The sequence below is a fragment of the Silene latifolia genome, chromosome Y, assembly GCF_048544455.1.
Source record: "Silene latifolia isolate original U9 population chromosome Y, ASM4854445v1, whole genome shotgun sequence".
NCBI lineage: Eukaryota > Viridiplantae > Streptophyta > Magnoliopsida > Caryophyllales > Caryophyllaceae > Silene > Silene latifolia.
Genome location: NC_133538.1, coordinates 63,270,879 through 63,342,967, shown reverse-complemented (window position 1 = coordinate 63,342,967; position 72,089 = coordinate 63,270,879). Strand labels below are relative to the sequence as shown.

General features: G+C 39.7%; 1 protein-coding gene and 2 non-coding genes across 3 annotated transcripts; all 3 read right to left on the bottom strand.

Annotated features, from left to right (window-relative positions):
* Positions 1-44,094: 44,094 nt before the first annotated feature.
* On the bottom strand, positions 44,095-44,201 carry LOC141636159 (small nucleolar RNA R71). The gene has a single exon (XR_012540791.1). It is a non-coding gene; the product is annotated as a small nucleolar RNA R71 (small nucleolar RNA).
* Positions 44,202-58,945: 14,744 nt separating this feature from the next.
* On the bottom strand, positions 58,946-59,052 carry LOC141636158 (small nucleolar RNA R71). The gene has a single exon (XR_012540790.1). It is a non-coding gene; the product is annotated as a small nucleolar RNA R71 (small nucleolar RNA).
* An 8,453-nt stretch (positions 59,053-67,505) lies between these two features.
* On the bottom strand, positions 67,506-68,549 carry LOC141628215 (uncharacterized). Its single transcript, XM_074441385.1, has one exon. It carries the CDS (start codon positions 68,547-68,549, stop codon positions 67,506-67,508), a length of 1,044 nt encoding a protein of 347 aa, XP_074297486.1.
* Between the last annotated feature and the right edge of the window lie 3,540 nt (positions 68,550-72,089).

The window sequence follows — 72,089 nt, the reverse complement described above, 5'->3', positions numbered from 1 at the left end:
CTCATCAAAAACCGGGTGGAAGGGGGCTTTTTGGGGAGCCAATGCATGCACACATTTGTCTTCACAATGAATATTAGGGTTGCATGGCTAGGAATGTAGGTAATCATTGTGTTCTCATAATAATTAAACAAACACAATATTAGCTTCCACCACCCCTTAATTTCGGTACACTTGATAATATGGGATCCATATTATTTTTGTCAATTTGTCAATATGTAGCATGTCACATGTCACATAAATTTATTATGTATTTTTTTAACAAATTAAAAATCAACGTATTAATAAAAATACGTCACATACAAAATCGACTCAGTAATATCATAATTACTTGTACCAAAATATTTTACCATTTATAAATCACAACAGATTGTATTTATAATAATTCATTCAAATTTAATTGTTACCTTAAACAATTATTTCATCCGAGTAATGATACGATTCAATTACTCAGACCGTATCTTATTTAATCACATTTCGATATGATACGTAAATTTTACTTCCAAAATCGTCCGTCAATTTTCAAATAATTTAATTAACTCGTAACATTATACGATTAATTAAATAATCAATTAAGAGTGTTGCCCTATAGGTATGACCTAGGGGTCAACTGATCACCACCGTCGCACGACAAGAATGTCAAACTCTAGTCAGCCAATCATTACCGATATATGTTGACCAGTTGACAAGAACAAAATTACTTCCCAATTGTATTCTTTATAATGAGATTTAAACACGTGATCATTATGATCAACAGTCGTGATCGCATTATTGTCGGAGGACACATATTCCAACAATCTCCCACTTGTCCTCGACAAGTGTGCGTCACCATTTCTCTTGTCCTATTACTATCTCCCACTCAATGCAAGGTCTCTTTCAGTCGTACTTGCAAGTGATCATATCGAGAGTGGTTTCCTCGATCTGGAGAATAACTGATTGACCGGATTCATCTATCATAGATACATTCCGAGCGTGGCCACGCATTTCCAGTTCATTACTCCTCGAGTGGCCCTGAGATATTGTTATAACCCTGACTAGGGGTGGACAATTCCTATCGCACTCATTCCCTTCGACTAGCCACAGCCATCATAACCCAAAATATGCCCATTTGACCCCATTTACGAAGGTCGTAGTAACACAAATCAAAGTTAATCCAAACTCGTGCCATCTTAGGTGAATAGTCTTTAGTCAAAAGAATCGACTCATTTGAATACTATAGTCGCTCTCGCCACGACCAGGCTATATAAATTTGCCAGAACTCTATAAGCGGTCATTAGGCCCGACAAAATGTTCCTAACAGTCTGCCTATGTGATCGACTAGTCATCTCACATGACTCTATGGCACTTGAACTTGCCATCAATCGCATCACACTCTAGTCACTTCGAGACGTCACCTCATACAAGTAACCATGGGCAAATACAATGTTAATCCGTGTTCACTTTAACGAGGTTCAATTGTCTCCACAACCCGTTTGGATACAACAAAGTACAAAGTGAGTTAATAATAATAACTCAAACGACAAATGTCGACATCACACTCGGGTAGTCAATATCATATTACAACCTTGTGATGTATATCGTAAGTGTAAACACTCATTGATTGCAATAGAAGTTTAACATGCCATGTATCCATATGTTCAAACTTCTTAAGCTTGCAATTTCCTTTACATTCATGTTCTCTCTCATAGCATGAATCTTACCAAGTACACATCAAGGTTCCCGACCTTGGTTTTGGTTCTTTATCTTGAAAGAACTTCCTTATCGATTATCACATAACGACCGAATTTGTGATGAATGATATAACTTGTACTGATCAAGTACCCCATCCACACACAATGCACTAGGTAAAGTACCCCATCCACACACAATGCACTAGGTATATGTTTTGTAGAGTCTTGCAACAATTTGCCAAGACGATTGGCCTAGCACTTCTCATAAGTCCTAGCATAGTTAGGAAAAATTAGTATTGAGTAACTTCTTATTCAATTAAGTACCTTTACAAAACTTCTTATTTCTCCTTCTAGCTTAAAAGGTTAAGGATTCTCATAAATCCTTAAATGTGCTCGGATTTTCATTAATATGCGCAACCTCTTGACACATATAAGAGCATTCTAACAAACACCGAAATCGCTTATCGGATTCTACTCGAGAATTCACGACGTTTCTATTATGGCTTACCAATGATCATCATGCTCTGATGCATATGATTCATAATTGGACATGTACATGATTATTCTAATGGCGGAAACATTAGTAGCTAATGATCATGAGACCAACCGTTCTTAGGTTCAATGAACTACCATGACTGCTAATGGTAATCCCATTTTCATTCATATGAATAACCTATGTGTATGTTGATACAATGAGTATATCTTAATACAAATCCAATATCTTTCAATGTAATTGGATTCATCATAGTCCATGTTCATCCAGAATTGAAAACTCAAATACTTCTTTGTGAAGAAGATATTACCTCGTCATTCCTTAATGAGTAATGAGTTTTATACATTCAAGGATGATAGCTCCCACTAAATTCCATGTCTTCACATGAGAATTTCCTAACTCCCACTCAATTTCACACATTTCGAAATTGACTTCTCAATCAAGAATTGAAATATAAATTGCACTGCCAAGTTATTAGGATAAAACCATATATGTTCCCATCATATCCTTTCAAAATACCTATTTTGAAGTGGTCTCATCTTAACCTTATGGAAAGAGATTTTTAAATCTCCAACACACTCATGTCATAATGATGTGTAGCAATGTCATTATTCCAATATAAATAATATCTAGAATACGTCCTTCGAAAATACCCTTTTGGAAGGAGGTTTAACCATTTCATAATAAGGTTAAGTAATGACATTTGCGTGGCTAAAACTTTGGCCATTGAAGATATCGGTATATCAATCTTTGCAACTCGATCATAACTAGTATGTTATTTTGATTCATTTAGGCTCTTAAGTAAATCTCAAGGTTGAAACTATTGGTCAAAATTTATCATATAGAACTTAGTCAAAAACTTGTTAAGACTTTACATTAGTCATTTTTCTTCCAAAAGTTTCTTTTGGTGTCCTCACGTAGTTATCTCAAGAATATGTTCTTTCGATTACTTCATTTGGTCTCTTTAGTCATATAGAACTTACTTGAGACCATAGATCTCATCTATTCGGTATACTATGTAAATAGATATACCTTCATTCAAATCATTCTCTCTTGCGTAGATCTTCATTTACACAAGTACACAATAATATCTTGCCTTGTGTGTTGTGTCCTCATTTTTCTCCCACTCTATCTTTAGAATAAATACACTTTAGATTCAAAGATAGCATATGAGACACAAATAATGATGTTGAAGTATAAGGAGAACTATCTCATAAATTGACTAATAGTTTTAGATTTCATATGTGTACTTGGTGATTGACATACCTTTAAGAGAGTTCATAGACTCAAAATCACTTTATAAATGATCATACACACGCCTTAAGCATGTGGACATATAATGAAACCCGTCATTATATTTGTCTATTAGATCACTTTAAGTGAATAATCTTATGTTCCTAAGAGCAAGCATTTAAAGATGAAATTTTAGAACATAAAAGGATAAATGATAAAACGGGTGACTTGGGTTGCAAACCAAGTCACCATTATCCAAAATACAAATCATTATCCAAAATACCTTTCCATGTCGAACACGGAAACTTAAAGTTCTAAAAATCCAAAACATAATTTAAAATAAGACAATGAAAAGCAAAGCTCCATAAAAGCTATCCATAGCTTCTCCATGGTTTTTCATGCTTGCTTTTCCTTTCCCTTGTCTTTGCTTGGTGGAGGCCCTATTTACAATAAAAAGGGAGATACATTATCACAACTTTGCATCATAATACCATAGTTGAATTAGAAACATAAAAGAAGGATAGTCATTTACCTACTGGAGTAATCTTTCCAGCCTTAATATCACCAAGGTATTTGGAACAATTTCTTTTCCAATGTCCCATACCATTACAATAATGGCATTTATCAAGAGGACCCTTCTTGATCTTTGAGGTGCTAGCTTCACAAGTCTTAGCTTTGGTGAATGTGGGAGCTTGCTTCTTGCCCTTTCTCCCATTCTTCTTGAACTTCCCCTTACTCTTAGTGCTTATGTTAAGCACATCCTTGGGTGGGTTCACATTTAACCCCATGTCCCTTTCGGCTTGCACAAGTAACTTATGCAATTCTTCGAGAGACACATCCTTGTCTTGCATGTTGAAATTCACCCGGAATTGCACATATGCCTTGACTTTGGACAAGGAGTGTAGAATCCTATCTACGATGAGTTCTTTGGGGATTTCAACCTTTTGAAATTTCAAGGTCTCGACAAGCTCCAATAGTTTGAGCACATGAGGGCTAACCTTTTGGCCCTCTTTGAAGTCGAGATCAAAGAATGCCGCGGCCTCCTCATATTGGACGATCCGCGGAGTTTGTGAAAACATGGTCACAAGTTTGGAGTAAATCTCATTAGCATTGCCCATTTTAAAGGCTCTCCTTTGGAGGTCCGCCTCCATCGCAAATATCAAGACATTTTTCATTGCGGCGGACTCCTTTTGGTAAGCCTCATATGCTTCCCTAGTGGCCGCCGTGGACCTAGTGGAGGGTTCGGGTGGAGAGGCCTCGGTAAGGTAACGAAGCTTGTCGTCACCTTCGGCGGCTAATTTGAGTTGGGCATCCCAATCGGAGAAATTTGACCCATTCTTTTCAAGTTTACATCGATCCATGAAGGATCGGAGCCATGACGAACTAGCGAGAGGTGTGGCGTTAGGAGTTGGTGTTGGTGTTGCCATTTGTTATGAAAAAGAAGTGGTCTACAAAACAAACTATAAGGAGTAAAACAAATGTCGTTTTAATAATACTCGTAAAAAGTATGATTTAAACAAGTTTTATGCATTTTTCTAGTGACCTCTACCCAACTAGATAAATGATTCCAAGACCCAAATTCATATCGACTTAGGCACGGTATTGCCGATGAAACCTTTATCAATATAACTCGGTGGATTAACGTTTTAATCGATTCTACTTTTAGAACTCTTGGTCGATAAAATTATTCTAATAATTATCTATAGCCCGGAACACATGCAACTACGGTCGCGAATACTTCTGTTGAGCTCAATCCAAATTTCGAATAAATGTGTCCATGATCCAAATCCACATCAACTTGGGCACGGTATGGCCGATGAAACCCTCATTAACATGAACTCGGTGGATTAACACTCATCACCCACTTCCCCTACGTAACAAGGTTTGTACCCCGGTAGGGCCGAGTGCACTCCCTCGCGAAATAGGTTTTCATGGTTTCTACTATTTGGTAAGGCTATGTCTCAATTGATTGTTTTAGCGAGAGGTCATGTCAATTTATTATCTATCACGTTTTAAGTGAACTAAAGCGGTGAACTACGATAATTATAATTGACACGGTCGATAAACTCGATAAAAAAAGATGATGATGCATGTTTTAGTTATGGCGATTTAGCGATGCATGCGACATAAAATAAAATGCAAGCATAAAAATAAATAAATCCTAGTATGGCCTTTCCTAAAATAGAAAAACTATTTAACTATTACATATTCGGAAACCAACTCCATCGGTCCCTTGAACTTCGGTTGTGGCACGCATCTCGAGGTAACACCGTCTTTATGTATCGCCATTCTTGAAGAAATCCGTCTTTGGGAACTCCGAGATAAATAAAATTACAAAATAAATTACATAATTTCCTATTATACATTTGTAACTAAAATAAAATAAATCTATTAAATTACAAAACGGTGATACGAGATCACAATAAAATTACAACCGAATCGATATTCTCATACATTTCGGGAAATACCAATTAAAATCTAAGGCCATACTAAGTAAAATTACATAATTCAAAATTACATAAATTAAAATTATGACAATCATAAAGAAAAATGCAGCTTTATAATATGTATGAACATGCTCAATTTTATGCTAAATCGCCTTTAATTAGCCAATATCGTATATTACTCGGTTTTTACGGATTTGCGTGATTTCAACATTTTACAATCACAAAAATACATAAATTCATATTTATTCATAAGTTAATTACCCTAACCTCTTAGGACTCAAAATTTAGTCTTCACTAATAATTTGACCATAATTAACCCATATTTATAAAATTGTTCATAAATGGACCAAAAATTACAAAAATAAGCTATAAACTTCAAATAAATCACAAAATTTCAAATAAATTTGAAATTTGAAATTTAATCTTATGAACATTCTGGAAAAATACCATGACACTCATAATGTTCAATAACTTAGGTTAAAAATTTCGAAATTTTTCCGGAAAAACAATGTTGCGGTTTATCGATTTTAACTAAAATAATCATAAAAACATGGGAAAAATTATATTCATAAACTTTTCAATTTTAGATCTAAAAAAGATAATAAAATGCAACATTTAGACGTTTTTCCTAAGTCATAGATTATTATTTATTAATTTTTCACTAATAATGTCACTATTTATGCTATTTTTCTTCAAAAATCCATAAATCATGCAAAAAGACTTCTTTATAGCCAATTATTTTACATACATCTTGTAAAATTGCATGTGACAACATATTAATTTTATATGACCAGATTCGAAATTTAACTCATATTAACACATTTTCACCTAAATCCGAATTTAATAATGAAAAATCCATTTTTCGAGCATAACAAGTCCAAAAATTATGATAATTTACAGGTTATCTCAAAATAATATATGTGACAACATATCCAAAAATCAATGGAAAATTCAAAGTATAGCTAATTTTAGACCGAAAATGACATTTTTACTCATAAAATCATATTTAAATGTCATTATTGTATAATATGAAAAATAAAAATCCGTAAAACTAACCAAAATATCCTAAAACCTTTTAGGACCAGAAATATTAACATGCATGAATTAATTTAGTGCTATATCATAATAACACAAATTTTACAAGTTTTATATGTTATTCTTATAACTCGGAAAAACTTTTAACCGATTTGCATGCAAACAACCATGGCTCTTGATACCGATTGAAGGAAATGTAGATATTTATACATAAACATATTCATATATGATTTAATTTAATTTGTCATAAAATTAAATATGGATTTTATGCATGCAAACAAATGATAAAATAGAGGAGAAATCATGTTTTTACATTGGTGATTTCGGTTTTATGGGCACAAAAGAAATCTCCTTTTCTTTTGTTCTTGTGCTTTCCTATGATGGAAGAACCAAGATCCAAGTGTAGGATCTCTCCTTAGGATTAATACCCAAAGCTTACCCTTAATTTAATTAATATTATATGAACTAGTATAATATTAATGTAGTAGAAAATTGACCCAAAATATTATAAACACTTAAATATTTCGGTATATTGGAGGAAGAAAAAGAGAGCTTTTTATCTCTCTAGAATTCTAATTTTTGGATGATGAAAAGAATGAATAATCACTAACACATTTTAGTGTAATATTAGGTAAAAATGAGATGAAAAACCATAATGGTTTTCTCATCAAAAACCGGGTGGAAGGGGGCTTTTTGGGGAGCCAATGCATGCACACATTTGTCTTCACAATGAATATTAGGGTTGCATGGCTAGGAATGTAGGTAATCATTGTGTTCTCATAATAATTAAACAAACACAATATTAGCTTCCACCACCCCTTAATTTCGGTACACTTGATAATATGGGATCCATATTATTTTTGTCAATTTGTCAATATGTAGCATGTCACATGTCACATAAATTTATTATGTATTTTTTTAACAAATTAAAAATCAACGTATTAATAAAAATACGTCACATACAAAATCGACTCAGTAATATCATAATTACTTGTACCAAAATATTTTACCATTTATAAATCACAACAGATTGTATTTATAATAATTCATTCAAATTTAATTGTTACCTTAAACAATTATTTCATCCGAGTAATGATACGATTCAATTACTCAGACCGTATCTTATTTAATCACATTTCGATATGATACGTAAATTTTACTTCCAAAATCGTCCGTCAATTTTCAAATAATTTAATTAACTCGTAACATTATACGATTAATTAAATAATCAATTAAGAGTGTTGCCCTATAGGTATGACCTAGGGGGTCAACTGATCACCACCGTCGCACGACAGTAATGTCAAACTCTAGTCAGCCAATCATTACCGATATATGTTGACCAGTTGACAGTAACAAAATTACTTCCCAATTGTATTCTTTATAATGAGATTTAAACACGTGATCATTATGATCAACAGTCGTGATCGCATTATTGTCGGAGGACACATATTCCAACAGTGAGTATTTTTATGTTTCATCTTATTTTTCTTTTACCAAATGTTATATCTACTAAAAATTACAAGTACTTTCGAAAAATCAATCACGTAATTGCAATCCTTGTGAAATTTCTATCCCAGTTGTGATTTTAATCTTAAATCTATTAAAAACAAAGTAAAATTGCGAAAAAAAGTGTAATAATAGAAAAATCGGAAGAGTTAGAGTCAAAAAACGTATTTGATGACGGAAAATGATTCGAACGGTGGTTAGGGCGGTGGCGTATCGGAGTTGTGGTGGCCAGTAGGGGTCGGCGCCGGCGCTCTAGTTAGATAGGGACACAGGAATGAAAAATAGGGTTCAGCGTTGGAAATGGCGTCAGGATTTTATGGGCGTCAGTAATGTCGCCGGCGAGGGTCTGGGTTGACGCCGGTGTTGTCGTAAGGAGGTGGTTGGAGTGGGTCGTGGTTGTGGTCAGTGGTAGGGTGGTTGGTGGTTGATGGTAGTGGTGGTGGTTCGTAGTTTGGAGGTGGATACATGAAGTACTAATAGAGATACATGTATGAATACTACTAGATACATGTATGATTTATGTATCTAGCAGTACTTATACGTGTATCTAGCAGTATTGATTTGCGTATCTATTAGTTTGTATAATTCGTATTGAACTCAAGTTCATATGGACTCTCGCCCATTTTCGGTATTATTCTAAATGTATAGATGATGGTGATAAATTCATCAATATGATCAACATATTCTATGAAAATATGAAATTGCCGCAAAAACGAAATATGTAATTCCATATTAATATTATGTAAAAATAAACAGGTTACACAAATGGATTTTGTGGTATTATGTCTGGGAAAATTCAGTGACGTACCAAACATTCCTGAGTTTCCGAATGGTAAAGGTCCAAAGGCATTTCAAGGGAAGGTCATGCATTCAATGGAGTACGCAAACATGGACAATAAAAGTGCTAAGGATTTGATCACAAGGAAGAAAGTTACTGTTGTTGGCTTTCAGAAATCTGTCTTGGACATTGCTATGGAATGCTCTACTGCTAATAGTAAGCTCTACATACGGGTGTTAAAAACACAGTCTCTTTTGTTCGAAAAGCCAACAATCTGACTCTAATTTGTCAAATATGTGCAGTGCGGGGGTAGGGAATCCATGTACAGTAATTTGCAGGACACCACATTGGAATCTGCCTGATTATTTTCCATGAGTTTGCTTTTATGTTATTGACAAAGAGGAGATCGTCATAACAATTAGCTGTTCCAATATGATTTAATAGAATACGTAGATAGTATCTTTCACCTTCCGTTGGATTAGCAGCGACGACTCTCCCAATTACGTCCTTTTTTTGTCTTGGACACCACAATTTTTTTTTCTGATCCCACACAAATTCCCCTGGAAATTCTCTATATAACAAGTTTTTTGGATTCAATTTCATCTTGTTCATGTAAAAATATTGCGTTAACATAGTTTCCTTTCGCTGTTCATTGTCTATAATACTGTGAAAATTTTCTTCTTTATGGAATGTTAAAAGTTGTTTTTCTTCCAAGTGAAGCTGTAGGCTTTGCACAGACGGATACATTTCATTAAGCAGGAATTTGAATATCCTCCACATAGCTTCCGGTGGAGATATCCATCTACCGGCCTGATATTGTTCTATTTCATCGATGGTTTCCGATGTCGTGGTGGACGCTAAACCGAAAGCAACACGATCATGACCTTTGTATATATACTTATATAAATAACTAACTGCCTTTATTGTAGAACATACCTCTACATTCATATGACAATCGTATTTAGTGAGGAGATATGGATTATATGGGACCACCCATCTATTGTCTAAGTTGCAGCGCCTCGCAGTGACAGTGTTGCCGTCATCTCTTCGTCTATATAAAGGGTATGAATTCTTTCCATGTGTAGTTGTAGAGCAGAATGATTTAGGATATTTATTTTTGCATTGACCTTCTTTCGACATGCATACGTTGTTTGGTTTTAATTTTCCACACGGGCCATGCATCGTATGCATGACAACTGCTGTATATAAGTGTAAGTTTGATTCTTTATTTGGAAGCCCAGCACATACAAATCTATATAAGAATCTGGTGATGTAAGTTTATGAGAGGATTTTAAAATTAAAAGGAAGTGTACATGAGGCAGGCCCCTTTTTTGAAATTCTACTACATATGTGTATGCGACAACAGGCCCAAAAAGTTGTTTCTTTAGTAAATCTGATTTTAGCTCCTCTAGTTTAGCCTCGAATACACGTGCAACTAAATCTGGGCGATTTTGCACTTCGTCGTTAAATTTAAGTTCTTTGAGGATTTCTGGCCAATTAGGATTACAAGTCATAGTTATAAACAAATCTGGTTTTCCAAAATGTTGCACTAATGTCATCGCGTCAACATAACGTTTTCTCATATCTCTTGGACCACCGATAAATGAAGATGGTAAAATTATTCGTTTCCCTATTCTAAATCCTTTATATTTTCCTGTAGCTATACTGTCTACTATCCCTTGGTATATTTCGGCTCTTATTTCATCTTGTTTATTTCGGAAAAAATCTAGCATTGTTGCCTCAAGTTTGATATGCATGTCCACTACATATTGTTGCAGTAAGCGACCAAAATGTAGTAATATTGAGTTACTTTGACTTCTTATTTGTAATTTGTAGCAATAATACTCTCTACATGAAACCATGTGTCTTTTTCTTCTATCCTTTGAAGCTGACATAAAAATAAGACGAAGAGTTTGAGTATCCTCTAAATGGAACTATGTAAGTAGCAGAGCTAAAAAGCGGGTATCGGGAAAAAATGTACCAGCTTCTTCGCCGTTTAGAAGGTCATGATCAGCGGCGGAATTAAAATTGTGAGGATCTATGGGTGAAACAACAAGACAATGCGAGCGTCCATGGGCATGGTCTGCTTTAGAAATCCCCTGGTGCCAGCCGATTTCTCCGTATGGAAATAGTAAGGGATGTTGTAATGGGTCGTAGCAGCCATAATAATGTCGTACTTTACAGCTATGGCCACTGTGAGTATACACAGTAATATTCCGCTCCCTATATTCTTCATCCTCACCTTCAACCCAAACGGCCACTACTTGAGAGGCATTGGGTTAATTAAAAGTGCGTTGATCTAATTCAAAATGAGTCTTTATTATTATTTGGTGATTAGGTAGAATGGGGACGTTTTGTAGCCTTCGGAAAAAGTTTTCATAAGGATTTACCTTTAGTCATTCCATAATTTTACGCACGATTTGCGCATCTAACATAGAAGATGCATGCATTCTGTTTTCAATTTTATGTTCTGTGTCGTAGAAATAAAGTTGCAGATATCTAGGGTAGAAGTCCACTGGGATTAAATCGCTTATAAAGTGACATACTTGTCCTTGTACTCTGAAGGTATATATTCCTTCATTGTTCGTGAATAATTCCTTGTCGTAATGAACACCAAAGGACGTAAAAGCGAAAGCGTTGTTGTAAGAGCGCACATGTTTAAGGAACAAATCTGTTGCGCTTGAATTGGAGAAAAACAGTTATGAGAGATCACATGAAAGGTAATTATCAGCTAGTATTATTATTCCAGCTGAACAACAAAAACCCTTGGGCTCTCGATGGAATTTTGTAGCACCACAGTAGTGGCATACTGTAGTGTTGGGAAGTTTATAAGCTTTATTTGGAACGGCGAATGAGTAATATTTTTTTCTGCGTAAGACATGTCTTTGATGCGTGTTTTTCTTGCTGATATTCACTGATTAGAATTTCGGGTGTTTGGGAAACTCTTTCAGACGTTTGACATCGCCTATTTGAGGATGATCCCACTTCGAAGATGTTAAAGTGTGTAATCTCTTCCTTGTCTTTGCGTTGAATATTTTTTTGCAGACTGTCGCTAACTTTATCTTTGTTTTTTTTGCTTATGTAGTAACTCTCTCTTTGTTTTTTCCTAAGTTCATATTTTCTTTCCTCAGATAAGTTCTGATACCATGTTCTTTTTTTTTCGTTTCTTTTAAGCCTTACTTCAGCTGCTGAAACTGTTTGTGAGGTTGAACCAACTTTGAAGATACTATAGTATGTCAGTTGCGTCTTACCTTTATTTTGGTCAGGTTGTTCCCGTATTTCATGTCGGCTTTCAGTTAAACTACCATCTATTGTAAGTTGTAGTTGTTTAGTCTTTACCTTTCTTTTGTAGTATGATTCTTTTTGCTTTTGTCGCATTTTCAATTATTTTTCTACACTGAGATTCATATACCATCTTCTTTTACTTGCATTTTGTTTTGATCTTTTCTCCTCTGATGTATACATAAGGATGTCTATAGTACAATAAACACTAAAGCAATAATAAAGCACAGACAAATGTAATATATAAATTAGGAATATTAACTAACCTGTTAATATAGGATAGTAGGCTTTTTTACGAAGCGATCACGAGAAGCGTAAAATAAAATAGCTACTTTTCAATATTTAACCTACATCAAAAATACAGTAACTATGAGCAAAGCATTTTGTAAATAAACTTGCAGCGGAAACTCTCAGAGCAAATAAACTGAAACAATCATAGCCAATTAAAATGTCCCAGCAAATGGCAATCCTAATAGTCACACAAACTAAAGGAGAACGAGCCACATATTTAAGTACGGGAGCAAAAAATATATGACGTCTATCAAAAATTAGAGTACATGAACAAGAAGAAGTTTACATTATGAAACTGCTAAGATCGCGGAAAGAATAACAAGATGAGCTGTATGCGAAATTTCTAAACGGTCAAAATAGACGTTCTTCCCCATTTGCTACTAATAAAAAAACAGCTATGTAATATAACAGAACGAGAAAAACAGACCTGATAAGCGAAGATAAGAGTCCTTTTTTTGAAGCGATGAAAACAACCTATAATGAAACCGATGACTTTAAGTATTTCACCTACACACACAATACAAACACAATTATGGATTAAACGTATAATAAAACACACAAAAAAAACAACGGTTTAAGCAGAGAGTCAGAGACTGAACTTTATACTATACCTAAGCTTGTACTATACTGTTAGACATTTACACAAACACCTTAGACCATCCCCAAGCAGTGGTCACGCTAACTAGGTCACGACCCGATTTTACTCTTAATTCCACCTTATTAACCTTGACCTATTTTCACCCTCCCAAGCAGAAGGTCGCGACCTAGGTCATCAACCCAATCATTTTCCACTTCACAACATTCACAATCATACCCCACTATCATATTATATACTTTTTTTATTATTTTTTTATTGTTCCACCAATCAAATTTGGACACATAGGAGGTCACATAAGTGGTCAATTTGTGACCAAAGTGACCAAGTTTGGTCACAAATTGACCTTTGGTCACAAATTAACAACTTTGATCACCAATTAAGTACCTTAATTACCCCATTAACCATAACCAAGCAAGGTCATGACCAAGCAATTGACCTTGCTTGGGGATGGTCTTATGTGCACCCTCAGTAACGACACAAATTAAGAAAACAAGACGACAACATAGGAAGGCGTTAGAGCAGTACAAGTATAGGGTTGACCAAAAAATAGAGTACATCGGAAGGAGACTCACATATTGAAACTGTCACAAGATCTTCACAGTACGAGATGGTCTTATTAAAAACTTAACGAAGAGTACGTAAGTATGAAAAAAGACAACTTCTCTTCTTCTTCCTCAGTTTTATTAACCTATATAATATAATAGCAGTAAAATATATGGGTCGTAATCGTCTGTTAAGTAGAAGGTTGGTAGAAAACTGAACGCAAGAGGCGAGCGAAGCTGGGGGCTGTGCCTTTCTTTTGTTTTGGCAATAATCAATCAATATCTATCTATTTATATTAATAAAGGAAGTTTTTTTCGAGCTTTTATAGAGTCTCCAACTTTACCGAAACACCTTAGATTATAAATAATGCTAATTAAATCTAAATAGAACTATCTACAATTAATTTTTAATTAAGATAATATACTACTAAAAGTCATCCTCCCATGCGTTTACGTATGACATATATTTGTTTACGTATGACATATATTTGACTACTAACATGTAGTAATTGAATTGTACACAAATTACAATTTTATAGGAATAACAAAACTAACCAAATACAATTACTTAAATGTGCATATATAACTTATTGTCTCATCGTTTTACAAACCATAATTTTTTTGCATGTTTGTTGTTTTCTTATTCTTTTTTTTTTTTTTGTTTACTAGCTGGGTACTATGATTTTGCTTTGCAGGGAATATGAAGAAAGAATGAACTGATTGTACACACATGGAGAATAGTACGTAGACATGCATGCAAATAGATGAACTCTAATAATCTATATAGATTGGTAATTATTACTGTTGTGGTTAATAAAGCTTAACATTAGTTTCAATTGATTATGTATTGTACATGATTTAGTATAAATAGAAGATGGTACGGCTTCCAGGAGCTTTCACTCCCCTCCCTTCTTTGACCTTTTTTATAACTAATTACAATTAAGAATTGTTGTGCATTTTTTTTTAGGGCATGTACTGATTTATGCTTTTGGTAAAAGAAACTATGAAACAATCATCTGTCTATTACATGGTAAATTGCGATTTCTTTTGTTCATATAAAGTTTATTATAGATTACTTCATCTTATACAAGTAATACGTAAAGATTGTTTTTGATATGATTGAAAAATAGTACAAAACCATTTTTATTCTACTATCTCATACTCTGTAACTAATACTCCGTATAAGATTAGAATGCAGTAGAACAAGCGCGAAAAGACGAGTTTTGCCATGGATACTACTATTCCAACGCAGAGTTGTACGTCTCCGTCTCTCGACCCAATACTATTCAAACGAAGATTTAGAACTTCCAAGTATCTGAATACAAAACTATTTAATTTTTAGTTTATAATATTATTATTTGTTCCGGGTGTAATTCCAGAGCAGATGTTTGTTACCACTCGTAGCTAGTAGAACGATGTCCTTGCTTGAATCCTCCTTGCGGTCTCCTGAAACGATGAACAAACTGAGGGCTCGGCTTTGGCCGAGCGTACTCACTCCGACGCTCAAGTCAGTGAACTTAGAGAGAAGTTGTTGTAACTTGGCTAAGAGTATATTGTAGAGAGATGAGGAAGATATTACCAGATGAATAGTGGTTGTTAGGTTAATTTGTGGATCCTTTCCTCAATGAAGTTTGAGGAGTATTTATAGGCATTCACCTTTTGTCACGTAGTGGCCAAGTGGCCAAGTGGCTATCAGGTGAGAAGACCGTTGTACCCTCGGCCGATGGACCTGTGGCAGGCTCGCCGAGGGTCTTGGATATGAGTACGCGGATTTGTGTCCCGGCTGGCTAGTTCTCTGGCCGAGACCCAGGTGACAGGCCGATGGGCTCCATCGGCTAGACTGTCTAAGTCGTTGACTTTGCTGTGGATACCCTTGACTTTGCTCAATATGTTGACTTGGTCAGCGGTGCAGAATATGCCCCATCAATTTGCCCCCAGCGTAGTCTATGCCGTGGTATGGGCTCCGATGTATGTTGAGCGTATATTCTGCGTGTATTTTTGCAAAATTTCTGGTATCGGCTTCTTCCGAAGCATCGGCGTGGTTCTTGTTAGGCCGTACCATATCCCCCCTCCACATGGATGCGTAAGGGGCATCCGATGTGGAAAAGAAGGTGACGCCGGCCGAGACCAGGGCTGAGAGTGCCGGTTATTTTTGATTGCCCCCGGCCGGTGCTTCCTGGCTTGGTCGATTATGTGGCCGGCGGAGAGCAGGTACTTAGGAATTTTGTTGAGGGAGATGAACAGGCGAAGAGATGTGAATGGGCGTGTTGAATACGCTTGGTAACTGTAGCATTGATTTGACGTTTAACTGTTGCGTCGATTGACATTCCGTGGTTGCATGTCTGACGCGTGTCTGTTCGCTGATTGGTTGACGCTTCATGGGCTGTGCCCTGATTGGTCCCTCTTTATGGGCTTTTCCCTATAAATAGGGCAGTTATTCCGTGATTTTGGCCATTACTTTCATTTCCTTAAATTTTCGAAAATTTTCTCCCAAAATCTTCATCTCTCTAAACTTTCAAGGGCTTTCTTTTCTTCCAATCTTCGGTCTTCGATCCGGCGAGTGTTTTTCTTTGAGGTAAACAAACAAATTCTTTTTTATCTTGCTAATAATTTGTTGTGAACATGTCTTCTGCTGATGCTGGACCTAGTGAACCTGCGTCGGGGGGCCCTAGGTCTCCTTCTCCTGAAGTTGACCCTCAAATTTTGGAGGAATGGGAGGATGACGATTCCTATGGTGATTTTGGTGATGATTTCGGTGATGAAGTGGAAAGGCCTCGTCCTAACGGAGGGAGGCAGTATGTTATGGATCACGGCGACGCCTGTAAGGTCCGTTCGACCGTGCTTGGACTCATAAGCTCGCCGATTGTTCAAAGCGAGAAATTTTTCGAGGGCCATTTTTTCTTCGGTAGGGGATACAAAATTGTTATCCCTGAGGAGGGTCAGGCCGTCTGTTGCCCTCCACCGGGCCACACCGGCGTGTATATGCGGCATTTGGAGTATGGGCTCCGGTTTCCGTTGAATGAGCACGTTATGGCCATTATTAGAGCCATGAACGTTGCCGTTGCACAACTGCACCCGTTGGCTATGAGGACCATAATCGGCTTTGTCTGGCTCTGTCTCTTCAAAGGAGAGGCCCCAACGGTGAATTTATTCCGCCGGCTTCACCATCTCAAACCATTTTCTGGCCGCGTCGGATGGTACAGTGTGGAGATGGAGCCGGGTTATGTCTCTGTCAACAAACTTTCTTCTTGCAAGGACTGGCAAGGCCGGTGGGTGTACGTTAAGGTGCCGGATGACTATCCGCTGCCCTGCTTTTTCCAGCACCGAGTTAACTTGCGGTGTGAGACTCAGGCGGAGCACGATAGATGGGTTTCCCGGAAGAAGCTCAAAATGGATGCCAGCAGTGTCTATCTCCAGGAGGATGAGAGGGATGAGAGGCTGGCAATGAGGCTCTTTGAGGTGGACAAGAGTGGGGTGCCGAAAAGATGGATTCCCCCGACGCAGATCATCCTTCAGGATGAGCCGCTCTGCCATGTCGGCCTCATACCGCCCTAGCACGGGTGAGTGGGGTCGGGGTGAGGCCCATCGCCGTTCTTAATGCTCTTGCTCCTCGAATTTCGGTTTATTTCCTCTACTTAACTCTTGCTTTGTTTCTTTCGCACCACTTTGGATCGGGCTTGTCCGAGGATATTCTCCGAGAATGGGGCTGCACAAAGATGGAATCATTTGCCAACTTGCATCCCAAGGCTCAAACCCACGACCGTAGGAAGTCGCCGAGTGATCTTATGGAGCAAATGGCTGAAGGGCTTGAGCGTGGAGGAGGCTCAGGCGAAGGTTGTTAGCGGCGTTGTGCGTCGGACGCGGAAAACAATGTCTTCGGCGGCGAGGGCGTCGACGCCGGTTCCAACTCCCACCCCCCCTCCTAAAAAGGAGACGGTGGAGGTTGTTGATATTCCTTCTGAGGGGGACTCCGATGCGGAGGAATCTCCCCTCATCCGAAAGAGGAAGGAGGCAGCCTCTACCGTTGGCAAGGAAGTGCCTCCTCCGGCCAAGAAGGCGAAGCACGGTACCTATTCATTCCGTGGCTTAAATTTAGCCGAGTCATTGGGTGCTCCCGATGACAAAGCTTCCGACATGTCGATATACGTTGATACTGACGTCTTTATTAAATTTTTGTAGACCAGCCGCAGCCGGCTTCTGCTCTCGTTGGGCAGCAGGCGGAGGGGACCTCTGCGCGGGTTGGTGATCAAGGCGCCACCGTCAACCCTTTATCCCAGAGGGCATCCTTCTCCCAGCCGCAGGCTGGTGGTCAAATTATTCCCGCCGTCCCTTCATCCCAGAAGGCTTCCGTCTCCCAACTCATAGAGGAAGGCACGAAGCTAATTAGGGAGCTTGCAAGGTGGAACGTGGTTACCGCTGCTCGTCTCATGGAGCAGGAGAAGGCCGTAGCTCAAGCTGTCCATGAGCGTAATGCCACTAAGCAGGTGGCTGCGTCGGCGAAGCTGGATCTCCTCAATGAGCGTAAGCTTAGGGGAGATGCTGAGAAGGCGCTCTTGGCTGAGAGAAAACTCAGGGAGGACGCTGAAAAGGAGGTCCTTGCTGAGAGAGCCAAGGCCGAGGCTGCGGCAGCCGAGGCTGCGAAGCTGCTGGAGAAGTGTAACCATGTTCAGGGGCGTGCCGACCTCTATCTCCAGCAGAGGAACGAATCCGAGGGCCTGTTTAAGGCCCAGGCGGAGGTGATTCGGGGCAAAAAGGCCATCATCAAGCAGAAGGAGGCGGGCATTGAGATGCTCCAAACTGTCATGCTCCCTAATCTGTGCGCTGAATTCCGGGACTTGGCCGAAGGAGCTGCTAGGGAAGTGATCGAGGAGCTTTTCCCTCTTGATGGTTCCTTTCCGTAGGGCAGATATGACAAGCTGCTTGATGACAAGCTCGAGGCTAAGGAGAACGCCATGGTGGAGAAGGCCAAGGAGGCGGTGAGGGCGAAGATTGAGAAGGAGGCGGCCGCGGAGAAAGCAGCTCTTGCTGAGAGGGCTAAGGCGGCCAAGGAGGAAGCTGAGAGAATGAGGGCGGCTGATGACGCCGAGGCCAAAGCTGAGGCTGCTAGGAAAGCTGCTGGGTTGCCTATTGAAGAAGATGCGGCTACCGCTACTGATGGCAAGCAGTACCAGGCATAGGTTGCTTGATGAGAACAAGTTTACAGCAGATCTGCTTCAGCTGTTCGGGGGCCGATCATTAATCCCTTCTTCCCTGCCATCTTTTTGGTGCTTTAAATGACATAATTGTAGCTTTTGCTTTTCTCCTTGTACTCTGTACCGCTTTGGTAGGTTGTGTTTTGGTTTATCCCAATGGGGACGGCTGTCATCTCCGTTCTCTTTGCCTGTAAACTGTTGATTATTAATAAGAGTTCGTTTCTTTTGCCTTCGGCATGGCCGAGGTTTTTACCTTATTTCTTTTGAGCGTCTCAACGGTATTTAGTGTTTCCACTTTGCCTCTGGCTTGGCCGAGGTCTTTTCTCGTTTTTGTCTGAGTTGCCCTCTTACGTTATTAATTGAGCGTCTCTTTTTGTTTGAGCCTCGGTTTGGCCGAGGCGGTTTAGAGTGTGCATCTCAACCGTTTTTAACGCTTTTAAGGCATTTTGATTTGTTTATCAATCGCTACGGGCCGCGATCGTCGCGGTGTCGCTTTCGATGGAGATCGCCGCTCTTGTCGATGACGAGAGTCGGCGTCTGGATAGCGTGTTACGCGCGTCTACCACTTTAAGTGACTCGCCAAGCGTCTACTATTTGGGGTGACCGCCACAAAGACTACATTTCTTCATGGGGACCACCGCTCTTGTCTATGACAAAGGTGAGTCAAGCGCCTGGATAGCGTGTTACGCGGCGTCTACCACTTTAAGTGATCGCCAAGCGTCTACTATTTGGGGTGATCGCTTACGCTTACATTTCTTCATAACGATCGCCGCTCTTGTCGAATCGACAGATGAGACGGCGACGGCTTATAACGATCGCCGCTCTTGTCGAATCGACAGATGAGACGGCGCGTCGCTTATAACGATCGCCGCTCTTGTCGAATCGACAGATGAGACGGCGTCGGCTTATAACGATCGCCGCTCTTGTCGAATCGACAGATGAGACGGCGTCGGCTTATAACGATCGCCGCTTCTTGTCGAATCGACAGATGAGACGTCGGCGTCGGCTTATAACGATGCCGCTCTTGTCGAATCGACAGATGAGACGGCGTCGGCTTTATAACGATCGCCGCTCTTGTCGAATCGACAGATGAGACGGCGTCGGCTTCTTATGACGATCGCCGCTCTTGTCGAATCGACAGATGAGACGGCGTCGGCTTTATAACGATCGCCGCTTTGTCGAATCGACAGATGAGACGGCGTCGGCTTATAACGATCGCCGCTCTTGTCGAATCGACAAGATGAGATTTGTCGGCTTTTATAACGATCGCCGCTCTTGTCGAATCGACAGATGAGACGGCGTCGCTTATAACGATCGCGCTCTTGTCGAATCGACAGATGAGACGGCGTCGGCTTTTTTAACGACGCCGCTCTTGTCGAATCGACAGATGAGACGGCGTCGGCTTATTATAAACGCCGCTCTTGTCGAATCGACAGATGAGACGCGTCGGCTTCTTATAACGACCCGCTCTTGTCGAATCGACAGATATGTGACGGCGTCGGCTTATAACGACGCCGCTCTTGTCGAATCGACAGTATGAGACGGCGTCGGCTTATAACGATCCGCTCTTGTCGAATCGACAGATGAGACGGCGTCGGCTTATAACGATCGCGCTCTTGTCGAATCGACAGATGAGACGGCGTCGCTTCTTTCAACGATCGCCGCTCTTGTCGATCGACAGATGAGACGGCGTCGGCTTTTTCAACGATGCCGCTCTTGTCGAATCGACGAGATGAGACGGCGTCGGCTTATAACGATCGCCGCTCTTGTCGAATCGACAGTATGAGACGGCGTCGGCTTATTATAACGATCGCCGCTCTTGTCGAATCGACAGATGAGACGGCGTCGGCTTATAACGATCGCCGCTCTTGTCGAATCGACAAGATGAGACGGCGTCGGCTTCTTTCTTCCTGCCCGATGATTTATGGGGAAAATGGATATCTTCATGGGAGACTTGGTTGATTTTACATTCGATATTAACATGCGTCGGGATGCCCACAACTGTTTTGGGCACCTCCGGCGCTATACAAGGTCTATCAGTTTCCTAATGCCTCATCGAGGCGCTGTTCCCCGTCAGCCGTCGGTTGCATCCATAAGGTCGCCCTTCGGTTGTGAGGATGAGCTTTTCCCCTTCTCCGATCGCTTTCGCCACTTTGAGGGATTGCATGTTGCATCCTCGCGCGATATCCGGATGTTGACCACCTCGTCCTTCTCGTCTTTGGAGACGAGCTTATGCGCTTCCCCCGGTCCGAGATATACATTAGTGTCGTGGCCCGGATGGACATCACTGCGTCGGCATCGCTTAGAGTAACTCGGCCTATTAGGGCGTTGTAGGCGGATGAGCCGTTGATGACGACGAACTCGGCTAGGACATTCTTGGCCGCATTCCCTCGCCGAACATCACCGGTAGTCCGATTGAACCCGGGGGTACCGGCCAGCCCCTGAGAAGTCAGTATAGTGGATGGGTGCGGGGCTCAAGTCCTTGATTCTCGGCCGAGGTGTGGAAGCACTCCCGAACATGATGTTCGTGTAGGCGCTCGTATCTATCGGACATCTCTTCACTAGGTGGTTGGATATGTCCAAGTTGACTACGAGTGGGTCGCTGTGAGGGGCGATGACTCCCTCGTAGTCCTTCCCTCCAATAGTCATATCGGGAATGCTTTGGAGGCGGTGGTCGCCGTTGGGCACAAAGTTGATGGCCCGATACGGCTCGTTCAGTGCCGTTTGTGCCCATGAGCCGACCCACCGTTCTCGTTACCTCCGATGACTACATGGATAACTCCTATCCGTTGAAAAACGGATTTCTTATCTGAGCCGCTGGCGTCAGTCTTCTGGCCTTTGGCCACATACTTGTCGAGGCTCCCCTTCCGGATTAGCTCTTCAATGGCATTCTTCGATGCCTAGCTGTCGATGAGGTGGCCGGCGCAGCCGTGGTACTCGCAGTACTGGTTCGAGTCACCGTCTCCTTTTGGCTTGGGAGGCCGTTCCCACTTCTGGCCCTCGCTTCTGCTTAGGGCGAAGACCTTGGCGGCCGATGCGACCAGAGGGGTTTTGTCATGGTAATGCCTTTGGTAAAACATTCCCGAACCGCGCCGCGCCCGTCGAGCCCTGTTTCTTGGCAGATCTATCGACCGTGACTGTTATTGTCACGGCGTTTATCATTGGATCGTGACCTGTTATTGTCACGGCGCCTCTCATCCGGGCTATCATCCCGGCGGCTTTTTCTCTCTGAGGGCTCGGCCTCGCTGGGGCCTACCCAGGTCTTGTGGTAATCTTCCACCTTGATGGCCTGGTCGGCCATCTTCCTCGCGGCGTTTAGGCCCGTGCCCCGTGCTTGATGAGCTCGTCTTTTAAGTTTCCCTTTGGGAGGCCCTTCATCGGTCGAAGGCCGCCGGTTCGGGATTGATTTCCCGAATCTGCTGGACCTTGCCGTCGAACCTCTTCATATAGCTTCGTAGAGACTCGTCCTCCTCCCGCTTGATAGTTAGGAGGTCCGACGTCTCCACGACCGTCCTTTTGTTGCAAGAGTCTTGGGCTAAGAAGGCGTCCTTTAGGTCGGCAAAACAAGATATCGAATCGTCGGAAGCCCCTTGTACCGCTTTTGAGCCATCCCATGCGAGTCGTTGGGAAGACTCGGCACCGCACCTCATCAGTCGCTCTCCCATACCGACATGTAAGACTCGAAAGCCTCGGCGTGGTCGGTTGGGTCGCTTGTCTCCTTTGTATGTGAACGCCGCAACTTGACTTGGTTGGCACGGCGGTGTCCGGGACATAATCACCGAGGGGTCGTTTGACCACGTGTCGGATGACACGCGGCGACCGACTCCTCGCATTCCTAGTCCGGCTTCTCTCCTCGTAGCGGGAAGGACTTCTTCTCCGGCTCGGGCTTCTTCTCCGACTCTCCTGAGTCGGGCTTCGCTGGTTCTCCCGGGGTGTGTCTCGTCGGTGGTGCGGCGGCGATGTCCTCTCCCGAGTGCGAGAAGGACTTACGTTTACCACGACCACTCCGGGCTCCTCCCGCGTCTTGGTAGGGTCCGCTTCTCCCGGTGCTCCATTCAAGTTTCTTGGAGTCACGTTCGGACCCCGGTCTCCCGGATGGCTTCCGCCGCTCGTGTCGGCGTGCCTATGTGAGCCGGTGTACTCCCACCAGGTCCAGGAGTGTCTTCGCTTTTGCTACGTCAACCACCCGTCCCATGATGGTGACTGGTTGGCGGACGGCGGCGTGTCCGTAGACATCGGCATTCCGAATTCCGGTTGGACTACTCCGCCGGTGGAGGGTTGCACTACTCCAGAATGGTGAAATGTATCATATTGGTGTAGCTCGGTTTCGTCGGTCACGACTACTTGTTGTTTTGACATCTTAGCTTTTTGGGTGGGGTTTTTTTTTTTTTTTTTTTTTGTTTTTGTTGTTTGGGAATGAATGTGACTAGCTTCTGGTGTCTCTCTCCCCACAGACGGCGCCAATTGTCAATATGTTGACTTGGTCAGCGGTGCAGAATATGCCCCATCAGATACAATGCAAACTTAGGCTATCATGGTTAAGAGGTCATCTACCTTCACGAACTACTATTGGTGTCTTTGTCATCGTAATATAAATTGTCCATATATTCAGGGCTTACCATAAATCATCATAGTGCCTCTCAATGCAGGATAAATCAGATGCGGTCACTACAACGAGAGCTCCTTTGCTGTGTGCATCCTTGCATGCATGCTTTTGTTATGTTTTTTATTGTATCAGGATGTTCAAATAAATAGCCTTCAACAACAAGGATATTGGTTCTGGAAATTATGCTAGCTAAGCAAGAATCATAGTTAATGGTGGACGATGTTCCCTGGAGTCAAAACAAGACAGAGTAATAAGCAGACTGCAGATATAGTGATTTTATAACTCGTATAAATTTATGCATTAAACTAAATCTGTATTTCTACAAAGTGTTAGTTTTTCCAATGAGGTTGGTCTATGTTTCATACAACCTTTACGAATATCCAAACACAGAAAACATTACAGGTAGAAACTGAAAAGTTGAGAATCAAAAGGAAAAGTTGTGGGTACACCGGGATACAACATCGTGGTAACCCAACTCAACACAAAAACACAATCAAACATTGACAGCAGTTACAGCACGATGAATACGTGCCAAGCGCTAACCAATGCATACTACACATCTTAAGATCCATGCTTGATAGGGAAAGACAGAGAGAATTATTGCGTGAAACAGTTTCGCAAAGTGAGACGGTTTTATCGTTTATTATTAGCGTATCTAAGAATTTAATGCAATGTTCATATTAAAAAGTTGCTTGGATAATTTATTATTATGAATGGTCTATGAGGACTATAATCAGTGTCGAAGTATGTTCATATCACAAAATAATATTATAATATTGTTACAATTTCCACAAGAGTACAATGATAGATGAAATAAAGAAGTATCGAGTTGTATTAGAAATCAAAGCTTCTTAATCCCATGCCGCCTTTTGCTAACAAAGTGATTTATAAGTTGCGCTGCTATATTGATATGACTATAACTTAAAAAACACAAATTCTCATTTAAGATAGGTATTATTTATTAGAGAATATATGGAGATATTATTAGAGGATATTATTTAGGAATATTCTTGGATTATTCCCCAAGGCAACTCCCTATATATTGTAACCGTTTACCTTAATGTTAATATCCTCTAATAATATCTCCATATATTCTCTAATAGGTATATTCGTCTCAAGTTTAAGACGGATCAAATAATATGAATAAGATAATATTAAACAGAATGCATAGAAAAAACAACAAATTTGTCTTATATACAAAAGTGGGATGATATTTAGAGCACTCACAATAGACTCTCTTCTAAAAGAACATCATCTCTATTGTGAAAATTAAATTATATTGTATGTCCTCTTACTTAGAAGAAGATGGGTCTTTCTCTAATTTTAGAGGAAAATAGACATACGCCCTTGTGCCCTTCAAATAATATTTAATTGTCATGTTCATTATTAAATTAATTTTGTTGATTTGTAAATTATTAAACAAATATAAAATGACTTATAATATTAAATATAAAATATAAATAAAATAAGAAAAGTAATATAAGAGGATCTCTTTATTGTGAGAGAAAAATAAATGTAGAGGAATAGTGGAAAATGAGGTGAATCAAAGAGGGTGTAAGATGTCAAAAAATTAGAAGGGATTTGAAAATAAAAGAAATGAGATCTTCCTCTCTATTGTGGGTGCTCTTAACTTATATTATGACGGATACACCCGTTTTAAGGGAGACTTAATAATTAAAAGTAGCCCTCATTGAAAATAGTTTTGAAGATCCATTGAAGAGTCTTATTTTTTCAAACCATCATCTAATATAGATTTTAAATCAATTTTATTGATAATGCAATAGATATACAACTTTTACGTATCATTCAAAATGATATTAAAATATCTAAACAATTAAAGGAATGACAAATTTGAAACCCGTGCAACGCACGGGCACAAAATCTAGTAAATAATATACTATTATATTTTACTCATTCATAGACATGGTTTACTCAATCAAGGACATAAATTACCATTATACCCTTGTTATTTTTACACCCATTTTCCATTTTGTATAATCATCTCAATCAATTTTCGTCAAACCACCCGGCTCCCCAATGTCGCCTCCCTTCCCCGCACCAACCACCTGAACCGGACCACCCCTCTCACCGAACAAGCCACACAGCACCGGACACGCACTATATTGGCAAACTGTAATAACAACTGTCGAACTGTCGAAGTAAAGTAGTCATCATGAAACTCAGAACACCAACACAATGTACTAATACCGCAAATTCATGGTGTACGATAACAATGATGAAACAAAAATGCAGTTCGATAACAATAGCCTTAACTAAAAGAAGAAAATTGATTGAATCGTGGTCCCCAGACCCCAAGTGTGACGAAATGAACATCATATAATAAAAAAGAGCCCAGATTTATGAGATTGAAGAATTTCCATAAAGAATGACAAAATTTAATGAAATTTCGGAAGATTTTGAACATGTTTTCGATGTCGGGATCGATACATAGATTGCGTCATAAGCTAAGCTTTGTATAACTACAAAGACATTTCAATGAGTCATTGTCTGCTGATGATGTTCTTCCCACCATCAATTTTCAATTGACAATTATTTCCACAAATCCTAATTTCAGTAATCTAAATTAGATTAATCTTCCTAACTTGATATAATATCGTTAATAAAGTAAATAAACTAGAATTATTAATTGATTGACATGAGAATTAGCGTTCATAATTGATTAATCCGACGGATTTGATTTCTCTTGTGAGGAAGAGAATTAGAGAGGTTTTTGTTTTTTGTTTTTTGGGGAAAGGGTAGGATATGGAAAATAAATGACAAAAAGTCCATAAAAAAGTAATGTCTGTCTATGAAAGAGCAACTACGATAAATTAAGTTGTGGGTGTTAATCAATAAAGAAGTGCAAGTGTTTGTTAGTAAATGAAAATGAAAATAAATTGTGTAGGGTAGAAAGACTGCCCAAACATAATACAGACTGCCCAAACAATGGCCCGTAAGAAGGCTACATTACGCAAATAATGGGTTACGTTGCCAATAATAAATAATACTGTTGGATTTGGACTTCCATTAGTCGGTTTTCTTATTTATGAAAACGGGTTGAATGTGACCGGTAAAGCCCACTAAGTTATATGATCTATCGCAGGCCTGCTGCCGATCGATGCAAGTTAAGACATAGTGTGATGGTATTGATAAGTGTAGTAAACATTTATTATACAATGGCAAGAAATGGGGGCCCAAATACGATTATTATTATGGTAGTCTTCTTCCTGCAGAATACCTCTAACCTATATAAATAGGTTATTGGGTTGACATGCCCCAGATTGTCAACATAAAGAAAACCTAGAAGAGGGAGGAGAAGATCCTAGTATACTAATCATCTTATTACTTATTATTATTATACGCTCCAGACGATCTGACTGTTGCTTCCGCTAAAGGTATGTACCATATACAATGATCCTTATAATTTATCTTACATGTGGTATCAGAGCAGAATTGTACTAGGGTTTATTATTATTATTTTTTCGTTTGATCGGTATAGTTAATGTTAATTGGGGTATCCGATCATCGTGGTTATAAGTTTAATAAGAAACCCATTGTTATTAAGTACTGTACGTATAAATTACGGAGCATATGCACTTAGTGTGAAATATGGCTTGAATCATTGTCGGTTGCTTTGAAACTTGTCGGTGGAGTTTGTCTTGTAATTCCTTTTGTTGCGTGGAACACAATTGTAATTCCCTTTGTTGCGTGGAACACAATTTGACTTAATTGGGTTTCGTTTTTTTTTTCTGTTTTTTATTTTTTAATGATTGATTAAATTTTCTATTTGTGTTTATGCTGGTGACTCTCTAATAATGTCACTCTTTTTCTCCCTTCTTCGGGTCAGTTTATCATATAATTTTTGTTCTCAGTAAAGAAAAATATAGGAATGTACAATGAAGTTAAGCCGTGACTTTACACTTTGTTATTAGATTTTAATGAGTGATGTACGTATGTACTTTGACCCGCAATAAATTTAATCATGAAAACAAATGCTTAATGACAAATTACATGAAGCTCATCTAATATTGACAAAGTTCAAAACTGGAAATAGCATGTATGTAAGTATATGGGTATTGTTCCGGTGAAATATTTTATCTGGCGGTGGTTAGCTTGGCCAAAGCGGGTTATCTACTAATAGTTAAAATAATTCGTAAGGATTCCGGAATGTTTGTGCTTCTTGAATTAGTTTCTATAATTTCCTGCCCAAAGGGGGAAGTTGTATAAGTTAATTTAAGTAAGTGGTTGAGTAAATACAAGTGTAATAATTTGATTTCTTGGAAATTTATCTGCCCAAAGGTGATTTATTTTTGAGAAATTTCCTTGTCTATTTACTTGGAGGTAGTTATTATGGGGTTGTTTGGTTACCCACTAAATAATGCAGGAACTTAAATTCATGTGAATTGCAAAATGGGTATGTTGTTTGGTTACCCCAATTCACATGAATTGGAAGTTCCCATGAATTCCAATTCCTCCACAATGGAGGAAGTTGCTTACCTAGGCCCTCCTAGGTAAGTTAGAATGCCTACATGAATTGCACTTCCTCCATGACAACCAAACATTTTTTTGCAATTCACATGAATTCCAAATTCACGTGTTTTATGACTTCCTAGGCAATACAACTTCCTATATGCAACCAAACGACCCCTATGTCTTGTGTATTCTGCCCAAAGGGGAATGCATAAGGTATAATATGATTCCTGTTGGAGGTAGTTATTGTGTTTTGTGTATTCTGCCCAAAGGTGAATGCATAAAATATAATATGAATTCCTGTGAGAACATTGCGACTCCCCTAGCATATTCTTGTGTAAAGTTATAAAGAAATTATACTCATATCATGCTAATAGTGGCCTTGATCTGTTGTTTTAGTCAACAAATTTTCTTTGAGCAATGAAATTTATGCTATTAAGAATATAAATGAGAATACTTTTGTTAAGTGGAAAGTGATGGTAAGTTGGCCATTGGTTTATTTGATTAATATATGTATATATCGACTTAACTGGGCACAAACCTCTTGCACTCGTACATGAGAGTACTCAAGCTTAAAATGACTATCACCTTTATAGGTGGGAATTGGTACATAAATTGTGAATGTTGATATTGAAGAATTCGATGTCTGGGAATTTAAAGGAATTAATGGACTGCCTTATTAATTTAAATCATATATGATGTGATTAGTAGTAATGAAGTGCATATCATATCATCTTACTAAAGACAAAGTACCCGTTGTTGAGATTGTTCCTTGTCGGTTAAATTCTTAATTCTCTTCCCGGAAAAGAGTCACTTCAAAATAGCTTAGTGCCCCAAACTGATACATGGACTGTCATGGACTTATCGTATATGGGTGAGTATTGAAAAAGAAAAGGAGATAAAGTAAGAAGTTGTGAACTTATTCATTAAGCAATTATTTTCAAAGGGGAGGTCGGAACATTTATACAAGAACACTAAAGAGAATAAGTTCCAAAAGAACAAGTCTAACCCTTAGCACAAACTTGGTCTCTATCAAAAGTATAGTCCATGTCATACTTCTAAGGGTAATGTGGTTAAGAGTAATAAACAATCTAGTATTACTATTGGACTTACCTATTTGTTTTGCGTGTTTTGCGACCAAACTGGCCATAAATTGATAAAAGTGTTTAAAATACAAAATCTGGTTAGCAAGGATAATAAAGACATGTAATTTATTGGCCTCAGTTTGTTTTAAATCATGTTTAATAAATGTGTCATCTTATTCTTGATGGTTAGATAGTGGTTCATTTGTTTATGAAAAGTATTTTCCTTAAAGAGTTTCAAAACAAATAAACATCAGGTAAGGTTATAGTCAGCGTTTTTGAAATGAATGGAGGGAAACTTGATGTGGATTTCATAAGAACAGTTGTCTTAAAGCTTAGTTCAAGTTTTTATTTGACTCTAGAAAATATTCTTTATGTGTCATATATGAGATGAAATTTGATTTTTGATTCTATTTCGCAATTTGACATGTGTGGATTTCGTTTGGTCACTTATAATTAAAAGGTTGAATTATTTTATAACTCTCATATGATTGGAAATGTTTTCCTTTGTGGTGATTTGTATTAATTGGATTGGATTTGATTTCCCATGATATTTTCTTGAATGTTGAGAGTGTTGGAACTAAAAGAAGATTGACCAAAAAATTTTTTATCTTCTTTTATTTTATGGCATAGGATTCTTAGCCATGTTTCTAAAGAGAAATTTCATGGACTTGTCAAATGTGAAATTGCATCTGGACTTAATTTTAAAGAACTCTTAAAGGATATTCACACTAACATTAGTGAACCACTACTATATATTTGTGGAAAGACGTCATATATCATGTTCAGTGATGGTGATTCTAGATGTGGTTATGTTTACCTTATAAGTAGTAACTCTAAGACTCTTGTTAAGTTTAAAGTATTTATTGTCAAGGTTTAGAGCTTGTTATGTATGACAATTAAGACTGAAAGATGAGAAAGTTGTTGTGTCAAATTAAACATGGTGATTCATGGTTGTATATGACTTAAAGATGGTTGTTTTTAAAGTTGTTTTATGAGCTTGTTATTGTTAGACAATATACGATGCCAAGTCTTCTTGAACAAAACGGCGTAACTGAGCGTTGTAATTGTACTTATAAAGATAGGGTGAGGAGTTTGATTCGAGATACAAATTAACATATTTGATCTAAGGTAAAGCTTTTAAATCTGCCTTATATATCTTGGATCCAATACCTGAAAACTTTTTTTAAGTGTCTTATGAACTATGGATGGATGAAAGCCAAGTTTGAACTTTTTTTTTTTTTTATGGTGTGGGATTGTCAGTTAAGTTGAGAATTTATATTTATAATTCTTCTGGAAAATTTTGATCCCAAAACCACTCCTAAGTTCTTTGTTACTTATCCTGTAAATTTTAAAGTTTAAGATTTGTAGAGTATATAACAGTTAAATTTCTAGAGAATGGCTTATAAATCTGCTATTGTAATAGAAGGCTCATTTGTCTCATCATGAGTTTGTTGGTCTTTTATTTATGCATTAGAAAAATATTTATTCTTTTTTTTTTTTCTAATGGGGGAAGTATGATGACCAGTAATGCTATTTCACATAACCCGTATGTTGTTGCACATTTTAAAGTGTTTTCAAAAGGCTTTAAGCATTTAAGTATGGTGATTTTGTTGTCTATATCGGGGAAGTTGATAATGACTTGGGTGAAATAGATAAGATTATAACCTATAAATAAGGTATTTATTTTGTGCAAGCAGATAAATGAAAAGAGGTTATATATGTATGATGAGATGCAATCGATAAGATAAATAATAAAGTTTAGGAGTTAATTGTTACTCCAGTGGGTTTTGTTTTTTAATCCAATCGGGTGTAAAGTGAATATCTAAAATAAAGTTGGATTTTGAAGGTGTTGTTAAGAAACCTAAAAAGAGAGGGTTATACTAAAAGAGAAGGTGTGAATTTAAATGAAACAGTTTCACCTACTACTTCAAAGGATTCTTAGGTCTTTCACTGTTCATGATTTAAAGTTATACTAAAATGGATATTCTCATTGTTCTGTTTTGAATGATTTTGTTGAGAAAGTTAAAGAACATATGTATGTAAATTGAAGGAATCAATTTATGAATTGAAACAAGGTTCTTGTCAGTTGTATATGAAGTTTTATAAGTTTGTGAAGTCTAATGGACTTGTTGAAATGTTAATGATATTTGCATATATTACAAGATCAGTGGGAGGATATTGAACTGATATTCCTTGTTCTTTATGTTGATGATATTTTACTTGGTAGTAATGATCTTGGTTTGTTGCATGACACAAAAGCAAATCTTTTCATTGTCTTCGACATGAACGATTTGGGGGAAGAATGTTTTGTGCTTGGTATTAAGATTGTGTGTGACATGTCTAACAGAATGTTAGCTAGGATTATCTTAAGGGAGAAATAATGTTGAATAACCTGGTGTAACTCTTATATCTAAAAGTGACAATTTAAGTAAGAATGAATGTCGTCCTTAAAGTATACTTGATGAGAACACTATGTAGGAGATTCTTTATGATAGTGTTGTTTATAATTTGATGTATACTGAAGTGTGTATTAGACCTTCAAGGCTGTGTTTGATGCTGTGAAATTCGGTATAGGATTTGTTTTTATGTAAGATGGTGGTGTTATCTCTTGAAAGAATATGTCTAGTTGTCTACCTTTGTTATGGAGGCAAAGATTACAGCCTGTTATACATCCACTCATCATGTCAAGAAATTGAGAGATTACATTTATAGCTTTATGGTCATTCTTCATATCACACAAGCTATCACTATTAGTTGTGATAATAGAGGTTTAGTCTTATGCACTAAGAAGAATGTAAAATCTGGCAAATCTAAGTTTTTTATTTGAAAATTCATAAAGTTAAAGAATGGGTTGAACTTGGAAATATCGAGTTTGTGTCTCTTTTAAACTAAGAAGATGATTGCAGACCCATTGACTAAAGAACTCATTGTTATTGAGTTTTGAAAAGTATGTTAAAGATATGAGTTTTATGATGCATTGAATTAGTGGGAGTTGTAATTGAGATATTTTGGTACTTGAGGTACTGTGTATATGTTTTCAGTAATAAGGTTGATGTTTTAATTCTCACTAAATGTATGCATGTTAAATATAAGCTTAATGCATCTATGATTATTTTTATGGTTCAATTTTTGTCTCGTGAAGAGATGTTCTGCATTAAAGCTTTTGCCCTTTAGTGGGTGGATTTATCCTGAAATGGATGTTGGCTGTTGAGCCATTGCCAGTTGTGGTGTATTTGCCCATTGGTGGGTGGAGTTATCCTTTAATGGATGTTGGCGGTTTAGCCATTGCCTGTTTTGGTGTATTTACCCTTTACTGGGTGGTTTAATATCTAATATACCTTAAGTGGTATTTACCTTTTGAGGTAAATAAGGGGAATACTTCTTCACAAGTGAGTCTTGTTTGAGACTGTGACCGAATGTGGTTAAGCATGCTCATCTTAAAGTTTGGATCTATTATGCTAAAACCACACTACACTTTGTCACACTTGGGACTCATGTCGGTAAGCTTTTGGTGTTGTGATCATGGAAGGTCTTGTATGACTTAATTGTACTATGTCCGCTATGATTCACATTAAATTGCTTATTGGACCGAGTTCTGTTAACTGAGATGTTTATATGGCCATGTTGTTCAACCTGAGAGTCGTTTTACAAAATAAAAGTTTTCGAAATGTTTTCTTAAAACAAAATATTTTAATAAAACCAACAATGTCGCCCAAGTGGGAGAATGTTGGATTTGGACTTCCATTAGTCGGTTTTCTTATTTATGAAAACGGGTTGAATGTGACCGGTAAAGCCCACTAAGTTATATGATCCATTGGGCCTAGGTCTGTCTCAGTCAGTACGGTTAAGTACATAGTGTGATGGTACTGATAAGTGTAGGGCCTGTTTATTATACAGTGGGCAGCCTGATGGGGGGGCCCAAATACAGTTCTATTATGGCTAGGTCTCTCTTCCTGTCTAGAATACCTCTAACCTATATAAATAGGTTATTGGGTTGACATGCCCCATTGATTGTCAACATAAAGAAAACCTAGAAGAGGGAGGAGAAGATCCTAGTATACTAATCATCTTATTACTTATTATTATTATACGCTCCAGACGATCTGACTGTTGCTTCCGCTAAAGGTATGTACCCTATACAATGATCCTTATAATTTATCTTACAAATACTTCGTATACTATTATATTTTACATAGGAATTAAGGAATATTGAGCTTATCCTAATGAATACATGTGGCATCTTCTAAATAAATTAAGGTGTAGGTGTTAATCAGTAAAGAAGTGCAAGTGTTTGTTAGTAAATGAAAATGAAATACTCCATACCAAACTGAAAAACGCACAATTAAGATATACTCTTACTTATCCCCAAAAATCCCCAAAAAATCCAATTGAAAGAAACTCTAAAAAAACCCCAAAAAAATTCCCCCGTCGCCTCACCACCGCTTCAACTCTCCAGCCGGCGGCCTTACCGCTGCTTTTCTTCAGGTCGTCGGCCGGAGCTCTCTGTCAATCGATTTAAGAGTTCAAGTTTAGGATCTTTTACGGTGGTTTTTCTTCAAATCAATTGTCGATCCTTCCCCCTGGTTTGAAGCGGTTCTGGTTAGGCGCTTGTTCCTACCCTTCCTCTTTGTTTTCTTATTTCAATCTTTTGTTCTTTGTTCTTAGTTTGGTCTACAGTTTGTTCTGATTTCCGTCTTGCTTCCTGTTTTCTCTCTGTTTTCTGTTTTCTGTTTTCTCTACTATGGATTATGGGTCTTTTCTTCTCAAGCTTTGTGAGTTGTTTGTTCTGGATGATATTAGTCTGGATGATGATGCCCTCATTCAATGGATCATGAATATGGGTGAACCATCGATTTACAGTATTCAGATGATGAAAGATAGAGGAAACTCGTTGTTCAAAGATGGCAATCTGTCTTTAGCTGCTATCCTTTATAAGCAAGCCCTTAATTTTTTCTGCTTCCTTGGCCTTCCATCCGCTCATAACCAACCAACTTCCTCTTCCCTTGCCCTATCCCTTGTACTCAATTTAGCAGCTTGTGAGTTGAAACTCTCCCATTTCACCCAGGCTTGGTGTTTCTATAATTTTGTCTTAGATTTTGAGCCCTCTAATGTGAAAGCTTTATTTCGTAGAGGCTTAGCCTTACGAAATTTGAATTTGTCAGTGGAGGCCCTCTTCGACTTTGAACATGCCTTGAAGCTTGAACCGAATAATAAGGATGTTAGTCGTGAACTCAATTCCATAGTTGACTGCCTTGCTCTGAAACCCAATGGAAAGCGGGTCGCATATCATTTTGATCCCTTAGGCACCGACAGGAAAGGTAAAAAACCTCTTCTTAATGTTGATGCAGATACTAAGTGTACGACCTTTGATAAAGTGGTCGAAGCCTCTTGTAGTCAAGTGTCTTTGTTGCATAATGAGATAGAGCTTGAAAATGTCACAAGTTGCAGGAGCCCTGATGTGATTAAGGATTCCGTGTCGAACGCCGAAACTTTCACTCCCTTGCAAAGTCAGAGTGACAGTAACCCTTCTGTTACCAAATCTTCTACTTACAGTTTTTCCAACAAAAACCAAGTCCACAAAAACTTGTTTCTGTCTGCCACAGACTATGATAATTTGATGTCCGGGAGGAATCTGCAATTTTATCACCAAAAGTCAGGGGCTTATATGAAGATTCGCCCCCTCCCCCCTAAAACTTTTATCTTGACGGGAACTCCTCATGAACAGTTTTCATGGGAAGCAGAAGTTCCCTCCTCTCCTTTGACTGTGAAGCATTTGTCTTCTAAAGATTTGGGATATTCCGATGAAGAGGCAGCCCATCATCTGAATGCTAAGAGACCTTGTTTGTCCCATAATGATAGTTCAAGCAACAACAATGCGGGGTGTGAAGTGGCAGCAATTGACAGCACTCCTTTGGAGCTCGTTGTGATGGATGATTGTTATCAGTTTCCAAGTCAGACTCATTTTGTTTTTTCATCTTTGAAGACGCTTTCAGGTAGCAGATGTAGCCAATCTAAACGATCTTGTGCCACCCACCGTTCGGGTCTGGATCAAGCTCAGTTAAAGAGTAAGTCGTTGGTGAATGGATTTGTTTATTGCAGGTTCACAAATACAAAGACACAGAAGATGGTCGTAGGCCGCAAAAGAAAAGAGGAATGTTCTATTTGCTTCGACGACTTTTACCATTCCCCCCTTAAGAAACGTCGTCTTTGTGTTATTGGGTCAGTTTGTACTGTTAATTATGTTTGTTCTAAATTTGCAGGTATCATGTAAATCGACGCTTTATTTTATATTTTATATAATAGTACACAGTTGTCTAAAAAAAATGAAAATGAAAATAAATTGTGTAGGGTAGAAAGACTGCCCAAACATAATACAGACTGCCCAAACAATGGCCCGTAAGAAGGCTACATTACGCAAAAACAATGGGTTACGCAAATATGAGATGTACATTTCCCTTTTTTATATAAGGTATAGGATAACACCCGAAAAAACAATGAACCGAAACCGATCCGAAGGTCAACTGTTAACCGATATAACCCAAAATGGAATGAACCGAACCGACTTGTGACCCAACCCAACCCGACTCGGGTTAAGAGTTTGTGTATAACCCGTTTTGACCCGACCCGACCCAACCCGACCCGTGATTTGATTTACAACCCGATATGACCCGAACCGACTCGACCCGAATCAACTCCACTTCAACCCGACCCAAATTGGTGTAACCAATATTCTGATTGTATTTAAAAAAAAAATAAGAATTGCAAGTTATTACTCGACAATATTGCTTAGGCATAAAACCTCAAAACTCACTTAACATACTTAACATTTGAAAGTGTATATCAACATATAGTTTGTAAGAATTATTGTTCAACACAAATATATTATTATCTAATTGAAGAAAAATTATCATCTTCCGTTTATTGAAGACAAAAAATTCATGTCCTATAAACTAGAAATTCGTGTCCATAAGACTAAAAATCCACGTCCATTTGACTCATTGTAAAGATCAAAAACTTGTCATCCTCAAATCATCATTCATTAAACACAAACTAATATTAATATTGTTGGTTACACAACTACTTGCTCCAGGGCTACATGCCTACATTGCTACGATAGTCACAAAATTAATCACAAGCATCTGAGAAGCAAATGCAAAACAATAGCAATTAGCTATCCTGGTAATACTGTCAAAGTGTCAATACATTTACCATCACAAAAATGGCCAGCCTATACATTTTCCAACACTAAAAAACGGTAGCCAGTAAAAGTTTAACAATCTCCGGTAAGCTTTATAGCAAAAGAGCAGCCCATAACAATCAATCAAAAGAGCCTGGAGGTGTAATCTACCATACTTCATGCTTGCCATGTGCCCATACCCATGCTACTGTCACTGAGAAAGGGCAAGCAAGAGTAAAAACCATACATAATATGCACATTACAAAACAATTAGGCATTTAGTTTTATGGCTATATGAATAGTAGTATGAAGAGATTTACTTACTGTGCAACTTTAATTTATGTTATCTCCTCATCATTTGAGTTCGTGTCATCAAAAACCACTCCAATTTCATCCAATTCTACATAACCAATTAAAAAATTAAGTGTAATAAAGTTAAGCAACTAAACATTACATAAACTAGATAAATAAATTAACATTTACAAAGGTAAAAAATTTACCTTCATAGCCAAACAACCAGTTGCGAGTGGTCACCAGAGCTTCCACATTTTTGGATAAGAGGGAACTCCTCCACTTATTTAAGATCCTCCCACCCATACTAAAACTAGACTCGGATGCTACACTAGTTATGGGTATAGCTAATATGTCCCTTGCCATAGAAGAGAGTACAGGAAACATGTTCACTTTTCTACTCCAATAACCTAATACATCCAACTTCTCTTTTCGCGGCACTTTATCATCTCGAAAATAATACTCAAATTCAGTCTCATCATCCCTACCCGCAGCACCATAGCTTGCATCAAAGGCATCTAAAGTGGAGCGTCTTGGTCTAGAGGCAGGGTACGACTCGCTAAAAGTGGAAGTACTGGCTGAACCTTGATTGGGAGGGAATTTACTCTTAGAATGCTTAAATAACTCCACAAATTTCACATAAATCTCATTGGCAATTCTTATGCCTATATCATCACCGTACAAGTTTTTCAAAGCAAAGCGCACAAAATCAAACTTATATCGCGGGTCAAGTATAACACCAAAAGACATAACCATAGAATACTCACGCCAATACTTGTCAAACTTTTCATACATTTGACTTGCCATTTTAGAAATATGAGGATCAACATCAATTTTCGATGAGAGAAGAATACACTCAATATCCCAAACATTGTAAAAATATAAGTTTGAAGTAGGATAATCCGAACCAGAAAAAAGGGTAGTAATTTCATAAAATGGTTCCAATAACTCACAATTTTTTTCTACTTTCAACCATTCAAGGGATGAGAGACAATGTTGAAAAGCAGTCTCTTGAGACCCATAAAGATCCAACCCTCTCCTATAATATAAAGCTTTCTGAAGCATCAAGAAGGTTGAGTTCCATCTTGTCGCAACATCTAACCACAACTTGGTATTACAAGCAAGACCACATTGATGAGCACAAGCATAAAATTTAATAAGCCTACCTTCATAAGCATCAATATATCTCACTATATCACGAACTTTTTTTACACATACTTCAATGACATCTAGACCTTCCTGAACAACAAGATTCAAAATATGGGCAGCACAACGAACATGGAAAAACTTCCCATCACAGGGCAAGTTCTGCAGCAAAGAGGCTTTCAAATGACCTATCATGTTATCCATGTTAGATGCATTGTCACAAGTCATTGTTAAAACTTTATCAGCCAAGCCCCACTCCTTAATCTTCTCATACAACGTATTATATATCTAAAGACCGGTATGTGGAGGTGCAAAATGGAAAAAATTCAGCACTTTAGAACGCAAAGTCCAACCAACATCGACATAATGTGCCGTAAGAGTAAGATAAGAACTTGACATGCAAGCAGTCCATATGTCACATGTAAGACACACTTTCCCAGGTAACGTAGAAAACAAATCCTTAAGCATCTCTTTAAACTCAATGTGTTTTGAAATACACACTTTTTTAATGGTATTCCTGGACACAGTTTGCACATTCTCATTAAGGACTTTAAAAACTTTCCTCATGCCTTTATGCTCAACAATCGAAAATGGATAACCATGCATCATTATCGCCTCAGCCAAAGTTTCACAAAATAGTTTATGATCATACTCTGTTGTCCTAGTATTTGAGGGAGAAACATGATTCTTTTTAAAATTGTCACAACCATCAATATGTCTCTTGGCATTAGAAGCGCCATACTTAGATTCTGCCCTATAAGCAACATCACGACAGTGAGCACACACAGCATACAAGTTACCTTGAACGTCTTTGTAAAAAAGATATTCTTTCCAAATATCAGCACCTCTTTTTCGCTTACCAAAATTTTCCTCGAAAACAACCGGATATAGTCTCTCTTTGGTAACTGGATGAAACATAGGTTGGTCAGGCTCTTGGAGAGGAACTCTCTGATCAGGTGTAATAAGATCAGGAACGAGGTAGTTAGGCAGAATAGGCGGTGGAATGAAAGGCGTAGAAGGTTGCGGTTCATTCTCTGTGGGATTAGACAAAGTAATACAAATCTGCGATGAAGTAGCTGCATTTAAGATAATTAAAAAGATAATTAATTGAGGAATTAGCTTTACACAAAAACAACTTAAAGAACAACATAAAAATTGAACAACGAGATATGATTATAGTTACATTAGTACCTCTTTGTTGAGAAAGAGCAATCTCATAGAGATCCATCGACTATCACTGAAAAAGGTTCAATGAGACAAATAAGTTAACTTAACATGGTTATATGAAGAAGATAAGAATATAAGTACTGAACAAATCTGAGCATTTAAGTGAAGAATCAGAGGACGAGTTAGCTTTAAATGGACAATAGACATAGAAATGGAGACTCTTTTTAAATCCATCAGTAAACAAGTAGCACAGTGTGATGACAAGCCAATATAACCGTAATAGTTGAACATATAGATTCCAATTTTAAAACCAAATGAATAGATGTTTCGTAGTTTGCAACAGACAAGCATATAGAAGAAAAAATAAGATTGATCCCAACAGATGAAACAGTTCATAAACAAAATGACGAAGTGAACCGCAATACCCATCCATCCCTTACACTCCAATCCAACATGTGGAACAACGCTATTAACATTCAGAAGGTTACTGATGCCAGAATAGTTCCCCTTGCAACTTAATACTATGGAACAACGCTATTAACATTCAGAAGGTTACTGATATACATGGCGTTGTAGAGGGATAAAGAACAGATCAAGGAACAATGAAAGAAAGTAAAGGAATCAATTACAGGTATTTTACTGCAATGCCATTCAATCCTAACAACTTATTGTTTACTCCCTCCGTCTCAATTATTTGTTTACCTTCGATAAAAATATCTCCCACGAAAAAAAACGGTAAACAAATGATTGGGGCGAAACGAGTAACTATCTCATGAGTCATGATCACTGATTCTTAGAACACCTATAATAAAAACTCGACATTTTTAACCGATAGCTGAAAAAAATAAAATCAATCACAGAGTAATTAATAATCACTTGACAATACAACCCGAAAAGTAGAAAGATCAGAATTTACAGTAACAACGCACAATTAAATCGGATGAGAAGTTATATATATCAATTCAAAATATCGGCAATAATAAAAATATAAAGAACATATCAAGGAACAATGAAAGAATTAATAGGTACCTGACGACTTGAAGCAGGATCGATCTTGTCGATTTTATGGTTTAATTGTTGTTTGATGAAGTTTGCAGGAAGGAAGAGAAGAAGAGAGTTGCGCGGTAGTGAATGTTTGTTTTGATGAATTAGGTCTTAGGGTTTCCCCTCCTCTTTTTCAGTTTTCATTTTCAACTTTTCAATTTTCGTTTTTTAAATTTTAAATTTTTCATTTTTCGTTTCTCATTTTCAATTTGCACTAATTTGAAATATACGCACTTCAAACTTTTCGTTTTCAATTTTCACTATTATTTCGTTTTTTGTTTTCAATGTTCAATTGTGTAAGACGTTCTCACACAAAAAATTATTTAAATCGAATTAGTACTAACATTTTTAACGTTATACTCGTCAGTGACCCTGACTCATTGTGTTATCTCGATCTTATCGATTCGCTATTAGTTTCATTTTAGTTAAAGCTTTCTAACGTAATACTATCATTATTCATTATACTGAGGATGCTTAGTCATACTGTCACCTTAAGCCATACAGGACAACAAAATTGAAATCGCAGTGGTATAATTTAAAGTGTCTGAGATTTGTCAAGATTACAAGTACTCGGGAAAAGTAATGAAGTAATAATGAAGTGTTATATTTGGATCTGTTTTACACTATGTATTAATGTAAAGCTACCCAATAGGAAACCAACTAAAGAATCAGTAATGAAGTTATTAATTTACTTTTATAAATGTGTGTATATATGAAATAATTAAACACGGTCACGTTAATGGAGTTGACATATCCATAGTAATGATTACTCGTCAGTGGCTCATTACGTTTGGTTGATTGTGTTATCCATTGTTTACTCGTCACTGACTCAGTACATTAATACTGTTAAACGTTAATATCAAATGTAAAGTATAGAAAAGTCATTAGATTTATCTAATATTATAACTTGAACATCTATGATTATTGTAGTTCTTATTTCATCATATTAATACTCGAGGATTGGCTAAATCATGACTAGTCTCGAAAATCTCGATCCTATAAATCGCTCATTGTTTCATTTTAGTTAAACCTTTCTTAAAGGCTACTAGGTTGGTGACATTATATTATCACTATACAAGATTTGCCAAAATCGCTCACCTTAAGTCAAATAAGCTATTTGTATAAATTTAAGTCTTACGAAGAGTAACACACCGGCCTAACTCTCAAAGTCAAAAGTCATACCGATCAGACTCACAATTGATCAGGTGTTTTGACCCGACTTAATAATTTACCTGACACGGCAACACACGACCAAACCAAATTAAGCCGAACTCGACCCGATTAATTTTTTTTACCTAACCAAAAAAAAAACCCGAAATGAACCGAACTCAACCCGATTCAATACTTTGAACCGATCCACAAAAACCCGAACCGAACTGATCTCGACCCGATTAAAAACTTTGACCCAACATGACCCGCCCCATATAATGACCCGACATAACTTGACCCGACCCGACCCGAACCAAGCTTATTGTTGACCCGATCCGATAGCGACCCAACCCAAACCGAACCGAATTGAAGAACAAATTGACCCGACTCAACCCGAACCCGATATGACCCGACCCGCTTTGATCCGACCCATAACCGACCCGAGTGACCCGATTGCCACCTCTAGCCCTATCCCTTCTACTCAATTTAGCAGCTTGTGAGTTGAAACTCTCCCATTTCACCCAGGCTTGGTGTTTCTATAATTTTGTCTAAGATTTTGAGCCCTCTAATGTGAAAGCTTTATTTCGTAGAGGCTTAGCCTTACGAAATTTGAATTTGTCAGTGGAGGCCCTCTCCGACTTTGAACATGTGATGCGTGTTTTTTATATGATGTTTTGCACCTCATTTTACACGCATTTCAGAGCTCATTTGTGTAGTTTAAGCTACCATTTCCCCCATTTCCGTCTACTTTCGTGTTTTTGTACTTTATTGCAGAAATGTGAAGAATTCAACGGAAATTGAGCTGAATCCGTCCCCGACTATCCTGCATTGCAATTGACGTGAAGTATTGACTCGAGAAATGAGCTTGGTGCGCACTTCAAAGCCCAAAAGACAAATCCACGAGATTATAGAAGTCAAGTAGCAGCTCAAGCGGTCGATCGACCACTACCATCAGTCGATCGACAAACCTGCGGGTTCCAGAAGCTACTGTACACTGAAGAGCAGTCGATCGACTGCTATGCTTGGTCGATGTAGTCGATCGACCAAACTGCTATCCCAGACGAGAATTAAAAGATCGAGGAACTTGAAGCCCATGATGTTTAGGTTTTGATAATAAGTGTTACGTATGTTTGCTATATAACGTAACCTAGAACATCAGATACATCTATCTAGTTTTTATTCAGAAATTCATCAGTTTTACATTGAGTTTTCATTAGCTTTAATAATTAGGGTTCGGGATATTATTTTCGCATTGGATTTTCATTCATATTTCTAATCATTCCGTTACTATTCTTCTGCAATTTTCGGTATTCCTTCCGTTCTACTTTCAGTTCATCTTTATTCGTTGTTAGCATAGAATTGCTAGGTAGGTTCCCGAAACCCTTTTATCGCTTTATGTTAATTGTTTGTTCTACTATTTTTAGCATGAATTCAGTAGTCTTTATCGTCAATATTATTGTTATTTTCGCCATAGCCATGAGTAGCTAAATCAATTGTGCTAGGATGTAGGGGAATTATAGCGTAGGCGGCGTAGTATTAATTTGATCGAATCGCGTGTCGGGCGATCGATCGCCATACCTGGTCGATCGATCGACCACGTGAGGTTACCTTTCGTTTTAATTGATTTTAATGTTGTATTTAACGAATCGAATGCATGCGACCAGTTAGATGCTTAATTTATGACTGACCCATTAGATCGAAAGATAGGGAAAGTTGCTAGGACACCAATTAAAATGACTAAACTGTGCTGAGATCGAAAGATAGGTAAAGTTTAGATTATTAGTCACTTTTCAGGACGAGAGTCAGTATTAGTGATATTAGGGACTTATAGCGAGATCGAAAGATGCTATCTGTTAAGAGTGGACCGAGAGGACCGCTTTATTTCCCGCCTCATGTGTTTGATTTAGACCTGTTTAATATGTCTTTGCCAAACTATAACGAACCGACCATCCTAGTACCTCTTTTTATACTTGATTTCATCCGTTTGCCTAGTTCACTTTATTTTATTGCTCATTAGTTGTAGACCAAATCCAATCAAACCCCCACCTTATTGTTACCTTAGACCGAATTTAGACAACTAGAAATTACGTCTGCCTCTCTGTGGTTCGACCCGACTGCCGCTAGCTATAGTTGTAGTTAGAGATTATAAATTTATTTTTGACACCTCACGACGGGTATCAAATTTTGGCGCCGTTGCCGGGGAGGCAATTGTTCTAATTTTTAGTTGTTTTTATTTAGTCTTTCTTTAGTTTAAGGGACTTCCGTTCCTTAAACTTTTCTTATATTCTTTTTGTAGTTTCTTCTTATGCGCAGGTCACAGGGTGGTGAACTAGTACCATTAAATCCTGAGATCGAAAAATCCTTGCGCGAGTTGAGACGATCACAAAGGGTATTACCGACAGAGGAAGAGCTGAGTACTCTGTCAAGCTACTACGAGAACGCTCTGTTCGAAGGAGATCCACCTACATCTCCTGCTTCAATTTCTTCACCGAGACAGCTACTTCTCCGTAAATCCCACCATGGTCAAGAAGCAACCATTGCTAGTCACTCGTAGCCTACAAATGCGAATCTCTACAAAGGATTCGAACTACCTGGGGAGTGAAGAAAATTCGAGCCAAAGCCTTCCTATATTAACATGGGTGAGAGAAACCAGTTCGGGGGAGCTGCAAATGAAGATGCAGCCAAGCACATGGAGATTTTTATTGATTATTGCCGCTCTATACCCCGCCGGCCGGTGTGACCCAAGATCGATCAAGGAGACCATGTTCATTTTCTCCTTCGTGATGCCGCAAGGAGTGGTATAGAGATCTGAACCGAGCCGCTCATGGGATCACCGACTGGAATTCCTTAGCCCTGGCATTCTACAAAAAGTACTTCTCTGCCTCAAAGACGAATGCCATTAGAGCTCAGATCACGAGCTTTAAACAAGGGCCTGATGAGAACTTTCATGAAGCATGGGTCCGTTTCAAGAAACTGGTGCGAACCATACCGCATCATGGGTTCGAAAAATGGATTCTTTGCAACCAGTTCTATAATGGGCTGTATAACGATCAGAGGGCTATTTTGGATGCTGCAGCCAATGGCCGATTTGCTGAGAACATGGGAGAGACTAAGGGGTGGAAGATCATCGATGATTTGGCCACTCAAAAGGCTGAATATGGGAATTCGAGAGGAAACCAGAGGAGAGCTGCTGAATCTTCCTCTGTTGCTACACTAGAAGCTCTCACTGCAAGGTTTGACAAATATGAATTGGGAGGAGCTTCTAAAGGTGGGATGTACCATGTTAACGCTGTTTCAGACGGTCCTTTCGTCTGTAGAAGATGTGGAGCTGAGGGGCATGTCTCAGAAAATTGTTCTGTCCCCTTTGAGTCTTGTGCTGCCTTTCAACACTATAGGCAGACAAACACGTACTATGAGCCGAATTTCCACCCCAACTTGAGGTGGAGTAGCCAGAATGTCCTGAATCCGATTCAACCTCCACAACAGCAGCAGCAGCAAGCTTATATGCCTCCTCATCATAAGCAACAACAATACCAAAAACCTCCTTATGTGCCGCAGCAGCAACAACAATCCCATGGTTCTTATTTTGCTGAGTTTAAGAACCTGCTGCTGAAGGAGTCCCAAGCTAGAGAGGCCGGGATGAAGCTACTAGAGAGCCAAATTGCTCAATTGGCTAGTGTTTTAGCAGGATTTTCGGTGATCTAGAGCGTCCTGCCAGGGATTTATATGTAGGGTGATCTAACTCGAATAACTTGCCTGATTGATATAATTAAATGTAAAACAAACTAATAAATAATGACACAAGGATTTTATACGTGGAAAAACCCTGGGAATAAGGGAAAAAACCACGGGCACCAAGCCAGGAGTGATTGTTACTATGATTTTGGATAGCCTGACAGGGTATTGTTATATCAGGCGTGACAGGCGAGTATATTGCTTAAGAATACAAAGTATATGAGTAAAAGTGATGGTCTCTCAGATGATCCTTCTTGTCTTCCCTTTCTTTCTATTTATAGGTGGTTGCTTTCAATCCCTTTGTGCCGTTTAGGTTTTCCTGGTAAATAGGGAATGTGCCCTATTTACCCGGAGATGGTTGCTTCTTTCTTAGCCGTTGCTTTAACTGCTCCCTATATCTTTGCCTTCTGGAATTGGTCTTCCTTTTTTGTAGGGAACATATGAGACTGCTTGTTTGTTGTCTGCAATGGCCTGGTGCTTTACCTTTTCAGGCTGCTAGTTATTTCTCGCCTGTCTTTAATCAACTCCTGCTTAGTGCCTGTCCGTCTTAGAGTAATGCCTGGCTTTAGATCTCTAGAGCCTGGAAGTTGTCTTTGGCTGTTGCCTGGCCTATATCAGGTTAGGCAGGATAATTTAGGGCCCAACAATTGCCCCTTATCTTCTTATTCCTTTATTGGTCCGCCAGGAATGAGGAGATAAAAATTTGGGCCAAAAGTGATTTGTGCAGGGATTTTCTATCGGATTCAGAATTTGTGTTTGCTTCAACTTCTTGTAACGGTTACTTGCCATAAATAGGGTAGGTTCACAAAACCCTAGGAGAGTCATGATTGATCTTAACCACTTGCTTTCCTAGCCGTTATGGTTTTGCGGCTATAAATATCTTGTTTGTTTCGTGTATGTCTTCACATTCCAATCTCTAACTTTCTTCTTTCTCTTTCTAAAAAATTCTTCCTTTGCAAAAATTCATCTTTCGTAAAAATAATATATGGCTGGTGGCAGAGAAGGACAAAGAAGCTTCAAAAGCTCCCGCCGAGGTTGAAAAAGTTCCCGTTGAAGTTGAAATGGCTTCGCCGAGGTTGAGGGGGTCCCTGAAGTCATTCCCGAGGATGACGTGGTGGAGGTTGTTCCTCCTCCGCAGGTTCTGTCCATGTCTTATAAGGGGTTGAGTATTCTCCTAATAAGGCTTTAGCAGATCTCTTTCCATGAGGCTAATCAACCTAAACCCGCTTTTGAGCATTATATAAAGGGCAGGGGTCTCATTCCTCATGGGGGTGAGGTTTGGATTCCCGAGAATGGTCCCCGCTCATGGCTAATTGGAGTAGCCCGGGTTGGTTCGTATTTTTGAGTGGGCTTTCGGGGTGGTGGTCAACTTCCCCTTTCTCCTTTTATGGCCGAGGTGATCGGGGCTATTAGGGTTCCTCCGTTTCAACTCATGCCAATGGTTTGGAAGATTGTCCATTCTATTGAGCATTTATGTTCTAAGCATAAGTTGGTTATTACTCGGATGATTTTAAGAATGTTTATCATCTCAAGAGTCATTCTACGGGAGGTTCAATTTTCGAGTCGTCAAAGATGGCTCACCCGATCACCAATTTTGATTCAGGGGATGATAAAGGTGGGCTTAGACTTATATGTTTATCAAGGCCGATTCAATTGCCCCCGACCTAGACTATCTCAATTATCCAAAATTTGTTGAAGGAGGTAATCTTTCTTTCCTGCATAATTTTTGGTTTGGTAATAGTATTTTTTGGAGAGTTTACTTACTTTGCCCGTGTTTTCTTTTAGTAAATGACTGGGTGAATGATCCCGATCTTGAGGGGCTACTGGTGACCGGATAGCACGTTTATGGCGTTGTTGAAGAGGAGAGGGCTTGGCCTCGCCTGTCCTGGGGCAAGCCGCTATGCCTCGTTTTAAGAAGGCTAAGTTGAGCACTTATAAGCCCGTGAAGAGCACTAAGGTTCCAGGGGCATCTTCATCAGGGAGTAAGTTCTTTTGCTTGTTTTGTCATTCTGTTTTCCCGTATTGGATCCATGCTTTTATTGCGATTTTAGAAACTCGTCGTGCGGCTACCGGGGCTTCTCGCCAGGATTGCTAGTTTTGGTCTGTCTTTGGTGAAGGCAGGGGTTTCTCAAATTACGGGGAGAAGTCAAAGAGCAGCGAGAGGCAACGGGGAGTGATAGTCTTGTTCAAATTCGTGAATCTGCGGGGGGCTCGGTTGGTATCGCCCGAAAAGGTTGTGGATGAAAGTGATCGTCCCGAGAAGAGGAAGAGAGTGGATGAGTCTTTGGGAGGAGTTCATGAGGTCGGGGAGTCGTGGCTCGTATGGATGAGGTCCATTTTGCTAAGGATCAAATTCAGGCTCGGGCTTTTGTGGTTGATGATCCTTATTTTAAGTACCAGCAGAGGAGGCTTCGCTCGTGCTTTGGCGCTATGTATTGTTCCGGGATTATCCGCCAACCTGGTTACCATGCTTCAGGAGGTATATATTTTTTTGTCTTTGTTTGTTGTGGGTTTTTGTGTGTGTTTTCTTTTTTTTGTGGCTTAGATGGCCATTTTCTTTTGTTTTTAGAATGTTAATGATGTGCTTGAGGAGTGCCTCGCAACCGGAATCAGTCCATGGTCTAAAAAATGCCTTGGATTGGGAGGTACAAATCTTGAAAAAGATGTTGACAAGTTTAAAGTCGATTTGGAGGTGTCCAAGGTGAGAATCATTCGTTGAAGGAGGATAATGAGGCGGGAAGGCTCGGTTCTTTGGTGGAGTCTCTAAGTTTGAAATCGCTCAGGATGCCTTGAAAGCTCTTCGTGCCAAGTTTGATATTGCCCAGAGGAATTGAAGGTCGAAAAGCAGTGCTATGCAAGAGCGATTAAAAGTAAATGAAGAATTGGTCGTGGAGAGGACGAGGTTCGTGCCGTATAAAGATGCTTTGCCCGTATTTCTTTGGCAAGGGTCGTGTGGATGCTATGAAAGAGCCCGTTGAAGTCGAAGGCTTTTTGGAATCCCGATCGAATTGGTGATCTCAATACCACGTATCCCGAGCTTTGTAAGTTGCATGTCGATGAGGAGGTGGATTCTCCTCCATCCAAAGGGAAAAATAGTGATGTTGAAGGGGATGGAGATGAAGAAGAAGAGGTCACTGATGAGGGGATTGGCTCTCTTTCGTGTCCAAGGTGGGCTAGTTTGAAATATTTTTATATATTTTTTTTTTTTGTTTGCGTTGTTTTGGCCTATTCAGAGGGGGATGTTCCCTGAACAAATGATTTAGGATTTGTTTTGGTTTTTGTTGGCTTTGCCTGAATGAACGGTGTGTTCTTTTTGCCTGGGAAGGATGTATTCTGGGTAGGTTTGAATATATATGTCCTTTCCTTCTTGATTTTCTTTGTCGTTTTTGACCGGAATTTGTACCGTATATTCATGTGATATTTTTGTTAGAATAATGCCCGTCGGGAGGGCTTATGGCCCTCATTCCCGTGTTTATGGGGAATGGTGGCTTTTTCTCGCTCGTCGGAGGGCTTTTAAGAATGAGGGTGGTTGCTTGGTCGGGAGGGCTTATGGCCCTCGGCACTGTCAGAGGGGCTTTTTGACAAGTACTATGGTCTATTCCACCTTTGTACTTGTCTTTTTATGTACCGAGCTCGCTTTATTTTTCGGGTCGAGGCGGTGCCAAATTAGAGCATTTTTAGAAATGTCTGTTCAGTTTGGGTGGAGTGGCCCTCAATCCTGAACATTTGTTTAAGCCTAAAGTATAACATATAATAAGTAAAAAGAAGGCGTAAAACAAGTTTTCAGGATTTGAAATAAAGTTTTAGGTGAAATTAAGAATGATAGGCAAGTAATTTAGCACATAGCAGGTATGAAACTTAGCACATGTATATAGGGTGAGTAGTTTTACCTGCTTCTCAGATATGAAATAGTTTTAAGTGGAGAATGTTCCAAGATCTGGGGATCATTTCTCCTTCCGCAGTTTGTAGCTGTAAGCTCCTTGTCCCACTATTGAATCAATTAAGTACGGGCCTTCCCATGTAGGGGCTAGTTTGCCTGCATTCTTTTCTCTGGTGTTGGGGAAAACTTTCCTTAATACCAGGTCTCCTTCTTTGAATACTCTGATATTGACATTTTTGTTGTAACTCCTGGCTACCGTCTGTTGGTAGGCGGCTATCCTGACTTTGGCTGCATCTCTCAGTTCCTCTGTTAAGAGTAGGTTATCTTGTAATAGAGGTCTGTTTTCTTCTATTGTGTTCAGCCGCTTCTGTAGTTGGCACATGAATTTCAGCTGGTATTATCGCTTCACACCATAGACCAGGGAATATGGTGTTTGGCCTGTGGCTGTTTTGGGTGTGGTCCTGTCAGCCCATAGAACTAGGGGGAGCTCTTCTGCCCATCTTCCTTTTCTTCTTTTCAGCTTTTTCTTCAGGCAACTGATTACTACTTTGTTGCTTGATTCTGCTTGGCCGTTGGCTTTAGGGTAGCCTGGTGTAGATGTGACTAAATTGATATTCCATTGTGCACGAAATTGGTCATTCTTTTTCCCACAAATTGTGTCCCATTATCACAGACTATTTCTGAAGGTATTCCATATCTACATATGATATTTCTTTTGATGAATGATATGACATCTTTTTCTTTGACTTGCCTGTAAGAGTCCGCCTCTATCCATTTGGAAAAGTAGTCATCATTGCTAGCATAAAGACTTTTTGTCCAGTGCGCCCGAGGTAGCTTTCCTACTATGTCCATGCCCCATTTCATGAATGGCCAGGGGGCCGAGATGGAATGTAGTAGTTCTGATGGTTGATGGATATAGGGGGAATGGATTTGACAGCTTCACATTTCGAGTCAGTATGCTATGCATCGGCTCTCGGGTTGGCCGAAGTAGCCTGTCCGGAGAATTTTGCTTGCCAGGCTTCTTCCACCTTTATGATTTCCGCAGAGCCATTATGTATGTCTTCTATAACCTGGTCAAGGCTTCATTTGGTTCCGTGCAACGTAAGTAAGGTCCAGTCTGAGACTTTTTAAACAAGGTGTTATTTATAATGGTATAAGTGGATGCTTTGATTTTCGTGGCCCTTGCTTCGTTTTTATTTGCGGGAGTATCCCCGTAGGAACCAATCATAGTAAGGTTTAGTCCAGAATTTGTATCTTCCCGAATAGGGCAAATTGCTCGTGCTTTTCTATGGTTGGTTCCAAAGCAGTGGACGATGGGTATTTTGTCAAACACAAAGCAGGTCTGAAATTTGATCCCAGTCGGCTAGGGCATCCGCCTGGGTATTTAAGTCCCTTGGTATTTGGTCAATGTCAAAGGTTTTGAATTTTTTGCAAAGGTTTTTGACATATTCCAAATAGAGTATCATTTTTGAATCTTTTGCGGATATACTCCTTTAACTTGATTGGAAATTAAAAGAGAGTCGGTTTTTACCTTGAGGTTTGCTACACCGAGTTCTATACATACCTTTAATCCAAAGAATCGGGGCTTCATATTCACCTCATTATTCGTGGCTTTGAACTCACAACTAACGGCTGTGCAATCGGTCTCCCCGTGGTGATTTTAGGACTAATCCTAGGCCAGTGCCTTTCATATTTGTTGCCCCATCTACATGGAGGATCCATTCCCGGTCTTTTTTTGTGTGTCAAGAAGGTTGACCTCTTTTATGAGGTCCGGTTCTAGGGTAGGACTGAATTGACCACGAAGTCCGCTAGTGCTCGAGACTTAATTGCCGTCCTGGGTTCAAAGGTTATATCATAGGTGCTGATTTGTACCGACCATTTTCGCCATTCTCGCTCGACAACTCGGCCTTCTCGTGATGATTTGATAGGCAAGTTGGTTCTTACAATGATTGGGTGACTTTCAAAATAAGGTCGAAGTTTAGTACAGGACATTACTAAAGCAAGTACATATTTTTCAAGTAGGCCATACCTGTTTCTCGCATCTAGGAGACTTTTGCTTACATAGTAGACTGGATGTTGTTGGCCATCAATTTCTTTGGTCGACTCCACTTATCATTGTTTCGTGACTGATAGGTAGACTGTCGGGGGTTCTCCTTTGTCCTGGTTTGGCAAGTAACGGAGGTGTAGTCGGGTATGTTTTGAGTTCCTGGAAGGTGACTCATGTTCGTGCAACCATTTGAATGCTTTGTTCTTCCCGAGTAGGTCATAGAATGCCTTGCATCTTACCGATGATCCGAAATGAATCTATTTAGGGCCGCAACTCGTCCCGTCGTTTCAATATCTTTGACCGACTTGGGGGATTCTAGCTCTAGTATGGCTCTTATTTGTTCTGGGCTAGCTTCTATTCCTCTTTTGGTCACCATGTACCCCAAGAATTTTCCCGAGGATACCCCGAAATGGCATTTGGATGGATTGAGTTTCATATTGAAATCTTCTAGGATTTTAAAGGTCGTTTCCAAGTCCCTTACATGATCTTCAGCTTTCTTTGATTTAACTACCATGTCATCAATATAGACTTCCATGGTGTCCCCTATTTGATCTTTGAACATTGTGTTGACCGGGCGTTGAGTATGTTGCCCCCGCATTTTTCAGGCCAAAAGGCATTCTTTGTGTAGCAAAGATATGCCTTTTCTCGTGATAAATGCAGATGTTCCCCGATCGATGGGTGCATCTTGATTTGGTTGAATCCACTTGAGGCATCCATGAATGTCGGGAGTTCATGTCCTGCTGTGGCATCCACCATTGCATCTATGTGTGGGAGTGGAAATGGGTCTTTTGGACAAAGCTTTATTGAGGTCCAGTGTAATCTACACAGACTCTCCACTTGCCATTCTTCTTTTGAACCACCACTACGTTGGCTAGCCACCGGGGTACATGACTTCTCTTATCATCCCCATGTCCAGTAGTTTGTCTACTTCTTCATTGATGATGGCATGTCTTTCAATGCAAAATTTTCTTCTTTTTCTCACGGACAGGCTTATAAGACTCATCAACATTTAGTTTATGTGTAATAATATTGGCATCTATTCCGGTCATATCAAAATGTGACCAGGCAAAACATGAAGATTTACTTTTAAGAAAACTTACTAATTCTGGGTCCGATATTGTCGGGACATCGAGATCCTACCGAGACGTGCTGTCGGGGTACTCGGGGTCTAAAATTACTTGATCGGTTTCCATTTTGGTTTCTGCCACATGAGTTGTCCCGACAGGGTATCGAATTGCTAGGCGAGGGACTTACCTGTCTTGGAAGGCTTCAATGCCTCGGTATAACATTCCTGGGCAGATTTTTGTTCACCTTTAATGGTTGCTACTCCCCATTCTGTTGGTATTTTGATGCATTGGTGATAGGTAGAGGGTATGGCTCTTATGTTGTGGATCCATGGTCTTCCCAATATAGCATTATAGGATGACAGCACCAGACTCCAAATCTTTCATATGAAGATACTCCTTCCACATATGTGGGTAGGTGTATTTCTCCTAGTGTGTTTCTTGTTTCTCCACTGAATCCTACTAGGACATTAGACTTCTTTATGATTTGGCTCTCATCAATCTTCATTGCTTTAAGGACATCAAGCATGATCAGGTTTATCAATCGCCTCCATCTACCAGGATTCTCATGACACGTGCGGTCCCTATTTGCATGGTGATTACCAAGTCATGTCATGGTGGAGGTCCTGGAATGCCCCGCATATCACGTTGTCGTCAAAAGTAATTTGAGGTAAATTGATAGATTTAAAAGGAGATTTCATTTTTGACTCCCTGGCAATTTTCTTAGCAAATTGAACTGTCAAAGCCACAAATTTCGATCCTCCATTGATGAATTTGACTTCATAAATGGGTGGTGCAGGGGGTAGGTCACGTTGTTGCCTTTCTGTGTTTCTTCTTGTTCCGTCATCTTCCCTGTTCTTTGTTGGCATCAAGTCTTTCTGGTATCCTTTCTTTAGCAGGTAAGCCACTTGTCTCCGTAATCCCAGGCATTCTTCTTTTGTGTGACCTATGTCCATGTGAAATTCACACCACCTGGTGGTGTCCTTCCTTGAGTTGGGGTTGTCCGACTTCTTTGGCCACTTGACAATGTCTCCCATATGGTCAAGTCTCTTGATTAATCCCCGCAATGTCAACAGAGAAGTTATATTCCCGGACAGAGGATAAGTATAGGAGTTACCTCGTTGTTCATGTGTATAGTTGACTTCGATCCGTCAGGTCTTGCGTAGGGAGATGGCCTGGAATTGTTTCCTTTGTTGTTAAAGCTTTTCCTGTTGGTTTTGTCATATCCTGAGTTGTTGTCGGATTGTCGCCTTGTAGCCTTTGTCTTCTTCCAGCCTTATATAGCCTATGGCTAATGCTTGGACATCTTCAAAGGTATGACAGGGCTTCATGGTCATTTCATCATAAAAGTCACTGTCCAGGGGTAGCCCTTGCCTGAAAGCTTCAATGGTCGTTCCAACATCACATCCGGGATTGATACTTTTTCTTTGTTGAATCTTGTCATGTATGATCGATTGATTCTACAAAGCTTCGTTAACCCCGTGCAGTCACTGGATCTCTTCTCTAGTTCCCTGCTGCAAACCGATGATTGAAAGAATTGACCAGGTCAAAAAGGACTTGATGCTTCCATTTGGCAGTTTATGTACCATTGCAAGGCAGTCCATTCGAGTTGTTCCAAATCCCTTACACATGCGAGACTTGACGTAGTTCATCGGGAATTGATGTCCGCCATTCTTTGCTTGTAATAGGCAACATGGTTTTGTGGATCAGTGGTTCCATCATAGATTCTCATTGAGGGAATCACAAACTTCTTTGGCAGGTCTGTTTTTGCTATTTCATCCACGAAGGGAGAATCAGCATAGCTTTCTGGATTTGCTTCTTCAATTGGGGTAGGAACTCCTGGGATCTTTTCAAATCTCTCATGAAGTTTTTGGATTTCCTGGAGCATAGCCATCATAATGGTCATTGTGTTAGTCCGATCTTGGAGTTCTTGATTTTGGAGTTCTCCTGAGTCCGTTTCTTCTCCTGCTTTGGATGGAGTTGGAGTACCAATATTGGAGAAGTCAATGTTCCTTATGATGGAGGAGAATGGTGTGCCAGGCTGGACTTTCAATTTTGATCCTGAAGCTTTTTCTCCCAATCGTATCTTTAGGGCCGGATTCTCGATTCTTTCAATTTTGCCACTTGACTTCACTGGATCATTTTTTGTTTCGGTTGTTCCATCTCCAACAATCGTTGTTTGTTTGCAAACTAATTGTTGCTCAATGCTATCTCCCCGCCATTTTTTCTTAGTTTTTTTTGTGGTATTTTGATGGTGGGCTTTTGATTATTTTTGAGTTAGATGCCCCACGGTGGGCGCCAATTGTTTTAGCAGGATTTTCGGTGATCTAGAGCGTCCTGCCAGGGATTTATATGTAGGGTGATCTAACTCGAATAACTTGCCTGATTGATATAATTAAATGTAAAACAAACTAATAAATAATGACACAAGGATTTTATACGTGGAAAAACCCCGGGAATAAGGGAAAAAACCACGGGCACCAAGCCGGAGTGATTGTTACTATGATTTTGGATAGCCCGACAAGGTATTGTTATATCAAAGGCGTGATAAAGTAGTATATTGCTTAAGAATACAAAGTATATGAGTAAAAGTGATGGTCTCTCGATGATCCTTCTTGTCTTCCCTTTCTTTCTATTTATAGGTGGTTGCTTTCAATCCCTTTGTGCCGTTTAGGTTTTCCTGGTAAATAGGGAATGTGCCCTATTTACCCGGAGATGGTTGCTTCTTTCTTAGCCGTTGCTTTGACTGCTCCCTATATCTTTGCCTTCTGGAATTGGTCTTCCTTTTTTGTAGGGAACATATGAGACTGCTTGTTTGTTGCCTGCAATGGCCTGGTGCTTTACCTTTTCAGGCTGCTAGTTATTTCTCGCCTGTCTTTAATCAACTCCTGCTTAGTGCCTGTCCGTCTTAGAGTAATGCCTGGCTTTAGATCTCTAGAGCCTGGAAGTTGTCTTTGGCTGTTGCCTGGCCTATATCAGTCGCAGATAATTTAGGGCCCAACAAATTAGTAAGAGTACCACTCGAGCTCCTGACACTTACCCACTCAAACTGACCAGAAAGAGACCCTGAATGCCAATACTTTGAGGAGTGGGTCTACCCTGGAGGGGCCTGCTATGGTCGAGGATGCCCCTGAAAAGAATGAGGCTGAGCCGAGTCAAAAGAAAGCTTTAACGAAAAATAACAAGAACAAGGCGTCTACCAGGTATATCAGTCGATCGACTGATATACCAGGTCGATCGACTGATATGCGGGTTACAGAAGCTTCTGGAACTGTAAACCTCAGTCGATCGACTGAGCAAGGTAATATTTTTAACGTTTTTAACGTTATACTCGTCAGTGACCCTGACTCATTGTGTTATCTCGATCTTATCGATTCGCTATTAGTTTCATTTTAGTTAAAGCTTTCTAACGTAATACTATCATTATTCATTATACTGAGGATGCTTAGTCATACATCACCTTAAGCCATACAGGACAACAAAATTGAAATCGCAGTGGTATAATTTAAAGTGTCTGAGATTTGTCAAGATTACAAGTACTCGGGAAAAGTAATGAAGTAATAATGAAGTGTTATATTTGGATCTGTTTTACACTATGTATTAATGTAAAGCTACCCAATAGGAAACCAACTAAAGAATCAGTAATGAAGTTATTAATTTACTTTTATAAATGTGTGTATATATGAAATAATTAAACACGGTCACGTTAATGGAGTTGACATATCCATAGTAATGATTACTCGTCAGTGGCTCATTACGTTTGGTTGATTGTGTTATCCATTGTTTACTCGTCATCCGACTCAAGACATTAATACTGTTAAACGTTAATATCAAATGTAAAGTATAGAAAAGTCATTAGATTTATCTAATATTATAACTTGAACATCTATGATTATTGTAGTTCTTATTTCATCATATTAATACTCGAGGATTGGCTAAATCATGACTAGTCTCGAAAATCTCGATCCTATAAATCGCTCATTGTTTCATTTTAGTTAAACCTTTCTTAAAGGCTACTAGGTTGGTGACATTATATTATCACTATACAAGATTTGCCAAAATCGCTCACCTTAAGTCAAATAAGCTATTTGTATAAATTTAAGTCTTACGAAGACTAACACACCGGCCTAACTCTCAAAGTCAAAAATCATACCGATCAGACTCACAATTGATCAGGTGTTTTGACCCGACTTAATAATTTACCTGACACGGCAACACACGACCAAACCAAATTAAGCCGAACTCGACCCGATTAATTTTTTTTACCTAACCAAAAAAAAAACCCGAAATGAACCGAACTCAACCCGATTCAATACTTTGAACCGATCCACAAAAACCCGAACCGAACTGATCTCGACCCGATTAAAAACTTTGACCCAACATGACCCGCCCCATATAATGACCCGACATAACTTGACCCGACCCGACCCGAACCAAGCTTATTGTTGACCCGACCCGATAGCGACCCAACCCAAACCGAACCGAATTGAAGAACAAATTGACCCGACTCAACCCGAACCCGATATGACCCGACCCGCTTTGATCCGACCCATAACCGACCCGAGTGACCCGATTGCCACCTCTAGCCCTATCCCTTCTACTCAATTTAGCAGCTTGTGAGTTGAAACTCTCCCATTTCACCCAGGCTTGGTGTTTCTATAATTTTGTCTAAGATTTTGAGCCCTCTAATGTGAAAGCTTTATTTCGTAGAGGCTTAGCCTTACGAAATTTGAATTTGTCAGTGGAGGCCCTCTCCGACTTTGAACATGTGATGCGTGTTTTTTATATGATGTTTTGCACCTCATTTTACACGCATTTCAGAGCTCATTTGTGTAGTTTAAGCTACCATTTCCCCCATTTCCGTCTACTTTCGTGTTTTTGTACTTTATTGCAGAAATGTGAAGAATTCAACGGAAATTGAGCTGAATCCGTCCCCGACTATCCTGCATTGCAATTGACGTGAAGTATTGACTCGAGAAATGAGCTTGGTGCGCACTTCAAAGCCCAAAAGACAAATCCACGAGATTATAGAAGTCAAGTAGCAGCTCAAGCGGTCGATCGACCACTACCATCAGTCGATCGACAAACCTGCGGGTTCCAGAAGCTACTGTACACTGAAGAGCAGTCGATCGACTGCTATGCTTGGTCGATGTAGTCGATCGACCAAACTGCTATCCCAGACGAGAATTAAAAGATCGAGGAACTTGAAGCCCATGATGTTTAGGTTTTGATAATAAGTGTTACGTATGTTTGCTATATAACGTAACCTAGAACATCGATACATCTATCTAGTTTTTATTCGAAATTCATCGCTTTTACATTGAGTTTTCATTAGCTTTAATAATTAGGGTTCGGGATATTATTTTCGCATTGGATTTTCATTCATATTTCTAATCATTCCGTTACTATTCTTCTGCAATTTTCGGTATTCCTTCCGTTCTACTTTCAGTTCATCTTTATTCGTTGTTAGCATAGAATTGCTAGGTAGGTTCCCGAAACCCTTTTATCGCTTTATGTTAATTGTTTGTTCTACTATTTTTAGCATGAATTCAAAGAGTCTTTATCGTCAATATTATTGTTATTTTCGCCATAGCCATGAGTAGCTAAATCAATTGTGCTAGGATGTAGGGGAATTATAGCGTAGGCGGCGTAGTATTAATTTGATCGAAATCGCGTGTCGATCGATCGATCGCCATACCTGGTCGATCGACTGACCACGTGAGGTTACCTTTCGTTTTAATTGATTTTAATGTTGTATTTAACGAATCGAATGCATGCGACCAGTTAGATGCTTAATTTATGACTGACCCATTAGATCGAAAGATAGGGAAAGTTGCTAGGACACCAATTAAAATGACTAAACTGTGCTGAGATCGAAAGATAGGTAAAGTTTAGATTATTAGTCACTTTTCAGGACGAGAGTCAGTATTAGTGATATTAGGGACTTATAGCGAGATCGAAAGATGCTATCTGTTAAGAGTGGACCGAGAGGACCGCTTTATTTCCCGCCTCATGTGTTTGATTTAGACCTGTTTAATATGCTGCCGCCGAAACTATAACGAACCGACCATCCTAGTACCTCTTTTTATACTTGATTTCATCCGTTTGCCTAGTTCACTTTATTTTATTGCTCATTAGTTGTAGACCAAATCCAATCAAACCCCCACCTTATTGTTACCTTAGACCGAATTTAGACAACTAGAAATTACGTCTGCCTCTCGTGGTTCGACCCGATCGCCGCTAGCTATAGTTGTAGTTAGAGATTATAAATTTATTTTTGACACCTCACGACGGGTATCAAATTTTGGCGCCGTTGCCGGGGAGGCAATTGTTCTAATTTTTAGTTGTTTTTATTTAGTCTTTCTTTAGTTTAAGGGACTTCCGTTCCTTAAACTTTTCTTATATTCTTTTTGTAGTTTCTTCTTATGCGCAGGTCACAGGGTGGTGAACTAGTACCATTAAATCCTGAGATCGAAAAATCCTTGCGCGAGTTGAGACGATCACAAAGGGTATTACCGACAGAGGAAGAGCTGAGTACTCTGTCAAGCTACTACGAGAACGCTCGTTCAAGGAGATCCACCTACATCTCCTGCTTCAATTTCTTCAGCTGAGACAGTTACTTCTCCAGAAATCCCAGTCATGGCTGAAGAAGCAACCATTGCTAGTCACTCAGAGCCTACAGCTGCGAATCTCTACAAAGGATTCGAACTACCTGGGGAGTGAAGAAAATTCGAGCCAAAGCCTTCCTATATTAACATGGGTGAGAGAAACCAGTTCGGGGGAGCTGCAAATGAAGATGCAGCCAAGCACATGGAGATTTTTATTGATTATTGCTGCTCTATACCCCCGCCGGCCGGTGTGACCCAAGATCAGATCAAGGAGACCATGTTCATTTTCTCCCTTCGTGATGCTGCAAGGGAGTGGTATAGAGATCCGAACCGAGCCGCTCATGGGATCACCGACTGGAATTCCTTAGCCCTGGCATTCTACAAAAAGTACTTCTCTGCCTCAAAGACGAATGCCATTAGAGCTCAGATCACGAGCTTTAAACAAGGGCCTGATGAGAACTTTCATGAAGCATGGGTCCGTTTCAAGAAACTGGTGCGAACCATACCGCATCATGGGTTCGAAAAATGGATTCTTTGCAACCAGTTCTATAATGGGCTGTATAACGATCAGAGGGCTATTTTGGATGCTGCAGCCAATGGCCGATTTGCTGAGAACATGGGAGAGACTAAGGGGTGGAAGATCATCGATGATTTGGCCACTCAAAAGGCTGAATATGGGAATTCGAGAGGAAACCAGAGGAGAGCTGCTGAATCTTCCTCTGTTGCTACACTAGAAGCTCTCACTGCAAGGTTTGACAAATATGAATTGGGAGGAGCTTCTAAAGGTGGGATGTACCATGTTAACGCTGTTTCAGACGGTCCTTTCGTCTGTAGAAGATGTGGAGCTGAGGGGCATGTCTCAGAAAATTGTTCTGTCCCCTTTGAGTCTTGTGCTGCCTTTCAACACTATAGGCAGACAAACACGTACTATGAGCCGAATTTCCACCCCAACTTGAGGTGGAGTAGCCAGAATGTCCTGAATCCGATTCAACCTCCACAACAGCAGCAGCAGCAAGCTTATATGCCTCCTCATCATAAGCAACAACAATACCAAAAACCTCCTTATGTGCCAGCAAAGAAGAATAACAATCCCATGGTTCTTATTTTGCTGAGTTTAAGAACCTGCTGCTGAAGGAGTCCCAAGCTAGAGAGGCCGGGATGAAGCTACTAGAGAGCCAAATTGCTCAATTGGCTAGTGTTTTAGCAGGATTTTCGGTGATCTAGAGCGTCCCGCCGTGATTTATATGTAGGGTGATCTAACTCGAATAACTTGCCTGATTGATATAATTAAATGTAAAACAAACTAATAAATAATGACACAAGGATTTTATACGTGGAAAAACCCTGGGAATAAGGGAAAAAACCACGGGCACCAAGCCAGGAGTGATTGTTACTATGATTTTGGATAGCCTGACAGGTATTGTTATATCAGGCGTGATGAAAGTAGTATATTGCTTAAGAATACAAAGTATATGAGTAAAAGTGATGGTCTCTCGATGATCCTTCTTGTCTTCCCTTTCTTTCTATTTATAGGTGGTTGCTTTCAATCCCTTTGTGCCGTTTAGGTTTTCCTGGTAAATAGGGAATGTGCCCTATTTACCCTGAGATGGTTGCTTCTTTCTTAGCCGTTGCTTTAACTCGCCCCTATATCTTTGCCTTCTGGAATTGGTCTTCCTTTTTTGTAGGGAACATATGAGACTGCTTGTTTGTTGTCCGCAATGGCCTGGTGCTTTACCTTTTCAGCCGCTAGTTATTTCTCGCCTTTGTCTTTAATCAACTCCCGCTTAGTGCCCGTCCGTCTTAGAGTAATGCCTGGCTTTAGATCTCTAGAGCCTGGAAGTTGTCTTTGGTCATTGCCTGGCCTATATCAGGTTAGGCAGATAATTTAGGGCCCAACAATTGCCCCTTATCTTCTTATTCCTTTATTGTCCGCCAGGAATGAGGAGATAAAAATTTGGGCCAGGCAAGTGATTTGTGCAGGGATTTTCTATCGGATTCAGAATTTGTGTTTGCTTCAACTTCTTGTAACGGTTACTTGCCATAAATAGGGTAGGTTCACAAAACCCTAGGAGAGTCATGATTGATCTTAACCACTTGCTTTCCTAGCCGTTATGGTTTTGCGGCTATAAATATCTTGTTTGTTTCGTGTATGTCTTCACATTCCAATCTCTAACTTTCTTCTTTCTCTTTCTAAAAAATTCTTCCTTTGCAAAAATTCATCTTTCAGAAAAAATAATATATGGCTGGTGGCGAGGAGAAGGACAAAGAGCTTCAAAAGCTCTGCCGAGGTTGAAAAAGTTCCCGTTGAAGTTGAAATGGCTTCTGCCGAGGTTGAGGGGGTCCCCAAGTCATTCCCGAGGATGACGTGGTGGAGGTTGTTCCTCCTCCGCAGGTTCTGTCCATGTCTTATAAGGGGGTTGAGTATTCTCCTAATAAGGCTTTAGCAGTCTCTTTCCATGAGGCTAATCAACTCAAACCCGCTTTTGAGCATTATATAAAGGGCGGGGGTCTCATTCCTCATGGGCCGAGGTTTGGATTCCCGAGAATGGTCCCGTCATGGCTAATTGGAGTAGCCCGGTTGGTTCTGTATTTTTGAGTGGGCTTTCGGGGTGGTGGTCAACTTCCCTTTCTCCTTTTATGGCCGAGGTGATCGGGGCTATTAGGGTTCCTCCGTTTCAACTCATGCCAATGGTTTGGAAGATTGTCCATTCTATTGAGCATTTATGTTCTAAGCATAAGTTGGTTATTACTCTGGATGATTTTAAGAATGTTTATCATCTGAAGAGTCATTCTACTGGGAGGTTCAATTTTCGAGTCGGTCAAAGATGGCTCACCCGATCACCAATTTTGATTCAGGGATGATAAAGGTCGGGCTTAGACTTATATGTTTATCAAGGTCGATTCAATTGCCCCCGACCTAGACTATCTCAATTATCCAAATTGTTGAAGGAGGTAATCTTTCTTTCCCCGCATAATTTTTGGTTTGGTAATAGTATTTTTTGGAGAGTTTACTTACTTTGCCCGTGTTTTCTTTTAGTAAATGACTGGGTGAATGATCCCGATCTTTGAGGGGCTCACCGACCGGATAGCATCGTTTATGGCGTTGCCCAAGAGGAGAGGGCTTGGCCTCGCCTGCAGGGGCAAGCCGCTATGCCTCGTTTTAAGAAGGCTAAGTTGAGCACTTATAAGCCCGTGAAGAGCACTAAGGTTCCAGGGGCATCTTCATCAGGGAGTAAGTTCTTTTGCTTGTTTTGTCATTCTGTTTTCCTGTATTGGATCCATGCTTTTATTGCTGATTTTAGAAACTCGTCGTGCGCTACCAGGGCTTCGCCAGATTGCTAGTTTTGGTCCTGTCTTTGGTGAAGGCGGGGTTTCTCAAATTACGGGGAGAAGTCAAAGAGCAAAGAGGCAACTGGGAGTGATAGTCTTGTTCAAATTCGGAATGCATGCAGGGGCTCGGTTGGTATCGCCCGAAAAGGTTGTGGATGAAAGTGATCGTCCCGAGAAGAGGAAGAGAGTGGATGAGTCTTTGGGAGGAGTTCATGAGGTCGGGGAGTCGTGGCTCGTATGGATGAGGTCCATTTTGCTAAGGATCAAATTCAGGCTCGGCTTTTGTGGTTGATGATCCTTATTTTAAGTACCAGCAGGAGGCTTCGCTCGTGTGCTTTGGCCGCTATGTATCGTTCCAGGGATTATGCTGCCAACCTGGTTACCATGCTTCAGGAGGTATATATTTTTTTGTCTTTGTTTGTTGTGGGTTTTTGTGTGTGTTTTCTTTTTTTTGTGGCTTAGATGGCCATTTTCTTTTTGTTTTTAGAATGTTAATGATGTGCTTTGAGGAGTACCTGTCAACTGGAATCACCCATGGTCTAAAAATGCCTTGATTGGGAGGTACAAATCTTGAAAAAGATGCCGACAAGTTTAAAGTCGATTGGAGGTGTCCAAGGTCGAGAATCATTCGTTGAAGGAGGATAATGAGGCGGGGAAGGCTCGGTTCTTCGGTGGAGTCTCTAGTCGAAATCGCTCAGATGCCTTGAAAGCTCTTCGTGCCAAGTTTGATATTGCCCAGGAGGAATTGAAGGTCGAAAAGGTGCTATGCAAGAGCAAATAAAAGTAAATGAAGAATTGGTCGTGGAGAGGGACGAGGTTCGGGCCGGGTATAAAGATGTTTGCCTGTATTTCTTTGGCAAGGGTCGTGTGGATGCTATGAAAGAGCCTGTTGAAGTCGCTTTTTGGAATCCCGATCGAATCGGCGATCTCAATACCACGATCCCGAGCTTTGTAAGTTGCATGCTGATGAGGAGGTGGATTCTCCTCCATCCAAAGGGAAAAATAGTGATGTTGAAGGGGATGGAGATGAAGAAGAAGAGGTCACGATGAGGGGGGATTGGCTCACTCATCGTGTCCAAGGTGGGCTAGTTTGAAATATTTTTATATATTTTTTTTTTGTTTGCGTTGTTTTGGCCTATTCAGGGGGGGATGTTCCCTGAACAAATGATTTAGGATTTGTTTTGGTTTTTGTTGGCTTTGCTCGAATGAACGGTGTGTTCTTTTTGCCTGGGAAGGATGTATTCCTGGGTAGGTTTGAATATATATGTCCTTTCCCTTCTTGATTTTCTTTGCTTTGTTTTGACCGGAATTTGTACCGTATATTCATGTGATATTTTTGTTAGAATAATGCCTGTCAGGAGGGCTTATGGCCCTCATTCCCGTGTTTATGGGGAATGGTGGCTTTTTCCGCCTGTCAGAGGGCTTTTAAGAATGAGGGTGGTTGCACGGTCGGGGAGGGCTTATGGCCCTCACTGTCAGAGGGCTTTTTGACAAGTACTATGGTCTATTCCACCTTTGTACTTGTCTTTTTATGTACTTGAGCTCGGTTTATTTTTCGGGTCGAGCAGGCAAAGTGCCAAATTAGAGCATTTTTAGAAATGCTTGTTCGGTTGGGTGGAGTGGCCCTCAATCCTGAACATTTGTTTAAGCCTAAAGTATAACATATAATAAGTAAAAAGAAGGCGTAAAACAAGTTTTCAGGATTTGAAATAAAGTTTTAGGTGAAATTAAGAATGATAGGCAAGTAATTTAGCACATAGCAGGTATGAAACTTAGCACATGTATATAGGGTGAGTAGTTTTACCCGCTTCTCGGATATGAAATAGTTTTAAGTGGAGAATGTTCCAAGATCCGGGATCATTTCTCCTTCCAGAGTTTGTAGCCTGTAAGCTCCTTGTCCCACTATTGAATCAATTAAGTACGGGCCTTCCCATGTAGGGGCTAGTTTGCCCGCATTCTTTTCTCTCGGTGTTGGGAAAACTTTCCTTAATACCAGGTCTCCTTCTTTGAATACTCTGATATTGACATTTTTGTTGTAACTCCTGGCTACTGTCTGTTGGTAGGCGGCTATCCTGACTTTGGCTGCATCTCTCAGTTCCTCTGTTAAGAGTAGGTTATCTTGTAATAGGGTCTGTTTTCTTCTATTGTGTTCAGTCCGCTTCGTAGTTGGCACATGAATTTCACTGTATTATCGCTTCACGACCATAGACCAGGGAATATGGTGTTTGGCCCGTGGTCGTTTTGGGTGTGGTCCCGTCGCCCCATAGAACTAGGGGAGCTCTTCTCGCCCATCTTCCTTTTCTTCTTTTCGGCTTTTTCTTCAGCAACTGATTACTACTTTGTTGCTTGATTCTGCTTGGCCGTTGGCTTTAGGGTAGCCTGGTGTAGATGTGACTAAATTGATATTCCATTGTGCACGAAATTGGTCGTTCTTTTTCCCACAAATTGTGTCCCATTATCACGGACTATTTCTGAAGGTATTCCATATCTACATATGATATTTCTTTTGATGAATGATATGACATCTTTTTCTTTGACTTGCCCGTAAGAGTCCGCCTCTATCCATTTGGAAAAGTAGTCACATTGCTAGCATAAAGACTTTTTGTCCAGTGCGCCGAGGTAGCTTTCCTACTATGTCCATGCCCCATTTCATGAATGGCCAGGGGGCCGAGATGGAATGTAGTAGTTCTGATGGTTGATGGATATAGGGGAATGGATTTGACAGCTTCACATTTCGAGCCGTATGCTATGCTATGCGATCGGCTCTCGGGTTGGCTTAAGTAGCCTGTCCGGAGAATTTTGCTTGCCAGGCTTCTTCCACCTTTATGATTTCCGCAGAGCCATTATGTATGTCTTCTATAACCTGGTCAAGGCTTCATTTGGTTCCAGGCAACGTAAGTAAGGTCCAGCCCGAGACTTTTTAAACAAGGTGTTATTTATAATGGTATAAGTGGATGCTTTGATTTTCGTGGCCCTTGCTTCGTTTTTATTTGCAGGAGTATCCCTGTAGGAACCAATCATAGTAAGGTTTAGTCCAGGAATTTGTATCTTCCTGAATAGGGCAAATTGTTCGTGCTTTTCTATGGTTGGTTCCAAAGCAGTGGACGATGGGTATTTTGTCAAACACAGCAGGGCTGAAATTTGATCCCAGGCTGGCTAGGGCATCCGCCTGGGTATTTAAGTCCCTTGGTATTTGGTCAATGTCAAAGGTTTTGAATTTTTTGCAAAGGTTTTTGACATATTCCAAATAGAGTATCATTTTTGAATCTTTTGCAGCATATACTCCTTTAACTTGATTGGAAATTAAAAGAGAGTCAGTTTTTACCTTGAGGTTTGCTACACCGAGTTCTATACATACCTTTAATCCAGCAATCAGGGCTTCATATTCAGCCTCATTATTCGTGGCTTTGAACTCACAACTAACAGCCTGTGCAATCAGGTCTCCCTGTGGTGATTTTAGGACTAATCCTAGGCCAGTGCCTTTCATATTTGTTGCCCCATCTACATGGAGGATCCATTCCTGGTCTGTTTTTTGTGTGTCAAGAAGGTTGACCTCTTTTATGAGGTCTGGTTCTAGGGTAGGACTGAATTCAGCCACGAAGTCTGCTAGTGCCTGAGACTTAATTGCCGTCCTGGGTTCAAAGGTTATATCATAGGTGCTGATTTGTACTGACCATTTCGCCATTCTCGCCGACAACTCGGGCCTTCTCGGACAGATTTGATAGGCAAGTTGGTTCTTACAATGATTGGGTGACTTTCAAAATAAGGTCGAAGTTTAGTACAGGACATTACTAAAGCAAGTACATATTTTTCAAGTAGGCCATACCTGGTTTCTGCATCTAGGAGACTTTTGCTTACATAGTAGACTGGATGTTGTTGGCCATCAATTTCTTTGGTCGACTCCACTTATTGCTTGCTTTCGGATCGATAGGTAGACTGTCAGGGGTTCTCCTTTGTCCTGGTTTGGCAAGTAACGGAGGTGTAGTCGGGTATGTTTTGAGTTCCCCGGAAGGTCGACTCATGTTCAGCAACCATTTGAATGCTTTGTTCTTCCCGAGTAGGTCATAGAATGCCTTGCATCTTACGATGATCCGAAATGAATCTATTTAGGGTCGCAACTCGTCTGTCGGTTTCAATATCTTTGACCGACTTGGGGGATTCTAGCTCTAGTATGGCTCTTATTTGTTCTGGGCTAGCTTCTATTCCTCTTTTGGTCACCATGTACCCCAAGAATTTTCCTGAGGATACCCCGAAATGGCATTTGGATGGATTGAGTTTCATATTGAAATCTTCTAGGATTTTAAAGGCTGTTTCCAAGTCCCTTACATGATAAGGATGTTAGTCGTGAACTCAATTCCATAGTTGACTGCCTCGCTTTGAAACCCAATGGAAAGCGGGTCGCATATCATTTTGATCCCTTAGGCACCGACAGGAAAGGTAAAAAACCTCTTCTTAATGTTGATGCAGATACTAAGTGTACGACCTTTGATAAAGTGGTCGAAGCCTCTTGTAGTCAAGTGTCTTTGTTGCATAATGAGATAGAGCTTGAAAATGTCACAAGTTGCAGGAGCCCTGATGTGATTATGGATTCCCTGTCGAACGCCAAAACTTTCACTCCCTTGCAAAGTCAGAGTGACAGTAACCCTTCTGTTACCAAATCTTCTATTTACAGTTTTTCCAACAAAAACCAAGTCCACAAAAACTTGTTTCTGTCTGCCACAGACTATGATAATTTGATGTCCTGGAGGAATCTGCAATTTTATCACCAAAAGTCAGGGGCTTATATGAAGATTCGGCCCCTCCCCCCTAAAACTTTTATCTTGACGGGAACTCCTCATGAACAGTTTTCATGGGAAGTAGAAGTTCCCTCCTCTCCTTTGACTGTGAAGCATTCGCCTTCTGAAGATTTGGGATATTCTGATGAAGAGGCAGCCCATCATCTGAATTCTAAGAGACCTTGTTTGTCCCATAATGATAGTTCAAGCAACAACAATGCGGGGTGCGAAGTGGCAGTAATTGATAGCACTCCTTTGGAGCTCGTTGTGATGGATGATTGTTATCAGTTTCCAAGTCAGACTCATTTTGTTTTTTCATCTTTGAAGACGCTTTCAGGTAGCAGATGTAGCCAATCTAAACGATCTTGTGCCACCCACCGTTCGGGTCTGGATCAAGCTCAGTTAAAGAGTAAGTCGTTGGTGAATGGATTTGTTTATTGCAGGTTCACAAATACAAAGACACAGAAGATGGTCGTAGGCCGCAAAAGAAAAGAGGAATGTTCTATTTGCTTCGACGGCCTTTACCATTCCCCCCTTAAGAAACGTCGTCTTTGTGTTACTGGGTCAGTTTGTACTGTTAATTATGTTTGTTCTAAATTTGCAGGTATCATGTAAATCGACGCTTTATTTTATATAATAGTACACAGTTGTCTAAAAAAAATGAAAATGAAAATAAATTGTGTAAGGTAGAAAGACTGCCCAAACATAATACAGACTGCCCAAACAATGGCCCGTAAGAAGGCTACTTTACGCAAAAATAATGGATTACGCAAATATGAGATGTACATTTCCCTTTTTTTTTTGACAACAATGAACACCTTATATTAAAAGACAAGCAAATACAACAAGGTTAGCCTGTTGCTAGGCTTACAGACCATAGAGGGTGTAGTACAAACAAAGTACGGATCCGAAAGACAGAGTGTCGTCAAGAATTGGTACCGGCAATTTGTTTGCCAGAACAGAGGATAATTTTCGACATGAAATACGAAAGGAAACGTGGCTATAATTCTTCTGTTGAGCATACTGCATAGCCCAAATGAGTAGACGTGCGGATGCAACAAACAACGATCGCGCCCGAATTGTGTTAGAAACTGAGTCACCCAAAGCAGAATCCAAAATAATACCAGTGAAGCACTGTATTGTCGCATCTTGCTGGATTGAGAGTGAAATGTAAACAACTTGGTCGCTTTGAGGATTGCAAATTCCTGCCATCTTGATAGGAGGAAGACAAACAGCATGCGGTTCAAAAGATGACCTAATTAGACGTAGCTGAGAAGTGGAACTTACCAGATTACCAATGAGATGGTAAATAGCTGCCGGCTGGACCGGATGATTTTGGAAAACAACTAAATTCCGAGAGTTCCATATTGCACGGAGTATACAACAAAAATATATCAAGCCGGAGTCCTTGTGCAATCCGAAAGATTGACGTGCAAGATAAGTTAAAAAATCCGCAATCCATGTAAGAAAGGGGATGAAAGGATTTGCCATGGCATTAATACCAAGCCAAGAAGATTTCCATAAGTGTTGTGCTATCGAACACGATCTAAAAAGGTGATCCATGGACTCATGTGAAGAGTGGCAAAGGTGACACTCTTGGGCCACATTCAAACCTCGTGATAACAAGTTTATATTAGTGGGTAATATATTGTGCGCCATTTTCCAAAGAAGGATCGATAACTTGCGTGAGAGTGTCTTTTTCCAGACAATGTTCCAAGGAAACTGGTGCAGCCTAGAACGAGCTGAAGAAGCAGCTGGAGTTTGTGACCAAAGAAGAAAATATCCCGACTTACCTGTATAAACACCATCCTCAATAAACTTCCAATAAATAAAGTCATCAATATCAGGGGCTGGAGGTTCCATAGCAATGATGTCCTTTGTAGTTTTAGAAGCAAAATAACGGTAGAGCATGGTTGGATTCCAGTCCCCTGAATCCAAGATAAAAGATGGTAGAGGCGGTAGTGTCTTGTTGGGGCTGGTGTCCTCCACAGTTAGTGCAATGACATATAAATCTCTAAAAGGATCAAAGGGTATACTTTTGTATTATTATCAGTTGGTCCACGTTTATCAATAACGGTTGGCTTGCTAGATAAGTTTGACGTTATTGTCATACTGATGGCGGTGATCAACTGGTCCCTAAAAGTCACACCTATAGGATACGTTTGAGAGATGTGACGGTATGAAAATACAGTCATGTTGATGCCTAATATGACTAAGCGGTTAGTCGGAGTTATTGACTAATAATTAGTCAAACGCGATGTTGAGATAATTATTTAATACGGATTAAATAATAATGGCTAAGGTGAATTAAGCAGTTAATTCGTAATTGAATATAAACGATTATATTTAATTAATGTATATTGAATTAATTAATTATACAATATTGTCATCGTCGGACAAGTATTAATATATCGACTGAGTCATGTTACTAGTTGATATTTTAATATCCGATGACGGATGACGATTTATAATTAAAACCCGTCATATACATTTTAGCGATTCGAGTCGGACCACGAGTTAAATAAGGAGAAAGTGGAAAACCCACTCCCTCCTCTTGGAAACTCACGGCCGAACCAAAGAAGAACAAAAGGAGAGTCTTTCTCTCCTTTTGACCTAATTCATTTCATTTGCAAAAAAATTAGGTTTTTGGAGCATTTTCTCTCTGAAAACCTAGATCTCACATCAGAAAAACTCACAAAAACTCTCTCAATATTGCAAGGCAATTAGAGAGTAATTTCTAGCACAAGGGGCATAGTCTCAGACGGTCTTGGGTGCAACGATTAGGAGGAAATCTATATTGATTTCTGTTCTTAGGCCGAATTCACAAAGGACCCGAGGTTGATTTCATTCTCTTATCGTTTTCTTTTGTTTTTCGTTTATGACAATTATTCACATGTTAAATTTGCGTTATAATCCTTAATTTTAAGGGAATTTTACGGATATTTCCCTACAAGTGGTATCAGAGCGAGGCCACGTAAATTTTTCATTGTGATTTTCATTAAACGATTTGAATCGATAATTTTTTTTGCAGAAAATCGCAAACCGTGCGGCCGAAAAAAAATTTCTCATCGGCTTTTTTTTTTTCTTCATTGAAAACCGTGACATGTATATACACGGCTGATCTGTTTTGTTTTTCGATTTGTTCTTTGCATATTGTTATTTTAAACGATAATTATAGCAATATGTTAAGGTCTTGTTAATTGTAGATTTATTTTAATACGGATTATGTTTAAATTGCAATTGGTTTTTGTCAAATCGATTTTGTTTGGTTTGTTAAAGCTCACGGCATGAGCTGAGAAAAAAAAAATTTTGGTTAGCTCTCGGTCAGGCCGTGAAATAAAAAAAACAAAAAAATTGTGTTTTATTTTTTTTCGGCCATAACATGTACATAATACGGATTTTGTGCACTCGCTTGATAGTGAAACAGTTCACTCACGTACCATTTAGTTATTTTAAAGCAATTTAAAGTAACGGATTATCATGAATTAAAATTAAGTTGATAGAAGCGGTTTTGTCACATAATTTTAATCGTTAAAAGGTGGTTTGGATAAATTTAACATAATTACGGAATTATGTCACGAATAATTCTATTTTAGTTGATGCATTTTTATTTATCGTTACTTTTGAATGCCATGAATGTTTTTTAATTACGTATTTAATTTTACAAACGGTTGTAACTTAGTGTGGCCTTAGTAGAACGTGTTATCGTAATGATGGAACACGGTCTTGGTTGTATTTTGAGATCTCGCATCTCCGTTTTGAATTTTTCTTTGTAATTACAGTTTTAATTTAAAATGTAAATAGGTTTATATTTTGTAAATTTTTAAATTGTAATTTTGAGAAGACCAAAGATGGAGATCGGATGCTCACTCCCGCTGCATGGACAAAGATGGAACATCAAGACAAGCTTCTCGGGTCCAACGGTGGATTCCAAAGTTGTATTATGTTCTTTTTACTAGGATAGGTCACACTAGGACTTTTATTTACGTTTTGCATTCTTTTATGTTTTTCATCGTAACAATAGTTTGCATCATATTCCGCCCAAAACCAAACCACCTAATATTTGCATGAAAACTGACTCATATAGAGGTTACGCGTTAGTTTTCTTTGATATACAGATATCACATATTTTTATAAGCCATCACCTAAATTAATTCATTCACGCAATGCTAGTTTTTCGTTCACTTAAAATGAATTAAAACTAAGTTGATGGGATCTTCCTCGTATAAACAAAAATTGAGAATAGTCTTTATAGGTCAAACTCCAATGAATCCCTTCTTCGTCGGTAGGCATAATATGACCCCTTCTACGTCGGGTAAGTTGGAACTGATTGACCTATTTTATCTCAACACTATGGTCACTCGTACGATCCTGTGATTATGGTGGACTATAGATAGGATTTACGGAAATCCATCGACCGAGAGTTCTAACGGTTGAACTAGCCAAACAGTTGGCTTATCAATTTACAGAAATTGAGTCTTGGGATCATTTGTATAGTTCTTGAGGTAGATCGATTATACAAGTGCAATGAGTCTACACGTTAACATGAACTTTAATTAGACTTAAATCACCTCGATGAGTTGCTTATTTCGTTTTGTTTTTCCTTTCTTTTTCAGTGTAGATCACGATCATTTAAACTGCGTATAACAAAATGGCTGGCCGTATGAACGACCCAATGCCAAGTGCCACATTGGACCGTGAGTCCTGGCTTCGGATCTTCATGAATCAGATGAATCAGTCTACTCGACTGAAGAATGATAGATCAAACTTCGCGGACTGGGAGGCGGCATTACGGAATGCCGCCATTGCTGACGGAAGCTCGATATCCGACGAGCCCATCTCGCCAAACCCAGGCCCCACGGCTGGAGCTAACGAGATCGCCACGTATAGCGATTTCGTCATGGAAGCGGGTGCGATTAAAAACGTACTCATTTTTGCAATGGAATCCAATTTGCAGAAACGCTTCATAGCTCAAGGTGCGAACAAGATTTTCACCACGCTCACTAAGGAATTCTCGAAAGCACCGAGAATCGTGACCTATGAGCATACCTGTCGCTTCTTTGATGCGAAACTCCGAAAGGGCCAACCGGTTAGCCCACACATTCTCAAAGATGATTGAGAATGTCGAGAAACTGGAGGCACTTGATTGTAAGATCAGTGAGAACATCGTGATTGACCGCATGCTTCATTCACTCCACGATGGTTTTGCGCTCTTTAGAGCCAATTACTATATGATTGACTTGAAAAAAAGTCCTCATGCACTACACTCCCTTCTCGTACAGACCGAGAAGGACATGAAGTTTAGTGGGAGCATGAAACAGGATGTTCTCGTTGTGTCAAACAAGGGCAAGGGTAAGGGCAAAGCTCGAGGCGGACCTAGCAGAGGTAAGTCGAAGTTTAAGAAGTCGGGATCAGGTAAGAGTGGGCCTGGTGAGTCGAGCACCTCATCAG

Excerpts from the sequence above, each read along its gene's own strand:
- LOC141628215 (XM_074441385.1), bottom strand. The coding sequence starts at position 68,549 with ATGCTCTACCGTTATTTTGCTTCTAAAACTACAAAGGACATCATTGCT.